Genomic DNA, 72,089 nt, shown 5'->3' on the forward strand with positions numbered 1-72,089 from the left:
CTCCCATTCTGGATGTTTCTTCCAGCTTTCCAGTATCCCTTCAACTTTCATTTTGAGATTCTGTCCTAAGGCTTCTCTATACTTTAGCAAAAGTACTTGGAGAAAATACATTACCATCCTTATAAAGGTTTTTTAACCTAATAGGATTTCCAAGGATCTATGGGCGGATCTGAAGGCAACAGCCATCAGGGAGAGCAGTTGTGGTTTCACGTGGTGGGCCCTCCTGGGGTCCATGAAATCAGAATTAGTCTGAACAGTTCCCTATAACTTAGTGTCTCCCTTTGCCAAATGTGGAGGTGGCTCACTCATTACTCAAAGGGGGACAAGAATGCAACTACTATTTGTTAATACTAATATGGACCATGTCATTGTCATTTTTAGTAAAGAATAATTTTCCTTGATAATGAGCTCTGTTAGGTTCTTTCGAGCCTGGAAGTTTTAGGTGATAATCACTGTATAATGCAGATAGTTCTTTCAAGCAAAAAGTGAATAAGAGGTAGATGTTAAATTATTCCAAAAATGTATGTTGGAAAAATTATGAATTTATGACTGTGACTTACATGGCCTGAAAATGTAGTACTTAAGGTGCATTTATGTAATTTTTAATTATAAGGGACTTGAAATATATTGCAGATATTATTCACCTAGATAGTATAGCATCACAGTAGCTAAGATTTATTGAGCACTTACTGTGTGCCAGGAGCTATAAGCAACTTTACATGTGTTAGCTCATTTAATTCTCACAGCAATCCTAAGAAACAGATATTATTATTTCTAGTTAATAAATGAAGGTGCTGAATGAAGTATGGAGAAATTAAGTAATTTGTCTGAGATTACAGGCAAGAATTTGAACCACTAAAGGCTGACTTCAGAGCTGAGGTCTTAGGAACTAGCTCCAAAGGTAATATTACTTGTTTTACAAAAGATAAAATTAGGAATTTATTGAAAACTATAAGTGGTAAAGCTGGGATGGAGAATTAACTTTTTTTTTCTACTCCCAAACCAGAACACATTTTATTAGTCTAGTGCACTGAAATCTAGCCAAAGATTTTTCCCTTATAAAACAACAGAATAACTTCCTCAAATGTAGTAAATATGCAAATAAGATTAAACTTTGAGTAAATTCCTTCCTCAAAGCAGGTGTTGGGGGTGGGGGTGGGGGTGGTCTACCCTAAACAGGGGACACTCATAGATGCAATTCAGGACTTGAGGCCCGAGTCGCTTCTCTTTCTGAGGTTCTGCTCCGCTAGTCCCATCTTCTTTCAGTCTGTGAAACGGCAGCTGGAAGGCTGCTCGGCTCTGCTTCCCCCCAGATGTTGATCTTGACATGGCAACCTGACCTTGCATACTCTACACTAACCCTGCGTCTAACCCATGCATCCTTAACAGACCTCCCTATCAAACTTTGGTTTTAATTCTCCTCACTTTTTATTTTAGTGCTTCGGGGAAGACATTTTTGATGCCAACCCAAACCTCACTCTTCTTAACTCAGGCCTGAGACACTTCTGCTGGTATGTAACATTATCTGATAGATTTCAAAAATAGAGTTTCTTAAACCTGGTAATGCATCAGAATAACAGAAAAAAAATTTTTGAAATATGAATTCTGAAGAAAATATAACCTTGAGATAGACAAATATTTCCAAAACACAAAACAAAAAGCATTAAATGAGTATGTGCACCTCCAGAAAATCATATGAACTTACCCATGAGATTTTGGGAACTCCTCTGTGTGCTATGCTTTGAGAAAAAATTTGCCTTACAAAAGTATATATCCCTGGGTTTTTCCCCCAGGCAATTGAATCAGCAATTCCTGGGTCAGAGTCCAGGGAATTTTATTATTAAATTGTCCCTCGTCATTCAGGTAAGAAATTAGTTTGGGGAACTACTGAAATTCCTAGGAGAGCAAATATTTTATTAAAAATTCTAAGGCCAAGAAGAGGAGGAGGAGGTTTACTTCCTATAGACAGAATAATTACAGAAAATACTTAGACTAGGATAGAGTATACTTCAGTCATGTGAAGTCTCATGCCACCACTCAGGTAAACAGACAGAGGATGATGTGGGTTCCATTTCAGCCCAGTAGGAGCCACTCTCTCTCTCTCCCTCAAATACAGGCCATAGCTGTAGAGACAAGAGCACAGCTGCAGAATGTTACCATTCCAGAGCCTCTTCACCCACATTCCTGGCATGATGAGTCATTCAATAAATACAGTAGGTAACCTTTGTGTGCTGAATCCCAGCCTCTGAAATCCTGCAGCAGGCCAACTCGTTCCAAGGAACAAAAGGGCTTTCCTCCCCTTCTTCTGTGGTGGAGGTTACTCACTCGTGGGCTCCCAGAGGCTTTTCTGTGCCAAGAGAGCCAGTTATGTGTTTTCTGGTAAAGCATGGTTTGCTGGTTTGTATCAAGGTGATCTGAGATGAATTTTTAAAAGGCCAAGCAATGTGTTGATATTTTCTGTACTATGTTACCTGACTAAGAGCTATGCAAAGGCTCAGAACAAAATCAACCCATTTCAGTTCTTCCAGGCTAGAAGAAGAGAAATGTTCATGAAGACACTGGTCTTGAAAATGCTATATCCTCCAGAAAGAAACCCAAATGACCATCAGATACGCTTCAGTATTGGGCTGAACTGGACTACATTCCAGAAAAGTCAGTTATCAAACCTGTGACCTTCCTAAGTCTCAATTCCCTCACAAGTAAAAGAAGTATAATAATAAGTATAAATATGAAGTATAACCTACTTCATAAGGTTATGTCAAAATTAGAAGATTTTTTATAAACTGTTTAGCATAGGCCTAGCACATAGTAAATGCTCACTAAACAGAAATTATTAGTAGTAGGGTATTTTGCAAAAGAAACTAAGAATCCCATAAGGTTCTAATCTTAAAGTCACAGAAAAAAGAGAATGACAATTACTGACTTAATAAAGCTTCTTTACAAATCTTTGAGCAAGCTTATACAAACCACTGTTTGGCAAAATAGATATCGCAAACTTAAAGAATACTAAATCAAATTTCTGAGCTCCTGTCCCGTTTTTCCCCCAAATTGCACTTTCCCAATTTTCATCTCACAGGTGGTTCCATTATTCACCATGATACCATAGGGAGAAAAACCTAGATGTCACCTTTGACTCTTCTCCTTTTCTCACACTCAGTACCCGTTCCATCTAGCTATTGTTCTCTTCTACCCGGCATAGTCCTTGCTGTTCTCCCTGCCCTGAAAACTCCCCCTAGGACCAAAGTCCACATTCCACATTGCTTCAGTGGAAGTACTGGCCTGAGGACATCAGCCATCCCTCATTGTTCACCTGAAGGCTGGCACAGTGAGTGTATTAATGGAATAATATTGGTCCCAAGAAAGGAGGCTATGCTTGGACCCAACAGGAAGAGACTTAGCTATTATTGCCCCTGAATTTTCAATAGTCCAGCAATAAAGACCAAACCTGGGTTCCTTCTATGGCAGCATCCCTCAAAGAGACAAATCATCTGCATGTTGGTGAGTTACTACATTGGATCTCTTTCGTCGTAAAAGGGGTGGGATTCCCTTGACTGGAATTAGTTCTTATTCTGTAGCTTTGTGATTCCTGCCTGCAGGGTCCCAGCCAGCACCATTATTCAAAGGCTGAGAGAGAGAGTTTGATCCACAAACCTGAGATCCACATAACACAGCATCAGGTTAGAGAATCTGCTTTATAGCATCAGAGATTCAACAGTGACCATGGGATCCACTGGTGCTATCACATGCCACAGTGCCAATCTCACTTGGCAGAGTTACGGGAATGTTACTTGCTGACAGCTCACAACTCAGGCCCTTCTCAGAACCTGACCTTCACCAGAGGGAGTTTATACCCCTTCCCCAGGGGAAGGCAACATCTAATGATTGTTTGATGAGGTGTTACAAGGCCTGACCTCCCCCTCTCTGCCTCAACTGTAGACATCTCTGAAGGTCTAACCCAGATGCAGACTCCCAGTGGGACAGGCTCAGGCCTTTGTAGCAGCTGAATCACAGTTCTAGGGCTGCCTCCGCCCACTCCTGCCTCTTCTGCTTCCTCACATGTTTGTTCCTGAACCTTCTCCACAGACAACCACCTGCACTTGGTCTCTCTCTGTCTTCTCTCTGTCTGATGCAAAGTCTTACTGCACTCATCAGCCGGACTCAAACTCAAATATAATTCTATATTGTCACTCAACATCATGGGTTCCCATCACTCTTCCAATAGAAGGTCCCTCCTCAGGCTCACAAGCCCCAGTGTCCTCTCCAGCTGCTCCTCCCCTTGGTCACTCCTCTGCCTGGCTTGCCTGCCAGCTCAGGGCCTGGGCACTGCTGTTCCCTCTGTCTGAGTGAGCATCCTCTAACCCACAAATGGTCTGCAACCTCTCTTTATCCACGTCTTTGGCCAGTTGTCACCTTATCACATGGTCTTTTATGTTTAACCTGACAAAATAGTACTCTATCTATTCCTGTTTTATTTTTCTGCATAGCCCTTACCATCACCTGATGTGCTGTGGTTGATGGTTTGCTTGATTGATGAGGTTCTTTGTCTTCCCTCCCCATCACAACACAACATCCTGTTCTGTCCACTGTTGTATCCCCATTACTCCAAAGAGGACCTATTTATATCAGTAAGCATCCAGCAAATAGCTATTGAACAAATGGATGAATTAATAGATGAATAAACATCTATTTGCTGTGAGTCCACATATCTAAGTATGTAGGTTTCCAAGCATACGAGTAAGACAGTCTAAAACAGGCTGACAATAACCCTGCCTGGTAAGCACCCTCACTCCAAACTTGTACTGAATCCTATTCATAGGAGTGGCCCATTGCAAGCAGACTTGAGTTTTTTGATGGTCTCCATAGGCTAGTAGTGAGTCTGAGCCTGAAAGCACAATCTTTTAATGCATCTGGTGCCTTATTTTTGCAAAGCATCGTGAAGGGCAGGATTAGCTTTGGGTGCTTATTGTTGTTTGCTGTTTTTGCTTTTCTGTTGGCTTGATTTTGTTTTGGGTGTTGTTTTTTAATCACAATGTCCATCATTTGCCTACATCTCATAGGCAATAGATAGGACAAGAGTCACTTTATCTCTAGCTCCCATGACAATGAGCTAAAGGGCACAGAAGCAACTCAGACAGGTGCTGTACCACTCAGAGGTCAGTGGGAAATAGCTGGAACTGACTCTAGATATTTAAGGAGAAGAGATTTCATACAGAATAAAAGTGCTTGCACAATCTTTGGAAGGGCTGGAGGAGAAGTCACGGTGCTCTCAGATAGCATCACCAGAGCCAACCTAGTTGTAGTGCTGAGATCTGGGAGGAGCTGTGGATGCTGCTTCACTGTTGCCACTGTCCTGACTGTATGACACCCACAGATTCACCACCTGGCCCCGGAATACGGATTCCAGCTTCCGCAAATGCTTTCTCTCCCAACCTTGCCCACTAGCCCCAGGGCAGCAGAAGGCTAATCTTCCTTGGGCTGTCCATGTTTCACTGGTAGAACTGTATCATATCCAGAACCTAGTTACATATTAGCCTGTGAAATGTCATTTTTAGTCCTTCAGATACAAGTAGGTAAAAGGAAGAGTACAAATGGATGTTGAACACAATGAAAATTATCCAGCAGATGTGGCAACTTCAGATGGGTCTGTTCCTTTAGTCGGCAAGAGTCTCATTCAGTATTAAGACGGCTTATTTAGAAGACAAAAGAGAGTCCCATTAACACGTAATAAATGTCATGCAATGAATGTTTTGTGCTTGGCACCATGAAAAGACTTAACAGTCATAATCTCATTTACGCATCTTAATATCTTTATGTAGCACGTAGTATATTATTCCCATTTTACAGATAAGAAAATCAAGGCTTAGCAATTTTAGAGGTTGCCCAGGACATACCAATAGGCAGCATCACTCCCACTTCCAGCTTAACATCACTCACTCCATTGACACGGAAGACTCTTTACCAGGGGTCCTCAAACTTTTTAAACAGGGGGCCAGTTCACTGTCCCTCAGACCACTGGAGGGCTGGACTATAGTTTAAAAAAAGACCTATGAACAAATTCCTATGCACACTGCATGTATATTATTTATACCGCCTCATGTGACCTGCAGGCCACAGTCTGAGGACCCCCCGGCTGCCATATGTAGTGCTCGCTCTCTCTCTTTCTCTTTCGTTTTCTCATTCTCACCTTCACTCTTGCTTTCTTTTTTTTTTTTTTTTTTTTTTTTCTTTTTTTTTTTTTTTATTGTTGGGGATTCATTGAGGGTACAATAAGCCAGTTACACTGATTACAATTGTTAGGTAAAGTCCCTCTTGCAATCATGTCTTGCCCCCATAAAGTGTGACACACACTAAGGCCCCACCCCCCTCCCTCCATCCCTCTTTCTGCTTCCCCCCCATGACCTTAATTGTCATTAATTGTCCTCATATCAAGATTGAGTACATAGGATTCATGCTTCTCCATTCTTGTGATGCTTTACTAAGAATAATGTCTTCCACTTCCATCCAGGTTAATACGAAGGATGTAAAGTCTCCATTTTTTTTAATGGCTGAATAGTATTCCATGGTATACATATACCACAGCTTGTTAATCCATTCCTGGGTTGGTGGGCATTTAGGCTGTTTCCACATTTTGGCGATTGTAAATTGAGCTGCAATAAACAGTCTAGTACAAGTGTCCTTATGATAAAAGGATTTCTTTCCTTCTGGGTAGATGCCCAGTAATGGGATTGCAGGATCGAATGGGAGGTCTAGGTTGAGTGCTTTGAGGTTTCTCCATACTTCCTTCCAGAAAGGTTGTACTAGTTTGCAGTCCCACCAGCAATGTAAAAGTGTTCCCTTCTCTCCACATCCACGCCAGCATCTGCAGTTTTGAGATTTTGTGATATGGGCCATTCTCACTGGGGTTAGATGATATCTCAGGGATGTTTTGATTTGCATTTCTCTAATATATAGAGATGATGAACATTTTTTCATGTGTTTGTTAGCCATTCGTCTGTCGTCTTTAGAGAAAGTTCTATTCATGTCTCTTGCCCATTGATATAAGGGATTGTTGGCTTTTTTCATGTGGATTAATTTGAGTTCTCTATAGATCCTGGTTATCAAGCTTTTGTCTGATTGAAAATATGCAAATATCCTTTCCCATTGTGTGGGTTGTCTCTTTGCTTTGGTTATTGTCTCCTTAGCTGTACAGAAGCTTTTCAGTTTAATGAAGTCCCATTTGTTTATTTTTGTTGTTGTTGCAATTGCCATGGCAGTCCTCTTCATGAAGTCTTCCCCCAGGCCAATATCTTCCAGTGTTTTGCCTATGCTTTCTTTGAGGATTTTTATTGTTTCGTGCCTTAAATTTAAGTCCTTTATCCATCTTGAATCAATTTTTGTGAGTGGGGAAAGGTGTGGATCCAGTTTCAGTCTTTTACATGTAGACATCCAGTTCTCCCAACACCATTTATTGAATAGGGAGTTTTTCCCCCAAGGTAAGTTCTTGTTTGGTTTATCGAAGATTAGGTGGTTGTAAGATGTTAGTTTCATTTCTTGGTGTTCAATTCGATTCCAAGTGTCTATGTCTCTGTTTTTGTGCCAGTACCATGCTGTCTTGACCACTATGGCTTTGTAGTAGAGACTAAAATCTGGTATGCTGATGCCCCCAGCTTTATTTTTGTTACTAAGAACTGCCTTAGCTATACGGGTTTTTTTCTGGTTCCATACAAAACGCAGAATCATTTTTTCCAAATCTTGAAAGTACGATGTAGGTACTTTGATAGGAATGGCATTGCATAGGTAGATTGCTTTGGGAAGTATAGACATTTTAACAATGTTGATTCTTCCCATCCATGAGCATGGTATGTTCTTCCATTTGTTAATATCCTCTGCTATTTCCTTTCTGAGGAGTTCATAGTTTTCTTTATAGAGGTCCTTCACCTCCTTCGTTAGGTATATTCCTAGGTATTTCATTTTCTTTGAAACTATGGTGAAGGGAGTTGTGTCCTTAATTAGCTTCTCATCTTGACTGTTATTGGTGTATAAAAAGGCTACTGACTTGTGGACATTGATTTTATATCCTGAAACATTACTGTATTTTTTGATGACTTCTAGGAGTCTTGTGGTTGAGTCTTTGGGGTTCTCTAAGTATAAGATCATGTCGTCAGCAAAGAGGGAGAGTTTGACCTCCTCTGCTCCCATTTGGATTCCCTTGATTTCCTTGTCTTGCCTAATTGTATTGGCTAGAACTTCCAGCACTATGTTGAATAGTAAAGGTGACAGAGGACAACCTTGTCTGGTTCCAGTTCTAAGAGGAAAAGCTTTCAGTTTAACTCCATTCAGTAAAATATTGGCTGTGGGTTTGTCATAGATAGCTTCAATCAGTTTTAGAAATGTGCCACCTATGCCTATACTCTTCAGTGTTCTAATTAGAAAAGGATGCTGGATTTTATCAAATGCTTTTTCTGCATCTATTGAGAGGATCATGTGATCTTTATTTTTGCCTCTGTTGATATGGTGGATAACGTTTATGGACTTGCGTATGTTAAACCAGCCTTGCATCCCTGGGATGAAGCCTACTTGATCATGATGAATGACTTTTTTGATGATAAGCTGTAATCTATTGGCTAGGATTTTGTTGAGAATTTTTCCATCTATATTCATGAGTGAGATTGGTCTGAAATTCTCCTTTTTGTTCGGGTCTTTTCCTGGTTTTGGTATCAGGGTGATGTTTGCTTCATAGAATGTGTTGGGGAAGATTCCTTCTTCCTCAATTTTTTCGAATAATTTCTGCAGTACAGGAATAAGCTCTTCCTTGAAGGTTTGATAGAATTCTGCAGTGAAGCCATCTGGACCAGGGCATTTTTTAGTTGGAAGCTTTTTTATTGTTTCTTTGATCTCAGTGCTTGAAATTGGTCTGTTCAGGAGGTCTATTTCTTCCTGGCTAAGTCTAGGGAGAGGGTGTGATTCCAAATATTGATCCATTTCCTTCACATTGTCAAATTTCTGGGCATAGAGTTTCTGGTAGTATTCAGAGATGATCTCTTGTATCTCTGTGGGATCAGTTGTTATTTCCCCTTTATCGTTTCTGATTGAGGTTACTAGAGATTTTACTTTTCTATTTCTAGTAAGTCTGGCCAATGGTTTATCTATTTTATTTATTTTTTCAAAAAACCAACTCCTTGTTTCATTAATTTTCTGAATGATTCTTTTGTTTTCAATTTCATTGATCTCTGATTTGATTTTGGATATTTCTTTTCTTCTACTGAGTTTAGGCTTAGATTGTTCTTCTTTTTCCAATTCCATAAGATCTCTTGTGAGACTGTTGATGTGCTCTCTTTCTGTTTTTCGAATGTAGGCATCTAAAGCGATGAATTTTCCTCTCAAAACTGCTTTTGCAGTATCCCACAGGTTTTGGTAGCTTGTGTCTTCATTGTTGTTATGCTCAAGGAAGTTAATGATTTCCTGTTTTATTTCTTCCTGCACCCATCTGTTATTCAACAGAAGATTGTTTAATTTCCATGCCTTTGGGTGGGGTCGAGCATTTTTGTTAGAGTTGAGTTCCACCTTTAGTGCCTTATGGTCTGAAAAGATACAAGGTAAAATTTCGATTCTTTTGATTCTGTTGATATTTGTTTTGTGTCCCAGGATATGATCAATTTTGGAGAATGTTCCATGGGGTGATGAGAAGAATGTATATTCTTTATCTTTGGGATGGAGTGTTCTATATGCGTCTATCAAGCATAGTTGTTCTAGGGTCTCATTTAAATCTCTTATATCTTTGTTTAATTTCTGTTTAGAGGATCTGTCCAACTCTGTAAGAGGTGTGTTAAAGTCCCCTGTTATGACGGTATTATCAGATATCATATTGCTCAGACTGAGTAAGGTCTGCTTCAAGAATCTGGGAGCATTTAAATTGGGTGCATAAATATTTAGAATTGAAATGTCTTCTTGTTGTATTTTTCCCTTGACCAATATAAAGTGACCATCTTTGTCTTTTTTGACTTTAGTTGCTTTAAATCCACATGTATCTGAAAATAAGATTGCAACTCCTCTTTTCTTCTGAATTCCATTTGCCTGAAAAATTGTCTTCCATCCCTTGACTCGGAGCTTTAATTTGTCTTTTGAAGCCAGGTGTGTTTCTTGCAGACAGCAAATGGATGGCTTGTGTTTTTTAATCCAGTCAGCCAATCTATGTCTCTTCAGTGGGGAATTCAAGCCATTAACATTTATTGAGATAATTGATAAGTGTGGTAGTATTCTATTCGTCTTATTTGGTGAGAGTCCATTGCTTAGTTTTATCTTTTGCATCAGTGTGGAGGTTAGGCTCTGTCCTTTGATTTCTGAGTTCTTACTTTGCTGCTGATCCATTGTGGTGGTCAGTGTGCAGAACAGGTTGAAGTATTTCCCGTAGAGCTGGTCTTGTTGTGGCGAATTTCCTCAATGTTTGTATATCCATAAATGATTTGATTTCTCCATCAATTTTGAAGCTTAGCTTAGCAGGGTACAGAATTCTGGGCTGAAAATTGTTCTGTTTAAGTAGATTAAAGGTAGATGACCATTGTCTTCTTGCTTGGAAAGTTTCATTAGAGAAGTCTGCGGTCACTCTGATGGATTTGCCCCTGTAGGTCAACTGGCGCTTACTCCTGGCAGCTTGCAGAATCTTTTCTTTTGTCTTGACTTTGGACAGGTTCATCACAATGTGTCTTGGAGAAGCTCGGTTAGAGTTGAGGCGACCTGGGGTCCGATATCCCTCTGAAAGCAGTGTGTCAGAATCTTTGGTGATGTTTGGGAAATTTTCTTTTATAATATTCTCTAGTATGGCTTCCATTCCTCTGGGGCATTCTTCTTCCCCTTCTGGAATTCCTATAACTCGTATGTTGGAACGCTTCATAAAGTCCCATAATTCTGACAGTGAACGTTCTGCTTTCTCTCTCTTCTTTTCTGCCTCTTTTACTATCTGAGTTATCTCAAGAACTTTGTCTTCTACCTCTGAAATTCTTTCTTCTGCATGGTCTAACCTGTTGCTGATACTTTCCATTGCATCTTTAAGTTCCCTGATTGACTGTTTCATTTCCTTCAGCTCTGCTATATCCTTTTTATATTCTTCATATCGTTCATCTCTGATTTGATTCTGTTTTTGGATTTCCTTTTGGTTATTTTCCACTTTATTAGCAGTTTCCTTCATTGTTTCCATCATTTCTTTCATTGTTTTCAACATGTGTATTCTAAATTCCCTTTCTGTCATTCCTAACATTTCTGTATAGGTGGAATCCTCTGCAGTAGCTACCTCATGGTCCCTTGGCGGGGTTGTTCTGGACTGGTTCTTCATGTTGCCTGGAGTTTTCTGCTGATTCTTCCTCATGAGTGATTTCTTTTATCTGTTTCCTTGCCCTAATTTTCCTTTCACTTCCTCTTGCTCTTTAAGATCTTGTGCCTGTGGACTAAGGGTTACAGGACCAGAAGGGTGAGAAGATTGAAGAGCAAAAAAGGGATGAAAGAAAGAGGACTGAGTTATAAGAAAAAAAAAAAGAAAGATAGAGAAAGGCGAGGGGGTGGGGATAAGGAATATTGACAAAAAGAAGAGAGGCACAGAAAGAGGGAGACAGGGCAATATAGGTGTACAGTAGGGTACTTTGACACAACCTTAAAAAACCCCACCTTCTGGGGGTGCCCCAGTTGGGTGGTTCCCTTGAGGTCAGCAGCTCTTTGCTAACCTGATCAGATACAGGACCCCACCTCCACCAAGTAGAGAGGAAAGACAAAAATGCTATAAATCAAACCAAAACAAGCAAACAGAAAACTTTACGGGGATACAATGGGGTGAAAAACCAAATGATAGCGGTAGAAACACTAGCAAAAATGAAGTTGTAGTTATTAAAAAAGGCAGCAATGGGAAATTATAATTAAACTAGAAAAATTGAGAAAGAAAAAGATCTGTATGGAAAAGATTGAAATTAAAAAACAAAAGAACATCAACAACGTCAAAATAAACAAACAAAAAAAAAAAAAGAAAAAAATACACAACCAAAAACAAAGCAGTTTGTATATGTTATTGAATATTGTCTGGGCAACACGTGGTCTTATGGGGTATGAGATGTTAGTCACAGTTCTGATACGACTGGAGGCAGCTGATTTCTCAAACCCCAGCAGGTAGACACCCTAAATCTCTCTTCAGCCCACTTAAAAGGCACTTTGAACTTGTAAACTTGCTGAGCAGAAGCTTTCCCAGCTTTCTTGCTGGAATCACTGCTGAAGTGGCTATCCACTTACCCAGGGTGCCAAAACCGGTCTCACTCTGCCCCTGAGGGTTAGGGCTGCAAGGCGGCTCAGACCCCACCCTTAGGCTACTTGGTTGCTGGGTTACCAGCTCCCACCCGTTTCTAGCTCTGCGACCCTGAGGGCAGAGCTTGCCGGGGCAGATCACTGACAATGGATCCGTGTGACCCACCGCCAAACACTATTAGCTCCGTCTGGCTCAGCGGCTCAGACTGGGGCCCTAGACAACGGCCAAAGTTCTCCGCACTCCCGCTCAGGCCTTCCCCAAGGCAGTTCAACTCAGTGCCAAGTCCAAGGACATCAAAACAGTTCACAGGTAAGGCCTTTCTGGTTTGCAGTCTCGCTGCTACTGAACTTACAGTTGTGGGCGGGTTTAGACGGATTGAACACACGCCACCACTTGCCGGTTTTCCACTGTTTTAGTCCTCCTCTTGGGGTCCAGAAGTCTCTCGCTGACTCCCTGTAGCCTCATAGGAGTGATGATAGGCAGTTCCCACCAGCCAGAGATGCCTGGAGTCCTATCTCCCCCGACTCACGGTGCCCAGATGCAAGGAAGCTGTTACTCGGCTGCCATCTTGCTCCGCCTCCCTCACTCTTGCTTTCTACACACAACCTCCTGAAGTGTGGCATGAGGTACGTATCCATGCATTTATGTATTCACGATCATCAAGCATCTCATGTCTCAGCACTGTAAAGAGATTAGTTAATTTCTAAACATAGCTGTTTAGGAAAGGTTTGAGAAATTGTCTGAGAAATGACACAACTCTTTGAATGACAGATGTGGGATAGTGGGGAAACACCAATATATCCCTAGTAGGAAAACTTAAAAACATTTCAAAATTCTCTTAGTCATGTCTCAAAGTCTTGAGAAAGACCAGTCACTCTGGCTATTTTTGTTACTGAGAAAATTTAAACACTCCTATATTTGTTTTGTGGTTTCCTAGGTTATCTTTTCCAGAGGTCACTCTGGTTTGTAATTAAGGAGAAGAGTGAGAAAAGAGGATAGATGAAGTAGAGTGACAACAACATCATCTTCCTGTGTGAACACTTGGGTCATCACGGAAGGGCCTGGCCTAGCTGAGCTGTATGTCTCTCTACCGGAGGTAAATACATCTTCTAGGCAGCCATCTAAATTAATGCTTACAGAAATCCTGTTCCGTAGAATCATATTGACTCTATATGATAAGTGGACTAAACCAAGGTATAGGAACTTGTCTGTTCTCAGATTGATAGCTGGTGAAAGAGCCAGAATTGAACCCGGATTTTTAGATTTTTCTTGCTGAATCACCTATACCCCACTGCCTAAATTGTAGAGTTTCCATTGTTAAAACTGCTATTTCCAGTTCTTATTAGCCTTTTCAGTTTAAAAATAGCCTTGAACCAAATATTTTCACATAGTTATCACAAATTTATTGAGAATAAAATTGAGCATTGGCACTGAGGTTGAATCAACATTGGAGGTCTTGTTTCCCAGAAGAGGGGCACTTATCTACCAGGGGACAGACACAGCATGGGTTTTATGAAACTTTGAGGTGTGGCTCTCACACAGTCATATTAGAGGGGCCAAGGGCCAAGGGGGCAAGGAATGAACCTGATCTCACAGGAGGAAGCAGGCTGCTCCACACGGGGGATAAGGGGGAGGGGGTCAGCACTTTGGGTGCCTCGAGGACCCACAGGCCATCTCTTGGTTCTCCCTTGCCATTTTGACAATATTCACACAAGGAAAGCACACAGGCATGGTGACCAGGGTCTTACAGTCCATTGCTAAAGACAAACTCATAGAATTATGAGTAATTAGCAATGAGTAGAATGCACTATGTGCATAAGAACGTGCTATAGGAAGGTGACAGGTGACACGAGACCTTTGTCAATTTAGGATTGTTTTCTTCTCATCATGACGACTTTGAGGGACCCCTTTGAAAATCTGGCCTCTGGCAAAAACCTGTTCAACCTCCCTAATTTTAGTCATATATATGGAAAAAGGATATCACATCAGGATTTTCTCTGGACATTTCTGAAACTTGCTGTACATATATCTTTCACCATCTGCTTAAAAAACTAGACGCAACGAGACCTCAGATATAGGTCTGTGCTCTCCTGTCACCTGAACTTCCCCTCTGGAACGTGGGCCACATTTTCCTCACATTTTAGATTCAGCACCCTGTCATAGGAACTTGAGAAGCAGCTTAATGATCTTATTAACATTTAGCAAGTAGTCTTTCTTGAGTGCTAAGGTGACAACCAAGGGACAATGTGAAGCCAGATCTTCCCCTAGATAACTTTTCAATGCATATCTCAGTAAGATGAGCTTACTTTTTAAAAAATCAAATGAAGAAATGAGTAAATAAATAACTTTCCCTCTCTCCTACCTAGACTAGAATTCCATTCCCCAGATCTCTGAATTAAAAAACAATGGGGCATATTGTTTCCAGAGGGCCACTGTTAAATATTTAGTGTGCTGACTCACTCAATCATTGTTTTATTCACACATGTACAATAAATATCTATTACTCACCAAGCTTTGTGTTTGAGGCTGGGGATCAAGATATCAATATCATATAGCTGTCTTCTTGAGACATATGAAAGTGATTAAAGAGCCACATAATCCCATATTTATAGTATAAATGCTGCAGCAAAGGAATATACAAAATTCATATTTGTGAATAATATGGACTATGAGAATTAGGAAAGGCAAAACAGAAAAGGTAGTGTTTGAGTTGGACTGTATATGTGATTGTTGGGTAAAATAAGGAGGAGGGCATTCCAAGAGAAGTCATCAAGCTTGAGAGGTGGGACTGAGAGACAGCCAGTAATCCATCATGGTTAGAACAGAGTGGTCATGAGTACCAAAGAGTGGGTGAAGGTAAAGATAGAAAAATCAGATGGGGTCACTGAGTGAAGGGCCTGGATTCCAATTTCAGTGTATTCCGCTTCTATTTCACAGGCATGGGGATCCTTCATGTGATTTAAGCAGGAGGGTGAGAGTGCTTTGGCAATGTGTGCACCCCTGCTGCTCCTGTTCCTGACCATGGCTTGGTGCCTAACAGACTAGCTGCATTTCTCCTCACTTACTCCTGGTCTTCCTAAGGTAGCCTAATTGTGGGCATCACCCAAAGGTGACTCATACTTCTTTCTCGCTCCTTTCTTAATGAGTAATTTCTGCTTCCTAATCCACCTCTCAGCTCTCTGTTCATAATCTAGCTTCTTATCTCCTGTCTGTATCTTTTCCTCATTTTCAGTCTGTTTTCCTCATAACATATAGGTCATCGCCACTGGAATGTGTGACGGCTTTAAGATGTGTCAGCTTGGCTAGGCTGAGCCACATTCTCCAGGCTTTCCCTTCTAGTATGTTTCAAATCTGGGTAGATGGCAGGAATATGTTCTTTTGAAAGCTCGATGGAAGGAGGGAGGCAGTGACACATACAAGTGCCGTCTCCCAGTTAATCAAACTGTAGTCCAAATTCTGCAGTAAGGGGATTTTTATTGATGTAACTAATACAGTTGGTTTTAAGTTCACCAAAGGGAGATTACCCTGGGGTGCCTCAGTTAATCAGGATGAGGCTTTCCCTGAAGATCAGAGGCTCTACCCAGGCCCGCACTCTCTCCCTTCCTTCTGGGCCTTTCTTTTCTCTTCCAGACTTCAAGATCAGCCAGAGCTCACTGGTCCCTCAGGCTTGTGCCCTTCCCTTCCTGACACCTGCTCTGTGGACTTCAGGCTCATTTAGGCAGCACCTCAATTGTGTGAGCTGACCTCAGATAATAAATAAATCCATGTATATCTGATATACATACGTATACATAGTATTAATACATGGGTGTATATACTCACACACATATATAAATGTTAATATACATAGATATGATGTATTGATTGATTGATCTATCAACAAATAGATATTGGTTAACTATCTACTCTTTTGTAATTCTATCACCTGTATAGGTTTGTGTATTCACCACCACAGTCAAGATACAGAACAGTTCCATCACAAGGGTCTCTTTTATACTTCTTGGATCAAGGGAACATTTTTCATTGAGTGGTACATGGGAAATTTGTAATTATTTGTAATTATTGATAGATATTGGTTGATAGATATTGGTTCTACTGGTTGAACCCTGTCTGATAGAGAATGTTCCACTCTCAATTCAACTGTCTAGTATTTTTTTCCCTCATTCTACACAAAACCAACTCTATACCAAATAATTTAGGGCTCACTAGTCCAAATTTAGTATAAATATTGACAATTTCCTCATGAAAAGGCAAAAAGAGGGTTCACTCATTTAATTAACTCATCTAATCATGTGTTCTGGTGAATTTGAGGGTTTTATGAAAGAGCTCAAGTTAAAAAATATCAAAATTCCCTGAGAATGTCAGCCTAACTAGTGATACCCTTGCTGAAAAATTTCACAGTTCTTTACCCTTAGAAAACCATTCCAATACAAACAGGGCCCTGGAGCATATGCACGGTCCTTTTCCAGCTTTTTACATTCCTATTTGTGTGTGCTTATCTCATTTAATTTTGATAAGATTGAGTAGAGAGAGAGAAAACCATTATCTCTGCCAGAGATATTTGGGATAGATTTATTCTAACACACTCATGTTTTTCTAGTGCTTGGCATATTAACAAGAGCTACAAATGTTAGTTGACCGAATATTTTTTATACTGTTTTTTTAATACGTTCTTCTATTATAGTATTTATCAAAATATCATTGGTTGTTTGTACCTCTCTTTTTGAAGGAATATATGTCTTTTTTCCTCTTAGAGTCTAGTATGATCCCCACAAAATAGTTGCCAAGTAAATTAAAGGGGAAGGAAAAGAATTATCATGTATTTGTTTCAACTTCCTATCAAAGCATAATAATTGCAGATTTATAAGCTCAAGATGTGGTTGAGTTTTTTCCCCACTCTTTTTATAGTTACAAATATAAATAATTACAAATAATTACAAATTTCCCATGTACCATTCAATGAAAAATGTTCTCTTGATCCAAAAAGTATGAAAGAGACCCTTGTGATGGAACTGTTCTGTATCTTGACTGTGGTGGTGAATACACAAACCTATACAGGTGATAGAATTACAAAAGACTATATACATACACCAGTAAGCATAAGCAACCTAGGGAAATATGAATATCTGAATAAGATCAGTTAGTTGTATCAACGTCAATATCCTTGGTGATATTTAATTGTAGTTTTATCCCAGTAACTTTTGCCAGATGTCGCCTCTGGAGGAAACGAAGTAAAGGGTACCTGGAAATTCTTTGTCTTAGTCCTATAAAGAATACAATTATCCCAAAATAAAAACCTTAATTAAAAAACAATGCCAAGCCCCTTTATGAATGGTTTCATAAAGTCTTGGGGTTAGTACAATTTCCATCAGGGTGTTAATCAATGACACTGTGAGCCCTCCAGTGTATCTTCTGGATATACAAGTTGAAAAATCGCCCCAAATCCAGAGTGATACAGAGGCTAAGGTAGGGTGAAATGGCCCTTGGCTGGAGTTTGCTTTGGAGCTACTTTCCCCTTTTTCTCTTCTGTACTTGCCCCAGTTGTAGTGCTGTACACTAGAGGAAAGTGGGATAGCAAGGCCTTCTTTGTTAGGCTTTCAAGATATCATTAAAATTTCCTTGCCTTTTGTCAATGAATAGAAGATTTGTTTCCAAATCAGATGCTAAAATTCCAGAAGAATTCTTGATTCATTCTCCAGTGGCATTGGTTCTACTTCCCTGTGTAGTAGTAATGCTATATAGTAATAGTGTTAGTAGTTGTTCTGTTGTTAGTGTTGCTACAGTACTGGGGGCTTTCATGTTCTTAAAAACTGGGCAGTTTGTGGGGTCAGAACCTGGTCAAAGCATTCCTTATTCAAATAAACTATTTTCCTGTGCCTCACCTTTATTAGCATTGAAATTAGCACCTCTCCGCTGGGAAAGGCTGGTACAGGGTATAGTCAGGCAGCTTTGCATAGCTGTCTGCTCCGGCACAGTGATAAAGGCACAATGCTGGGAATGCCACAATGAAGTAATGTTCCTTCTACAAGGCTTTCCTTGCTAACACACCTGTGTCATTCTCTCTGGCCTAGATGGTCCTTATCAAAGCAAAGACGCTTTTCTCCAAATTTGTGCTGACTTGAAGACAGGCTAGATCCCAATTATGGCATTTGTAGGGATTCCAGAGAGACACTTCCTTCCTGTTCCTATAGAGGCCCATATAAGGCTGTGGCATCCAGGCTTAAGGGATTATGGTTAAAGGCAGATGCTGAGCTTCCTGGAATGGACACTGCCTGTCATTACTTATGAATCAAGCCTTTATCTCCTAAGGCCAATGGCCTTTTCTATATATAGATTGTTTTACTGAGGCCACATTTGTCCCCTGGGGAAGGAGAGTTGGATATAGAGTACTGAGAATTTTTCCTAAATTGACCTGTAATTTTTAAGGCCTGGAATAAGCAATTTATTTTTCATGACTCTTATCAAATTTATATACACACATACACGTATATATGTTCATATATTTATATCCATATGTTTTCAATCTATTTTTTTCTCTCCTACTACATTTCTAACTTGCCCTCCCCTTCTTTTAGCTTAGTTCAGTGACACATCCCACTGGCTTCTTTTTATCTCTCTCTCTCCCTGCTTCTGTGTCACTCACATGTGTGTTCAGCTCCCAAATATCCTCTGACTATCTTTGTTTTCTCTTCAGATGATATAAATCTTTGTTCATCCAAACTTAATCTCTCTCACAGGCTCACCGGGCCCTAGTCACTCCTGCTTCCTTTATGGGCTGGCCTTTACAGTCTTCAGCTAGTGTGGCCATTCATTTTGCTACCAATAGTCACAGGCATAAAACAAAAGTGTGCTGAGGTTTGATAGAACTAGAGAGCCCAAGGACAAGTTAACAGAATGGTAGGAGGAAAGACTGAATTAAAGTCTCTTCAGATGGGGACTAAGAAGTGCTGAGGCTGTAGGAGAGTGAGAAACCAGGTCCATGGTCTGCAGCTTGAGCTGGCAGGTGGGATTCTGAAAGCCACAGTCAAGGTGTGGATGTGTGGGTGCGTGTCTGTAAAGGTGCTAGAGTTGAAAGGAAGCGGAAGTAAGAGAATTTAGGAATTATTATGAATCAATTACTTATGGTGGATTGCTAGGCACTGGGCTCTATGGGCTTATAGCAAATCTCTGAAGGAGACAATTATTATTTTGCAAATGAAGTTCAGAGTTGAATAATAAACCAACTTTTATATAATAAGTAGAGAACTTGGACTTCTGCTTGGATCAGTCATGTGAATGTATTGTATTCTGCATAGTCTTGCTAACGTGTAGATCTGCTGTGGGCTAGAGATGAGAGAAGGGAGAGCTGAGCGCTGGTATTGGGAGCTGGTGTTCAGTTTTAGAAGCAACTTCAAAGGATCTTCAGAGCAGCTTTTGAAGAATGGGGCACTGTGGGCACTCAGGGCCAAACTGGGAGCTTACTTGTTAAGTAAGGATGGCTCATTTTTGTTCCTGCCTTACACGTACAAATTTAACAAAGAAAAAATGTTAAAGACAAACAAAAAATTGAAACCAGGCTTTTGTTTATGCTTAGTCATGACTTCCCAAGATAGCCATGAGCTGATAGTTGGAACTGGGATGTGTGGGTGACTCTGACCCTGGAATATGGAGGAAAAGGTGTGTTAGTGACTCTCCATGCTCCTTTGGCAAAGGGAGATGCAGACATTGCATTGAAGCTGCCATTAGCAGAATTCCAGCTCAGTGAATAGAAAAGCAACCAAACACAATTATAATTTGCTCCTATGATGTCAAGTAATTGACTCATGTTGTTGTAGACTCAATCTACCAAAGAAACCCATTGCTTTGGCATCAAAATATCAACTCCATGATTAAAAAGTTTCTCTCATATGAGTCTGTGTGTATGTGTGTGTTTTAATGCCCACTTTGGGGTATTTTCTTGGCCTAAAGTTCAAGACAAAAAAAAAAAAAAAGAAGAAGAAGAAGAATAGAGGACTTACACGTCACTGGACATCCTGGATGCTGAATGGGATAAGATGCCCAGATAGATCTTTGTGTTGTTCCCCTTAGTGAAAGAATGAATGCACTCATGTATGGTAAGACTTGGTGTTTGGTGAGCAAGAAGTGTTGACTATATGAGAAATAGCTTTGTGTCCACCAAAATGGTGCTTCTTTTTCTTTTCTTTTTTTTTTTTTTTTTTAAGTTTTTTTTTTTTTTTTTAATTTGGCCGGGGCTGGGTTTGAACCCGTCACCTCCGGCATATGGGACCGGCGCCCTACCCACTGAGCCACAGGCGCCGCCCAATGGTGCTTCTTTTTCAAAGGCCCACAGGTAAACTACAGTTTCCAACCAGTGAAACTGTGCCCATCAAGTGCTTTCCTTTCCAGCTTGTCAAAGATGAGCATCGTGACCTTGAAGTTCATGTATTAAAATGAAACAAGATATGAGGTGGGAAGAGCCAAAGTCTCAAATCACTACTTGGCCAAGAGCCTTCTATAAATTGAAAATTTTTGTTTTAGATTTTAATTGAGTAAAAAATTAACTTCTGGAGAGAGAGAGCAAGATGGCAGCCGAGTAACAGCTTCCTTACAACTGGGCACCGTGAGTCTGGGGAGATAAGACTCCAGGCATCTCTGGCTGGTGGGATTTGCCTATAATCATCCCTTTGAGGATACAGGGAGTCAGCGAGAGACTTCTGGACACCAAGAGGAGGACAAAAGCAGTGGAAAACTGGAAAGTGGTTGCGTGTGTTCGTTCAGTCTAATCCTGCTGGCAGCTGTAAGTACAGTAGCATTGAAACTGCAAACTGGAAAGGCCTTACCTATGAGCTGTTTTGGTGTTTTTGGACTTGCCACTCAGTTGAACTGCCTTGGGAGAGCTTGGGCAAGAGTGCGGAGAAATTTGGGTGTTGTCTAGGGCACTAGACTGAGCTGCTGAGCCGAAAGGAGCTAATAGTGTTCAGCTATGGGCCGCAGGGAGCCATTGTGAGAGAACTGCTCCATCAAGCTCCGCCCTCAGGGTTGAAGAGCAAGGATGGGCAGGAGCTAGTAATCTAGTGACTGAGCAGCCTAAAGGCGGAGATTGAGCAGCCTTTTAGCCGTAACCCTCAGGGGCAGAGTGAGACCAGTTTTGGCACATTGGGTAAGTGGATAACTGCTTCAGCAGTGATCACAGTGACAAGCACTTTCCTGGGAAAGCTTCTGCTTAGTCAAGTTTAGAAGTTTAAAGTGCCTTTTAAGAGGGCTGAAGAGAGATTTAGGGTCTCCTCTCTGCAGTGTTTGAGAAATCAGCAGAGGCCTCCAGTCCTATCAGCACTGTGATTAACATCTCATACCCTAGAAGATCACCTATTGCCCAGACAATATTCAACAAGATATATATACTGCTTAGTTCTTGGTTTCTTTTGTTTGTTTTTGTTTATTTATTTATTTTTTGTTGTTGTTTTGTTTTTTAATTTCAAACTTTCCCTATAGATTTTTCTTTTCTTTTCTTTCTCCATTTTTCTAGTTTAAATACAATTTCCCATTGTTGCCTTTTTCAATATTTAGAACTTCATTTTAACTAGTGTTTCTATTATTGGCTAACCAAACTTTTATTTGTTTTTTCACCCAATTATTTGGTTTTTCACCCAATTTTATCCCATAAAGTTTTCTGTTTGCTTGTTTTGGTTTGATTTATAGCATTTTTGTCATTCCTCTCCACTTGGTGGAGTAGGGTACTGTGTCCAATCAGGCTAGCAAAGAGCTGCTGACCACAAGGGACCCACCCAACCTGGGACCCATAGAGGTTGGGGGTTTTTTAAGGTTGTTTCAAAGTACCCTACTGTACACCTATATTGCTCTGTCTCCCTCTTTCTGTTCCTCTCTTCCTTTTGTCAATATTCCCTATTACCCACTCCCTCTCATTTCTCTTTCTTCTTTTCTTTGTTTCTTTCTTCTTTCTTTCTTTCCTTCTTTCTTTCTTTCTTTCTTTCTTTCTTTCTTTCTTTCTTTCTTTCTTTCTTTCATCCCTTCTTGCTCTTCAACCTTATCATCCTCCTGGTCCTAAACCAAAAAGACTCATTAAAATCTGAGTCCACAGGCACGTCAACTTAAAGAGCAAGAGGAAGTGAAAGGAAAATTAGAGCAATTAGAAATCACTCATGAGAAAGAATCAGCAGAAAACTCCAGGCAACATGAAGAACCAGTCCAGAGCAACCCCTCCAAGGGACCACAAGGTAGCTGCTGCAGAGGATTTCAGGTATAAAGAAATGTTAGGAATGACAGAAAGGGAATTTAGAATACACACGATGAAAACAATGAAGGAAATGATGGAAACAATGAAGGAAACTGCTAATAAAGTGGAAAATAACCAAAAGGAAATCCAAAACCAGAATCAAATAAGACATGAACGATATGAAGAATATAGAAAGGATATAGCAGAGCTGAAGGAACTGAAACAGTCAATTAGGGAACTTAAAGATGCAATAGAAAGTATCAGCAACAGGTTAGACCAGGCAGAAGAAAGAATTTCAGAGGTAGAGGACAAAGTTCTTCAGATAGCTCAGATAGTTAAAAAGGCAGAAAAGAAGAGAGAGAAAACAGAACTTTCATTGACAGAATTACGGGACTTTATGAAGCGTTGCAACATACGAGTTATAGGAATTCCAGAAGATGAAGAAGAATGCCCCAGGGGAATGGAAGTCATACTACAGAATATTATAAATGAAAATTTCCCAAATATCACCAAAGATTCTGACACACTCCCTTCAGACGGATATCGAACCTCAGGTTGCCTCACTCTAACTGAGCTACTCCAAGACACATGGTGATGAAACTGTCCAAAGTCAAGACAAAAGAAAAGATTCTTCAAGCTGCCAGGAGTAAATGCCAGTGGACCTACAGGGGCAAATCCATCAGAGTGACTGCAGACTTCTCTAATGAAACTTTCCAAGCAAGAAGATAATGGTCATCTACATTTAATCTACTTAAACAGAACAATTTTCAGCCCAGAATTCTATATCCTACTAAGGCTATGCTTTAAAATTGACAGAGAAATCAAATCATTTACTGATATACAAACATTGAGGAAATTCGCCACAAGTAAACCAACTCTACCGGAAATACTTCAACCTGTTGTACACACTGACCATCACAATGGATCAGCAGCAAAGTAAGAGCTCAGAAATTAAAGTACAGAACCTAACTTCCACACTGATCCAAAAGATAAAACTAAGCAATGGACTCTCACAAAATAAGATGAATAGAATACTACTACACTTATGAGTTATCTCAATAAATATTAATGGCTTGAATTCCCCACTGAAGAGGCATAGATTGGCTGGCTGGATTAAAAAACACAACCATCCATTTGCTGTCTGCAGGAAACACACCTGACTTCAAAAGACAAATTAAAACTCCGAGTCAAGGGTTGGAAGATAATTTTTCAGGCAAATGGAATTCAGAAGAAAAGAGGAGTTGCAATCTTATTTTCAGATACATGTGGATTTAAAGCAACTAAAGTCAAAAAAGACAAAGATGGTCACTTTATATTGGTTAAGGGAAAAATGTATTTTTTTCCCCTTAACCAAGGGAAAACATTAACCAAGCAGACATTTCAATTCTAAATATTTATGCACCCAATTTAAATGCTCCCGATTCTTGAAACAGACCTTCCTCAGTCTGAGCAATTATGATACCTGATAATACCATATAATAACAGGGGACTTTAACACTCCTCTTGCAGAGGTAGACAGATCCTCTAAACAGAAATTAAATAAAGATATAAGAGATTTAAATGAGACCCTAGAACAACTATGCTTGATAGACACATATAGAACAGTCTATCACAAAGCTATCTATGCAAACCCACAGCTAATATACATTCTTCTCATCACCCCATGGAACATTCTCCAAAATTGATCATATCCTAGGGCACAAAACAAACCTCAACAGAATCCAAAGAATTGAAATTTTACCTTGTATCTTTTCAGACCATAAGGCACTAACGGTGGAACTCAACTCTAACAAAAACATTCAACCCCACACAAAGACATGGAAATTAAACAACCTTCTGTTGAATGACAGATGGGTGCAGGAAGAAATAAAAGAGGAAATCATTAACTGCCTTGAACATAACAACAATGAAGACACAAGCTGTGAAATACTGCAAAAGCAGTTTTGATAGGAAAATTTATCACTTTAGATGCCTACATTCGAAAAAAAGAGAGCACATCAACAAACTCATAAGCCATCTTATGGAATTGAAAAAAGAAGAACAACCTGAGCCTAAACCCAGTAGAAGAAAAGAAATATCCAAAATCAAATCAGAGACCAATGAAATTGAAAACAAAAGAATCTTTCAGAAAATTAATGAAACAAGGAGTTGGTTTTTTGAAAAAAATGAAATAAAATAAAATAGATAAAACTTTGGCCAGAATAACTAGAAATAGAAAAGTAAAATCTCTCGTAACCTCAATCAGAAATGATAAAGGGGAAATAACAACTGATCCTACAGAGATATAAGAGATCATCGCTTAATACTACCAGAAACTCTATGCCCAGAAATTTGACAATGTGAAGGAAATGGATCAATATTTGGAATCACACCCTCTCCCTAGACTTAGCCAGGAAGAAATAGAGCTCCAGAACAGACCAATTTCAAGCACTGAGATTAAAGAAACAACAAAAAAGCTTCCAACAAAAAAATACCCTGGTCCAGATGGCTTCACACCCAAATTCTATCAAACCTTCAAGGAAGAGCTATTCCTGTACTACAGAAATTATTCCAAAAAAATGAGGAGGAAGGAATCTTCCCCAACACATTCTACAAAGCAAACATCAAGCTGATACCAAAACCAGGAAAAGACCCAACTAAAAAGGAGAATTTGAGACCAATTTCACTCATGAATATAGATGCAAAAATTCTCAACAAAATCCTAGCCAATAGATTACAGCTTATCATCAAAAAATCATACATCATCATCAACTAGGTTTCATCCAGGGATGCAAGGCTGGTTTAACATACACAAGTCCATAAACGTTATCCACTTTATTAACAGAGGCAAAAATAAAGAACATATGATCCTCTCAATAAATGCAGAAAAAGCATTCGATAAAATCCAGCATCCTTTCCTAATAAGAACACTGAAGAATATAGGCATAGGTGGCACATTTCTAAAACTGATTGAAGCTATCTATGACAAACCCACAGCTAATATTTTACTGAATGGAGTAAAACTGAAAGGTTTTCCTCTTATGACTGGAACCAGACAAGGTTGTCCTCTGTCACCTTTACTATTCAACATAGTGCTGGAAGTTCTAGCCAATACAATTAGGCAAGATAAGGAAATAAAGGAATCCAAATGGGAGCAGAGGAGGTCAAACTCTGCCTCCTTGCTGATGACATGATCTTATACTTAGAGAATCCCAAAGATTCAACCATAAGACTCCTGGAAGTCATCAAAAAATACAGTAATGTCTCAGGATATAAAATCAATGTCCACAAGTCAGTAGCCTTTGTATATGCCAATAACAGTCAAGATGAGAAGCTAATTAAGGACACAACTCCCTTCACCATAGTTTCAAAGAAAATGAAATACCTAGGAATATACCTAACAAAGGAGTTTAAGGACCTCTATAAAGAAAATTAAGAAACACTCAGAAAGGAAATAGCAGAGTATATTAACAAATGGAAGAACATACCATGCTCATGGCTGGTAAAAATCAACATTGTTAAAATGTCTATACTTCCCAATGCAATCTACCTATTCAATGACATTTCTAGTAAAATACCAACATCGTACTTTCAAGATTTGGAAAAAACCATTCTGCATTTTGTATGGAACCAGAAAAAAACCCATATAGCTAAGGCAGTTCTTAGTAATAAAAATAAAGCTGGGGCATCACCATACCAGATTTTAGGCTGTACTACAAAGCCATAGTGGTCAAGATAGCATGGTATTGGCGCAAAAATAGCGACATAGACACTTGGAATCGAATAGAAAACCAGGAAATGAAACTAACATCTTACAACCACCTAATCTTTGATAAACCAAATAAGAACATACCTTGGGGGAAAGACTCCCTATTCAATAAATGGTGTTAGGAGAACTAGATATCCACATGTAAAAGACTGAAACTGGACCCACACCTTTCCCCACTCACAAAAATTGATTCAGGGATGGATAAAGGACTTAAATTTAAGGCATGAAACAATAAAAATCCTCAAAGAAAGCATAAGAAAAACACTGGAAGATATTGGCCCGGGGAAAAACTTCATGAAGACGACTGCCATGGCAATTGCCACCAGAACAAAAATAAACAAATGGGACTTCATTAAACTGAAAAGCTTCCATACAGCTAAGGAGACAAAAACCAAAGCAAATAGACAACCTACACAATGGGAAAGGATATTTGCATATTTTCAATCAGACAAAAGCTTGATAACTAGGATCTATAGAGAACTCAATTTAGTCCACATGAAAAAAGCCAACAATCCCATATATCAATGGGCAAGAGACATGAATAGAATCTTCTCTAAAGAAGACAGACGAATGGCTAACAAACATATGAAAAAATGTTCATCATCCCTATCTATTAGAGAAATGCAAATCAAAACCACCCTGAGATACCATCTAACCCCAGTGAGAATGGCCCACATCACAAAAATCTCAAAACTGCAGATGCTGGTGTGGATGTGGAGAGAAGGGAACACTTTTACACTGCTGGTGGGACTGCAAACTAGTACAACCTTTTTGGAAGGAAGTATGGAGAAACCTCAAAGAACTCAAGCTAGACCTCCCATTTGATCCTGCAATCCCATTACTGGGCATCTACCCCGAGGGAAAAAAATCCTTTTATCATAAAGACACTTGCACTAGACTGTTTATTGCAGCTCAACTTACAAGAGCCAAAATGTGGAAACACCCTAAATGCCCACCAACCCAGGAATGGATTAACAAGCTGTGGTACATGTACACCATGGAATACTATTCAGCCATTAAAAAAAATGGAGACTTTACATCCTTTGTATTAACTTGGATGGAAGTGACAATTAAGGTCACGGTAGGGGTGGGGGAAGGGGAGAGCAGAGAGAGAAAGAAGGAGGGAGGGGTGGGGAAAGGAAGAGGAGAGAGAGGGAAGGAGGGAGGGGGTGGGGCCTTGGTGTGTGACACACCTTTTGGGGGCAAGACACGATTGCAAGAGGGACTTTACCTAACAAATGCAATCAGTGTAACCTGGTTTATTGTACCCTCAATGAATCCCCAACAATAAAAATAATAATAATTTTAAAAAAACTATCTTTTAATATGGTCTAAAATTTTTATGATAAAAATATAAAATATATTACAAAACATAAAAAAAGAAAAAAGAAAAATTAACTTCTATTATGTTTAAGCCATTTCTTGGTAGTGGCTACATCTGTATGTTTAATGTCAGACAGATATATATAGAAATTAAGCCCTCATGTATGATGTGAATACTGGAAATAGAAGTGTGAGAAAGAGAGACTGTCAATGACATACCTAACTGGTTTTACAGATATTATTTTTTTGGCTGGGGCTGAGTTTGAACCCACTACCTCCAATATATGGGGCCAGTGCCTTACTCCTTTGAGCCACAGGCGCTGCCTATTTTCCAGATTTTCTTTATCCTCACACAAACAAGAGATGGTGCCTCATCCAGGATGCATCATTACTTAGAGAATTGAGTATTCGTTACAGCTCTTTATATTATGGTGCTCTCTGGCTGTTGCCTGTTTGAACGCACAGTAACAGAAAAACATGATCAGAACTCAGCATACACAGATTATACTCCTTAGGAAACTGCAGCTCGTATGGACCACAGCCAGTTCTCTCCACAGCTCTATGTCCAACTATGTTCTCTGTTCACATGTGTTGGAGAGATGCTGTTCCCAGTGAGCCTCAGATTAAAAAAACAAATGTAAATTTGTTTTGCATTTTATAAGATACTTCTTTCCTCCAACACCTCCCTGAAGTTGAAACCCCCTGAGAAGGAAATTTGAAAAGAATCCACTTCTGGTTAAACTAAAGCTATCCAGTAGAAATGTGAGGTGAGCCACATATGTATTCTTCAATTTTATAATAGTAACATTGAAAAAGTAAATAAGTAAAATTCATTTTAATAATTTAATTTATTAATGTAATTTAATTATTAATTTTAGTAACATAATTTATTAATTAATAATGTAATTTACTAATATAAACCATAATGTAATCAAGTCAACCCAATACATACAAAATAGAAGGATGTCTAAAAAGTATACACATTTTGAAAGATCTTATTAAAAGAAATTGATCATTTCCCCCAAATGTAAGAATTGTAGGTAAAATGGATGTGATAATATGTCTAGGTTCACTTGTCTATTAATGGTACCTTCTATTCAACTTTGAAAAATAATAGATAACATCTCTTAAAATGTCTATGCATTTTGACACCCTCTGTATTATCTTTTCTGTAATCAATTAATGTGATAATGTGATCATTTAATATCACAATTAGTGTGATAATTTACTTATTTTTTTAGACTGGGCCTTTGAAACACAGTGTGTTTTGTCTTACGGCACTTCCCAATTCAGATTAGCCACACATGCACCACATGGCAGCCATATAGGATGGTACAGGGTTAGACTTTGACTCTTTCCTGAGGCCAGTAGCACATACCTTCACGTCACTGCTGCCCAGGGTTTATGATTTTTTTTTTAATTGCACCTGAATGAAAGTTAATCATAACATATGCTGTGAGCTAAAAAGAAATAAAATTTCCTTTAAGGATTTAAAGAATATTTAAATATTATTCTTTAAGGATTTAAAGAATATTTAAATATTTAAAGACTATTTAAAATATTCTCTAGAGATTCCTATGCTCTGGGACATGGGAATGAAACAATAAAGCTCAATGAGTTGCCTTATCTTTACCATCTTCACCTTTATATTCTCAAGCCATTTCTTCCTTCATAGTTTTACTTGAATGGGAAAAGAACTCTCTCTCCGTCTCTCTCTGAATGTGTGTATATGCACATCTGTCTCTCTGCGTGTGCATCTTTCTTTGTGCGTGCACACATGTGCATCTCTTTTTCTCTGTTTTACAGGCACTTTTTGTGTAACCTGTGTAAGGAAATTGGGAAGCTAGCAAAGTATGGTTAGACAATATCTGATGTCAGATATTCTAGCTATGCCCACCTTACTGCTGGGTGGCACTGTGCAATCTTTCTGTGTCTCTGTTTTCTCAGCTCGAAACTGGGGAGGGTGGTATTATGTTGTAAGGATTTGGTGAGGAATGATATGTGCAGTACCCATCATGGTCCCGGTGTGGTGCCTGGCACAGATCAGAAAGGATCGTATATACCATACTAAGGAGTTTCAATTTTATCTTGCCGGCAACAGGGCCCCAGTGAAGACTGAAAATAAAAAGTTATTTGATGTTATTTTCTATTTCTAAGACATGTCTTGCTGGGGAGAAATCTGAATTTTTTTTTTTTTTACAGCCAAAATATCTCCCAGAAAAAAAATGGTTGCTTCCAAATCTTTCAAATCTTTTCTTTGCGTGAGAAAGGAAAGCATTTTGGCTAGTCTTTAAATGGAATTTTTCTGTATACCCAAAGCTATCTTTGAATGAATCCATTTACCATCCCACTAGGCACTTCTACCTCTTGTATTTAGGAATTTTAACTTTTCTTAGAAAAATAACACCCATGATGTTACAGGCATGATTTAGAAAGTAACTTTTTTATCATCTCTGCTGTTGCTTTATCTTCAATGACTTTTAATATATCCTCTAGACCTCTTTAATGGGAGAGATGATGACTCCAGATCAGATTAGAACCTGGATGGTTCTAATTTCGTTGCCCTTTCAGTTCTATTGTCTCTCAGGGAAACAGTGGAAATAAAATCGAAAGTTAATTGAAAAAATGGAATCAATAACTGAAAGGTGGCAATTGAACAGTTTCATTTTCAAAACAACCATCTCTGGAAAACATTAGTTGAGACTTTCATTTGTGCTTCACAAAAATCATTGTAATTGAGCGTGTCTCTTTATTTAGGGAATCTTATTCTTTTGAAGATCTTAACCTTGGAGGACCTGACCAGCTCCAAATGTCATAACATGCTGGGGGAATCTACTCTCTGCATCTACTCTATACTATTTATCTCAAGGGTTACCTCATGCCTAGAGCCGAGACTATAAACAATCTACTCAATTTATTGTTCCTTATGGGTACAGGGTATAAGTGTGGACACAGGGGGAATGTAAAATGTGATAATGTTACTCATTTTGACTGTAGACTAGCTGGAGAGATAACCTTCATGCATTAATTATTTACAGACTAAATACCTGCTGCATAGTGATAAATACAAATACACAATGTCCAGCATTTATAACTTGGATGCTTAAGCCAATTAGGTAAATTTAATGAGATCGTAAAACCAGTGAACTCCAATCAAGATCCATGAAGGCCAAGATAGCAAGAGTAATTTTAATTATGCAAATAGAGATTAAGTATGGAAAAGAAATTTGAAAGTATAAAGTACTATTTCAATTTGAATGGTTACTATTAAATTACTCCTTAAGTGACAGTACCTTACTATTAATGCTTTTCTATGGGAGAAGATATGAATCATTTGACATTTTGCATAGTAAACTTTAGCAGAATCTGAGACTTGGCCAGACCTGAGAAGTCACAGCCTGTCATAAAATTCCACCACTTGTCTTATAATAATAAAGATTTTCCTCTATTCTTTTCAGTCAAGGCCAGGTTAAAATATGAAAGGACAGCATGCCTTCAGATATATTGTTTTAAAAATCCTCAAAACCCAATGTCTTTAAGAATGCAAGAGAACTCCCTCTGCTGCAATAACATAAAAAGGAACTTGAGATTGTTCCAAGAACAGAAATTTTTGTGCATTAAAAGATATAGTTTAAAGAAAACAATGATTTTTGTCTGCCAACATTACACACAAGGATTTTGTTTTTTATGACAGTAGAGGCTTTTAAAAATGTCTCAATGTACTTTCTGAAAATGGGCTTTCCGATGGAGTCATCACACAGTCTTGACTCCCAAAACTTTTTCCCGATGTGCATATAATGCAAATTCATGCAAACCCATTTCAGCCCCTTTCACCTAGAGTTGAAAAAAATTATTCTGGACCTAAAATAATTGTGTTTATTAAAAATGGAAATTGGTTAAAAAAAATGGTTTTGGGTAGTGATGCCTATTGTTAATAACTAATCAATTAAAAACGCTAAACTTTTATGCATAAGATGCTATACTTGACACCAAATAATTCACATCACAGAAATATATATAATATGCTAATATATTTATTAATTAAAAATTACATATGGTGTGTGTATGTATGTGTGCACATGTTTTCCAGGCCATCCTAGCTGAAGGATAAAAATAGAGAGGTCATATTCATAACTAGTATTTCAATGGTTCTGACCCCTCACTCACCTCCTCCCAGACCTTCTGAAGCAGTGGTTCTTAACCTTCCTAATGCCGGGGCCCTTTAATACAGTTCCTGTGGGTTGCGATCCACAGGTTGAGAACTGCTGTATCTGAAGAGTCTTTAAAAGGTGACTAGCAGGTGATTTGTGCACTGAGCAGCTGGGCTGCCATATGAAGTCTATTTTTCTCCTCCTCTCCAGATCTTCTATCTCTATCTGTGTGCAGGGCCTCAACAGAGGCTGTCAGTGGCCAATGTGGGGGTAGGCAACCCCAAGACTCTAGCACTTTGTTACGCAAACCTGAAACTCTCAATATCCTAAGAGGTCTCTCAGCAAAACAACGCTTTCTGGTTTCAGCTTGCTCTTATTTTTTGAATCAAATTTATCCAAAGTCTCAACCAAAAGTCTAGAGGGGTTGAGAATCTGTGGTACAGCTACAGTGTTTAGGATTATCCACTGTTCTTGGCATGGACTGGGTGTATCTTAGTCCCCTCTTCTTACAGGGTGAGTTCTTTCCAAAGGGGTTGCTTGGTCGCTTCTGCAAATAGGTAGCTGAGGAGTTGATGGCATTGGTCTCTAAACAGGCCTGATCGCTAAGGAGAGCGTGGTTTAGGATCAAGGTCGGAGCTCATTAACAAAACAATCCTACCTGCCTTCAAAGTCTGTACAGTCTGGCTATGATAGATTATTCCAAGACACTGTGCTTAGTGATATCATGGAGGAAGATTTTAAGAGGGACTTAACCAAATTTGAACATTCCCAAGGGACCCCCCTGTGAAACATGATGCCCAATTTAAGGCTTGAAGCACAAATACATTATATTAATAATTTTGTTCCTTTTTCAATGGTGCTGAATTCTCCCCTCCAAATCAAGATAAATTAGAGAAATGTGAGAAGTTGAAATGGAGCCCCAGAGCAAATGGGCTCCAGTTTCTGGAAATAGAATGGAAATAGAATGGCCTGGGAAGGGCTGACAAAGTCACTTTAGGACAAATTCCTCATAGCTGCTGTGGTGACAATGACTTCAACCCTTTAGCCAACAATCCGTCTTACCTTGAAGCACAGCGGACCTCCCCGGACCACTGATGCACTGTGCTGAGAAGGGTGTTCACAAGGTGAGTGGAGGCTGGGGAGCAAGGGTTAGGGGCCAGGGAGGCGTAAGGAACATGGCATAATTTCTCACCTTTCCAAATTTCTGAATAAATCTCAAGTCACATATTTTCTATAGGATGCCTCAGTCAACTTTATTACTCCTATTATTTCCTCAAGATTTCATTCAACAGTTGGCCATGAGCTCACACCCCAAGTGCTTTTGTTTGAGAAACTTGAGAATCCTTTATAATTTTCCGAATGATTTCATATATATAGTCACACAGCACAATTGCTTATATGTTACTAGAACTAATATTTATTTCAAAGGCTAGCCAGCTAAAAATTTAACATAGTCTGATCCATTGAAATTTAGCTAATTTAATTTTTATCATAAAATTATTTGCTATTTTTATATTTTCCCATGAGCAATTCTAAAGTGAACCTCCTTAAACAGTCTGCCTTCTGCAAGAAGTACACTAAGTTTGAGAAGGAGTGTGTGAGGAAAGTGTGGAACACACTAACATGAGTTTGAGAAGGAGTGTGTGAGGAAAGTGTGGAACACAGGCTTGGCACAGGAATTATATGGCATCACCTCCAAAACTGCCTAGGAAATGCTTTGTGGAGGAGACTCATCAGGAGAAAAATACGGAAGCATCTGTGACCCCTCTAGACATCCCCCAGCCAAGTTTTACCCAGTTTCCATGAGGGCTCTGGTTCTTGTTTTATAACCCTTTTAAAATCATACACATACATGTATATACACACCACATGCGTTTACCTGCGCACAGAGACTGATAGAGCAGTGAGTAGTATCTGGTCTATGAAAGACAGTCTTTAAGAAAAGGCTTACAGGAATTATAGAAACATTATGGAGGTTGCTCCAAAAATTAAATATATAATTTATATCATATCATAAACATATAACCCAACAATCCCCCTTTTGAATATAGGTATATCCAAAAGAATTGAAATCAGGACCTCAAAGAGAGTTTGGTACCCCTATGTACACTGTAACATTATTCACAACAACCAAGATGTGGAAACAACCTATGTGCCCATCAGCAGATGAAGGGATAAAGAAAACGTGGCATATGCATGTAGTATAAGTTATTCAGCCTTAAAAAAGAAGGAAATCTGTCATCCTAGCACTCTGAAGGCCAAGTGGAAGAATCACTTGAGCTCAGGAGCTTGACATTGACCTGAGCAAGAGCAATATCCTGTCTCTACTAAAAATAGGAACAAATAGCTGGGTGTCATGGCAGATGCCTGTAGTCCCGGTTACTTGAGAAGTTGAGGCAGGAGGATCTTTTGAGTCCAGCAGTTCTAGGTTGCAGTGAGTTATGATGATGCCACTGCACTCTACCTTGGACACCAGAGCCAGACTCTGCCCCTCCCCCTTAAAAAAGGAAGGAAATCCTGCCATTTGCAACCACATGGAGGAAGCCGGAGGACACGATACTAAGTGAGATGGAAAGACAGAAAGACAGATACTACATGATCTCATATATGGAATCTGAAAATATCCAACCCAGAAGCAGAGTGTAGAGCAGTGATTGCCAGGGGCTGGCATTTGAAGGAAAAGGTGGAGATGTCGATCAGAGGATACACACTTTCAATCATAAGATGAATAAGTTCTGGGTATCTAAAGTACAGCACAGTGACTACACTTACTAATGCTGCATTGTATAATTTAAATTTGCTAAGAGTGTAGATCTTCCTTTTTCTCACCAAAAACTATTCCCTATGTGAGATGATGGATGTGTTAATTAGCTTGATTATTACAATCATTTCACAGTGCACACATATGTCAAATCATCACATTGTATGCATTGAATATATATAATTTTATTTGTCAATTATACCTCAGTAAAGTGGGGTTGGGGGACAGGCATAGGGAATTCAGCTTAGGGAGCAGCATATAGAGATGCGGTTAGCTGACTCAGACAGCTGCAAGTGTTTCCATTTGCCCTCCCCTTCCTGGGACCCTGCAATATGAAATGCTTTTTTTTTTTTTCCTATTATCCAAGATCATCACTCTCAATGTTGCAAACCAAAATATGGTTTGCTGTGAACTGCCCATCGGTTACTCACCTCCTGTCAGCTGTCACCCACTCACGGAATGGAAAGAACACTGGGGCATTAGGTCTGAATTGGCCAAGGGGCAGGAAACACGGCGTGGTCATAAATGGAAAGTATTCAGGCTCAAAACAACTTTCTGGAGGGAACCATACAGGAATCTGTGTGAGGCAGCTTGGAAATGTTTACATTAAAATGCAGCAAAAGTGGGGAAAGAAGGAAGCCAAAGAAATCCATGCCCACACATGTCCTCAAATTTAAAGAGAGATTTTAGCAATTAAAAGTTTAGCAAGTTTCCAGGAGCCGAGATGGGGAGTTTTGTAGTCCCCATCAAGAAATAGATGGAAAGTACTTCCCAATCTGGAGACTGAAAAATTAAAATTGAAAAAGGTTGTGGGGTTTTGTCGAAAAAGAAAAAATGATTTTAAGGTTAGAAGCAAATTAAAACAGAGTGTGGCAACAATAGCAATAAACTATTTGAGACCCTAGAACTTTGTTGTTCTTTTCTTTATTCAACCCCTCAGATCAAAGAGACAGGTCTTTTGTTTTCTCATTTCTCATTTTTTTTCCCCTAAAAGAAACAAATGTGGATATGAAAGAGAAAATGCATTTTGGGAATGTTTGTAAAAATGGGACAAGGTCATGGAAAACTGTCTCCTAATAAGTTGTGCTCCAGAAAAGTTATCTTATGTTTTGTTTTTTAGTTATTTTAATAAACTTACATCTTTAAAGTTCTAGCTTAGAATAATTATAATAATGGCCAACATTTGAGTGCTTACTCTAATTGTCAAGACAGATGTAGAAGGGAGGTACTATTGTCGATCCTATTTTATAAGCAGGGAACCAAGTTTAAATAATTTTGGTGAGTGTCCCACAGATGATAAAAGAGTGGCTGTAGCCTGAACCCTGGTCACAGCAAAGGTCATGCAATTAACCATGAGTGTAATCTTTTCAAGTCAATCCCTGTTACTTTCAGCTGTTCTTAACTCTCCGTAGCCCCATATACTTAAATTTGGGGAAACATAGTGGTAAAGTAAATTTTTGCTGAAATTGCAAAATCACCATCCTACATGAGAGAATATGTTAAACATTTGAGGCCTTGGCTGCTAGAAGTGATACTCATTAGTGAGTGACGGGCAGGATGTGCCGTCAGCCAAGCACATGCCATCCTCTTGCCTAATATGTTTTGCTTCTTTCTGACAATGTAGTAAGTAACCTTTATTCCAGGGCCCAACACAGTGTGGGCTGCATCACAGGGCATGCAATACATGTTTTGTGTTAAGGAGGTATTTTTGAACTAAAAAAAAAAAAAAAAAAACTCTTCCATCAAAACACTGCTCAGGTGTCATTTGAGCTTCACGAAGCCATTTACACTAGCCATGTCAGTCATGTTTGTTCCAACCAATCTAGGCCCTTCACTAGTTCTGACATCTCTCATGAGGTTTAACTAAGAATCACAAGAGATTTGTTTATGTAAAAGTGCTCTGTTTTAGGTGGCACCTGTGGCTCGAAGGAGTAGGGTGCCGGCCCCATATACTGGAGGTGGTGGGTTCAAACCCAGTCCTGACCAAAAACTATAAGAGAAAAAAAAGTGCTCTGTTTTATGCAGACAAAGCTTGTTACTACCATTGCCCATCATAGGCCATCATGTTTATGAGTCCAAGTTTGTATTTAATGTGCACTAATGCCAACTGTGGGCCAAACAAACAATATTTGATTTTATCTCACAACAACCTTCATAGGTAGCTGTTAACTTTGCCCCTTCCCCCCTTTTTTTGCCAGTGAGGAATCCAAGGAGTAGAGAGATTATGTACATTGATCCAACATTCATAGTCAGGAGTTAGCTCTCCTAGAATTCAAACTCATCTCTGACCTTGAAACCCACATACCACTTTAAAAAAAGTTTTTATATGTATATCAGTTTCCTATTTCTGCTATAACAAATTACCACAAGCTTCATGGCCTAAAACAACACAAATTTATTCTCTTAAGAGTTCTAGAGGTCAGGAGTGTAAAATGAGTCTTATAGAACTAAAATCAAGATGTTGGCAGAATATGTTCTTTCTGGTGGTTCTGGAAGAGAATTTGTTCCTTGTCTTTTCTGTTTTCTAGAAGCCATCCACATATGCTGGTCATATCATGCCAGCTTCCGGCTGACATATTTTTGCCTTCCATTTTTTGTAAGGGGAAATCATTTTGTCTAATAGGTGTGTCTTTGGGTTTTCTTTATGTTGCCTTCAGTACTATGATATAATGCACGCTCTTTGAGGAAAAGGACTGCCATCTCACAGCTGGGTATAGCTCTCCCACAGGGCCAGCTATATGCACGTGACTCCACCTGCCTCTTCCCCCTCCATCCCTAACTGCTCCACAGGAAAAGAAACACTCCCCACCCATTAATGGGGGAAACACTTTTAATTCCATCATCATCAGACACAAAGTTAGATATGTAAATAATATCAGAAGATAGAATGTTTGCTTTAAAATTAGACAAACTAGCAAAAATATCAAATAATGACCAGCTCTGATAGTGGACGGAAAGGACACTGGGTGACTGAAGGGGCCAAAGGGAGGAGTAGGGAACAGAGGAGAGCAATGATGTTGAGAGTTGAGGCATTCAAAATACAAGTTTGTCTCTTCACAAAGTCCAGGTCTACTATCAACGGTTAGTAGCAATCGTTAGCACTGTTCACTGCTATTTTCACTGCTCTTTGGGGGGAGGGGCACAAAGTAGGATTGCTCTTTATAAGTCCTTGAAGTTAAATGTGGCCAGTGTCTGGTTTGTTCACTGAAACCTATTGGCACCAAGATGTGCAGAGACACAAAATGAGTGGGAGCAACAGGTGTCACAGCCAGTAGAAACTTGGAGAGCCAGCATGTGCATTTCCAAATCCCCAGGCTGCTGTAGTAACTGGCAATGCCCCACACGGTGGATCCACTAGGAGCCTACACCCCTCAGAATTAGGATGCGAAGGCCCCCAGCTGACCTGGGGTCCACATAAAGTGTGAGTGAGGAATATGCCCTTGTTGTTAACTACTGCTGATGTTGGGGGGTTTGCTATATTGCAACTGACATAGTCTCTCCTCACTGATATAAAAATCTAGCTCTTTTCTGGACATAGCTTCTGTTGGAGGGGAGAAATCTCATTAGTGGCAATAGATTTTTCTCAAGCTTCTCTTGAGAGCATTACATTGAATAAAAATGGGTACTCTTCTGGAAACCTAAAAGTAGACTGTAAACAGATTATAAATCACTTTTCAAATGTTAACTAAAATGGTATTTATTTATTGTCCACTATTGCATCCTAGATGACATGTTCTCTTATTTTGTAAGTCCATGATGTTTACTAGGCTCCCCCTAAAGTGGTCCTTAGCCACATTCTATGTGGACGATACAAGAGACCAGAGACAATTCTAACTGATGTGTCAAAATAAAATGGACATGAGGAAGACGAAGGCCTGACATATAAAATTTAGGATGAGTGCTTCTCCTTTATTCTTTTTATTATTTATAACCTCCAGAAATATTATAGAAGAGAGCAGCACTATTCCTTCCCTCGCCGTGTCAGGAATAAAGACAATAGGGACCAGGGCAGGGTTAGTGGCTTATTATGATTGAGGACCATTTCTTTCTTGACAAGGTTGACTCCTGCAGTTTCACCCACCCTCTTCCTTTCTTGACTCAAGTCACCCCTTTCCTCCTTCACTTTTCTCAGGTTCTTTCTTGAGCCTTTTTTTATTTTCTACTGCTCTGTTCCATCATGTACCATGAGGTTTACACTCTGAGTAAACATCGATGTCGACAAAGCAACTAGGTTAGTGATGTTTGGAACATCACTGGGAAACCCTTACTACATTGGCCCTTTGCTCTGCTTGGCACCAGGATGAGAAAAGGCACACAAGTTCTGCAATTGTTTTGTTCATGCCAAACCTGTTATAAGGAATAAACTTGAAGCACCTGTAAGTTTAGCAACATATTATCATCTTGAAATGTAACATTATTAAAGATTCCCGATCCCCATGCCTATAAAATTAAGATATCAGAAGCACATTTTCTAAATGGAAATTAACAGGCATAGAAGGTTAATAATAATAATTTAATTTTGAGGGTGGTGCCTGTGGCTCAAAGAAGTAGGGCGCTGACTCCATATGCCAGAGGTGGTGGGGTCAAGCCCAGCCCTGGCCAAAAACTGCAAAATAATAATAATAATAATAATTTAATTTTTAAGACCCTGAAAATAGAAAAATGATAATGACTATTCCACTTAGAGGGGTGAAGTTTGTTTAGCATAGCTAACTCGCCTTAGAAAGAACAGCCATGCCAGATATAGAATGGTAGCATTCACCTACAATTTTCTGGCTAAAAAAAGAAAATCTGAACTTAACCTCTGAAGGAAAAAGTTAGAGCTCGATTTCTCAGCTTCTGTTTGGTTCTGTTGCTACCAAACAAGGCATAAGCAAGATTTCCTTCCTTGGATTGCCCTTGGGACCACTCTTGATGTTCATCTGGCTTAGTAAGTCTCCTGCTTAAGGAGTCATCAGAGCTCCAGCACCCTGTGACCTGTCTCTCACCCACACCCCCTTTGGCAGAGGATGTGAAGCTTGGGCCCTGTGCATTGTGCAGGCACACACAGGTTGCCCAGGACTCAGCACTGACAAACTTAACTGGTGTTGCTGTTAGTTTCACTCAGGCCTTTGCCACTTCATTTTAGCCACTGATCCTTTAGGAGAAAAGTTCCCTCCCTGATTTAGAAAGTTCCATGCCTGATTTAGAAAGCAACTACCATTCTGTAAGTAACTCCATCCAAAAAGTTCTGCCTGGGCCATGTGCAGTGGCTCACACCTGTAATCCTAACACTCTGTAAGCCTGGGGAGGGTGGATTGTTTGAGCTCCTGAGCTCAAGACCAGCCTGAGCAAGAGCAAGACCTTATTTCTACTAAAAAGAGAAAACCTAGCTGGGCATTGTGGAGGATGCCTATAGTCCCAGCCACTCAGGAGGCTGAGATAAGAGGATCACTTAAGCCCAAGAGTTTGAGGTTGCCATGAGCTATGCTGTAACAGCACTCTATGGAGGGCAACAAAGTGAGACTGTCTCAAAAAAAGAAAAAAAGAGGACTCCTTCCAGAGTTCCTCGGTCCCCTGACACAGACTTTGTGCCAAGACCCCTCTTCTGGTGCCCTCAACCCCCTTCAGCTGACTAGGTTGGTACTCAGAGAGGTTCTGTCCAGGTCCCAATAATGAGGGGGCAGAGGCAAGATGGCTGACTGAAGCCAGCTTTCCACAGAGGCTCCATCCACAAGGAGAGTTAAGGACAGGAGTTTAGCAAGTAACCTGGTAGATCAGAGCTGAGCCAAGAGAGAAGGTTGAAGAATGTGCATCAACGCTGCTAAGGCGAGCTGTGACCCCAAGGATACAAACAAAAGGTACAAAATCCGTCACCAAGCGGATGGGAGTCCCCTTTCCCATGAGAACGGCTCTCAGTATTCCATAAAAATAAGCAAGCAGAGTTCAAAAGTCCTCCCATTATTTCCCATGGGAGAGACCCTCTAAAAACTGAACCTGCTTCCCCTGCTAGGGTGCCATGGCACTCTACTGCCAGGCATAAAACTGTGTAAAACTGTATATATTCTCTACCTGCAATTCTGAACTCCCAGCGCTCCCCTCCACTCTCACTCTGAGGTCTGAAAGCCTGTCCCCCAGGAGTCCAGATTCTTGGGTATTTTCTCGAGAGGCGTGGACAGGGCATTGACTGCTGCTGATCAGTGCTCATTCTGCAGCATGAGAGTGAGGAGAGGATGGTCAGCTAAGTGGGAACCATATAGGAGCTGCAGTGCCCTGAGGTCCAGAGCAGCAGCCTCAGCAGCAACAATAGGGCTCACCCCTGGATATTCTGGAGTCACACTCCCTGTCTCTCTGGGCAACCAGAGGAGGCCAGGCATCTTCTCTTGTGGCAGCCACTAGTGGAACAGATCTGGGATGGAAACGCAGGCCCTGTGAGTAAAGGGTTTGCCTGAAGCGGTACCGGCCTAGGCAGAGCGCAGGGACTAGAATATGCACGCGCAGAACCAGGAGATTCCCCGGGCTTGGCTGACCCAGAGAATGGCTTTACTGAGCCTAAGATGCACCTGGCACTCAGGTGATCATTGGCTGAGACAAAGGAGGGCAGGCAGAGGCTTGAACTGACAGATAACCCTGCCACTCCAATACAAACTACATCCAAGACCGGGCGGCGGCACAGACAGGGACTGAGTCGCAGGTTCTGTGAACTGAAACAGCGTTTATTCTGCAGGGCAATATAGTCAGGACAGAAACAAATTCTGCAAAGTTGTTCTATTCTGCCAGTAACATCAATTAGGGGCGGGACTGGAACTGAGTGAACAGCCCCAGATTCCATTCAGCACCCGAGGTTGTCAGGCCTCACCTCCCCCCTGCTGGATAGTGGCAGAGAGCAGGGGCCTGGCTGAGGAGACATAGATCTCCCTGTGATTCAGGCAGGTGCAAACAGCTAGAGTATCTGCTTATTGGAGGCAACTGAGTCACAGCCCTGAGAGGTTATCAGTGACTGGGTTTGATAGAGATAAAAGGTGGAGAAGGAGGCATCAACCTTCCCAGACTAATCTATTTGCTGGGTGGGTCCTCCTGACCTCATGGAGCACCACAGCAAGTCATATTTGAGTTGTCAGCAGACCGCTGAGATCTAGTTGCCAGAGACCTTTTAAACATTCCCACCTGAGACAGGTGTGGACTGAGACAATTGATTTGGACCTCTTGAACTGGACTCAATCACCCAAGGACTATCCAAGTGGTACCCTGGGTGTGTGGTTGTGGGAAGGTTTGATTTTCCATTTCCAATTATTGCCCATTGGGGGCAGGGTGACTTAATTGCTGGTATTTCTCCACAGCTGAGACTTCAACCCAGAGTAACTGATTCACTAGGGTAGGACAGAGACCAGCTGAAAACAAGACAGAGCCACTTAGCCCCAGCACACCAAGCAGGTCCCCAGTTTCTCAGGCCATGGCACTGTATGGGTCCTTGGCAAAGCTCCAGGGGAAAAATTACAGACACCAGACCCAGCTTTTGGGCAAAGGGCTGGTTATTCATTACTTCTGGAGCCCCCAACCCAACTTCTCTTTATCTGCTCATCTAGTCAAACAGTGTAAAATAACCTTGGATGGAATCAATGGAAAAACTTTGGTAACATGAATAACCCGAGTAAATCAACCCCCCCAAGGAAAGATATGGCAGACGCAACTGAAGATCCCATTCATAAACAGATGGCCAGATGTCAGAAATTGAATTCATTTGGATTGCAAACAAGAATAATAGAAAGGAGGAAAAGTTGGAATTAGAAATTCCAGAAGCAATTCAAAAGTTATCTCAAGAATTTAATGAATTTAAAGACAAAATTACCAAAGATTTTTGACACATTGAGGCAAGAATTTGCAGCCCTAAAAGATCTGAAAAATACAGTAGAATCCCTCAATAACACAGTGGAGCAAGCAGAAGAAATGATTTCTGACATTGAAGACAAAGCTTTTGAACGCTCCCAAATGCTCAAACAGGAAGAGAAATGGAGAGCAAAAAATGGATCATTGTCTCAGAGAGCTCTGGGATAATTCGAAGAAAACTAATACTCACCTCACAGGAATCCCTGAAGGTGACGAAGTGACTTTGCGAGGCAAAGAGGATCTTCTCCATGAAATTATGAAAGAGAATTTTCCAGACATGCCAAGAGATTCTGAAATTCAGATAGCAGACAGTTTCAGACCCCAGCACAACTCAACCCAAATAAGACATCCCCAGGCACATCATAATTAACTTCACTAAAGTTAATATGAAGGAGAAAATTCTGTAAGCAGTCAGGTGTAAGAAAACCATAACCTACAAAGGGAAGAATATTAGAATGACTGTAGATCTCTCTGCTGAAACCTTTCAAGCCAGAGAGGGTGGTCATTGACTTTTAATTTCCTAAAACAAAATAAATTTCAACCCAGGATCCTGTATCCAGCTAAAATGAGTTTCATTTATGATGGAGAAATTAAATACTTTAATGACATTCACATGTTGAAGAAATTGCCATAACTAAACCAGCTCTCCAGGACATTCTCAGACCTATCCTCCATAATGACCAGCCCAGTCCTCTACCACAAAAGTAAACTCACTCAGAAATGTTTGATCAAACTCCAACTTCCACAGTGGTGAAAGGATTAAATATGTCCACTGGACCCTTGAAAAACTCAATACCCAAAATTCTACCAGGCTTATCAGTATTCTCCATTAATGTGAATGGCTTAAATTGTTCTCTAAAGAGGCACAGGTTGGCTGACTGGATACGAAAACTCAGGCCAGATATCTGCTACATACAAAAATCTCATCTTATTTTAAAAGATAAATATAGACTCAGGGTGAAGAGATGGTCATCTATATTTCAGGTAAATGGAAATCAGAAAAAAGCAAGTGTTGCAATTCTATTTGCAGATACAATACACTTTAAACCAACAAAAGTAAGGAAGGATAAGAATGGTCACTTTATATTTGTTAAGGGTAATACTCAATATGATGAGATTTCAATTATTAATTTATTCACCAACCAGAATGTGCCTCATTTTATAAGAGAAACTCTAACAGACACGAGCAACTTGATTTCCTCCAGATCTATAATAGTTGGAGATTTTAACACTCCTTGGTCAGTGTTAGATAGATCCTCCAATAAGAAGCTGAGCAAAGAAATTTTAGATTTAAACCTAACCCTCCAACATTTCGATTTAACAGACATCTACAAAACATTTCATCCCAACAAAACTGAATACACATTCTTCTCATTAGCCCACGGGACATACTCCAAAATCAGTCACATCTTAGGTTACAAGCCTAACATCAGTAAATTTAAAGGAATAGAAATTATTCCTTGCATCTTCTCAGACCACCATGGAATAAAATTTGAACTCAGTTACAACAGGAATCTGCATACTCATACAAAAACATGAAAGTTAAATAACCGTATGCTGAATGATAGCTGTGTCATAGACAAGATTAAGAAGGAAATTACAAAATTTTTGGAACAAAATGACAATGAAGACACGAATTATCAGAACCTCTGGGATACTGCAAAGGCAGTCTTAACAGGGAAATTTATAGCACTGCAAGCCTTCTTCAAGAGAACGGAAAGAGGGGAAGTTAACAACTTAATGGGACATCTCTAACAACTGGAAAGGAAGAACATTCCAATCCCAAACCCAATAGAAGAAAAGAAATAACCAAAATTAGAGCAGAATTAAATGAAATTGAAAATAAAAAGATTATACAATAGATCAATAAATCAAAAAGTTGGTTTTTTGAGAAGTTCAATAAAATAGATAAACCTTTGGCTAACCTAACCAGGAAAAAAAGGAGCAAAATCTCTAATCTCATCAATCAGAAACGACAAAGATGAAATAACAACAGACTCCTCAGAAATTCAAAAAATCCATAATGAATATTACAAGAAACTTTACTCTCAGAAATATGAAAATCTGAAGGAAATTGACCAATACTTGGAAGCACATCACCTTCTAAGATTTAGCCAGAATCAAGTGGAAATGCTGAACAGGCCCATATCAAGTTGTGAAATAGCATCAACCATACAAAATCTCCCTAAAAAGAAAAGCCCGGGACCAGATGGCTTCACATCAGAATTCTACCAAACCTTTAAAGAGGAACTAGTACCTATATTACTCAATCTTTTTCAAAATATAGAAAAATAACAAGTACTACCCAACACGTTCTATGAAGCAAACATCACCCTGATCTCCAAACCAGGAAAAGACCCACCAAGAAAAGAAAATTATAGACCAATATCACTAATGAATGTAGATGCAAAAATATTCAATAAGATCCTAACAAACAGAATCCAGCAACACATCTAACAAATTATACATCATGACCAAGTTGATTTTCTCCCAGGGTCTCAATGCTGGTTCAATATAGGTAAATCTATAAATATAATTCAGTAAATAAACAAATTAAAAAACAAAGACCGTATTATTCTCTCAATGATGCAGAAAAAGCTTTTAATAATATACAGCATCCCTTCATGATCAGAACACTTAAGAAAATTGTTGTAGAAGGGGCATTTCTTAAACTGATAGAGGCCATCTACAGCAAACCCACAGCCAATATTGTATTGAATGGAGTTAAATTGAAATCATTTCCACTCAGATCAGGAACCAGGCAAGGTTGCCCATTGTCTTCACTGCTCTTTAACATTGTGATGGAAGTTTTAGCCATCACAATAAGAGAAGAAAAGGTGATCAACGGTATCCACATAGGGTCAGAAGAGATCAAACTTTCACTCTTCATGGATGATATGATTGTATATCTGGAAAACACCAGGCATTCTACTACAAAACTCGTAGAAGTGATAAAGGAAAACAGCAGAATCTCGGGTTTCAAAATCAACCTCCATAAATCGGTAGCCTTTATATATACCAACAATAGTCAAGCTGAAAAAACAGTTAGGACTCTATTTCATTCATAGTAGTGCCAAAGAAGATGAAATATTTGGGAGTTTATCTAACAAAGAACGTGAAAGATCTCTATAAAGAGAACTATGAAACTCTAAGAACAGAAATAGCTGAAAATGTTAACAAATGGAAAAACATACCATGCTCATGGCTGGGAAGAATCAACATTGTTAAAATGTCCATATTACCCAAAGCAATATACAATTTTAATGCAATCCCTTTTAACGTTCCATTGTCATACTTTAAAGATCTTGAGAAAATAATACTTTGTTTTATATGGAATCAGAAAATACCTCGAATAGTTAAGACATTACTCAGAAATAAAAGCAAAGCAGGAGGAATCACACTACCAAACCTTAGACTATGTTATAAATCAATAGTGGTCAAAACAGCATGGTAGTGGCACAAAAACAGAGAGGTAGATGTATGGAATAGAATAGAGAATGAAGAGATGAACCCAGCTACTTATTTGATCTTTGACAAGCCAATTAAAAACATTCAGTGGGGAAATGATTCCCTATTTAACAAATGCTGCTGGGTGAACTGGCTGGCGACCTGTAGAAGACTAAAACTGGCCCCACACCTTTCACCATTAACTAAGATAGACTCTCACTGGATGAAAGATTTAAACTTAAGACATGAAACTATAAAAATACTAGAAGAAAGTGCAGGGAAAATTCTTGAAGGAATCAGCCTGGGAGAATATTTTATTAGGAGGACCCCCAGGGCAATTGAAGCAGCATCAAAAATACACTACTGGAAACTGATCAAACTAAAAAGCTTCTGCACAGCCAAGAACACAGTAAGTAAAGCAAGCAGACAGCCCTCAGAATGGGAGAAGATATTTGCAGGTTATGTCTCTGATAAAGGTTTAATAACAAGAATCCACAGAGAACTCAAATGTATTAGCAAGAAAAGAACAAGTGATCCCCTCGTAGGCTGGGCAAGGGACTTGAAGAGAAACTTCTCTGAACAAGTCAGGCACACAGCCTACAGATATATGAAAAAATGCTCATCATCCTTAATCCTCAGGGAAATGCAAATCAAAACTACTTTGAGATATCATCTAACTCCAGTAAGATTAGCCCATATCACAAAATCCCAAGACCAGAGATGTTGGCGTGGATGTGGAGAAAAGGGAACACTTCTACACTGCTGGTGGGAATGCAAACTAATACATTCCTTTTGGAATGATGTTTATAGAACACATCTAAAAATAGAGCTGCCTTTTAAGCCTACAATTCCTCTACTAGGTATATACCCAGAAGACCAGAAATCACATTATAACAAAGATATTTGTACCAAAATGTTTATTGCAGTGCAATTCATAATTGCTAAATCATGGGAGAAGCCCAAGTGCCCATCGATCCACAAATGGATTAATAAATTGTGGTATATGTACACCATGGAATATTATGCAGCCTTAAAGAAAGATGGAGACTTTACCTCTTTCATGTTTACATGGATGGAGCTGGAACATATTCTTCTTGGTAAAGTATCTCAAGAATGGAAGAAAAAGTATTCAATGTACTCAGCCCTACCATGAAACTAATTTATAGCTTTCATATGAAAGCTATAACCCAGTTACAACCTAAGAATAGGGGGAAGGGGGAAAGAGAGGGGAGGGAGGGGTGAGGTGGGCAGAGGGTCGGTAATTGGTGGGACCACACCTGCAGTGCATCTTACAATGGTACATGTGAAACTTACTAAATTTAGACTATAAATGTCTTAACACAATGTCTTAACTAAGAATATGCCAAGAAGTCTGTGTTAACCAGTGTGATGAAAATATGTCAAACGGTATATAAAACCAGTGTTTGGTGCCCCCCACCCAAAACAAAATTCTGCCTAAAAGTAGCATCATTAGGAAACAAGTACACATATATAGCAACCATTTCCTGATTAATGATGTTTGCAAGTATTTTATTTATTTTATACCCTCCCTCATTCCTAAAAGGACTTGGGGGCAACACCTTTCTGTGCCTTCTGTGGAAAGATGCATGGTAGCATACGTTGCTGGTGTTTGTGAGAAGAACTGGCAGTTCTTATTTTGGTGAAGCACCTTTCCCTTCTTATATGAAGAAGACAAAGAGTTAATATTTAAATTCATGATGCTCCTGAAACCTCGTGTAAGGACTCTTATCCCAGTAAGGTTGTCAGGATCTTAATTTTTTTTTTTTTATTGTTGGGGATTCATTGAGGGTACAATAAGCCAGGTTACACTGATTGCAATTGTTAGGTAAAGTCCCTCTTGCAATCATGTCTTGCCCCCATAAAGTGTGACACACACCAAGGTGTGTGTCAGGATCTTAATTTATATTAGATAATGAATTCTCACTTGTCAACTCTAAGTGAGATAAGAAAAGGGAGATTTCAGGGCGAATAAGAAAAGAGAGAAAGGGTACCTGTAGCAGAAAGTGGCTCTTGTCTAGAGCTGCTTGGAGTCCTGAACCATGCCATCTATCTGAATTGTTATTACCTTCCTGCCATTATGGCTTGGAAGGGCTTGTTGGGATGTCCTCTCTACCATGTTGGATAAAACAATATGTCCTGACTGAACTACTAAAGTTTATTGAAGCCAGGAGTGTGGCCTTCAGCTGCTTTATACATAGAAATCAAAAAACAGGGCCTGAGGTGACAGATCCTTGGGATGAATTTCAGTTGCCCTTTTGGGGAGACAGAAGCCAAAGTGTTCAACAAAATGACAACCAACTGGCTCTCTCGGGTCTAGAATATGGACACTTCATGTCCGGAGCTCACTTAGACTGGGCACGAAGTTTGATTGTCCAAGGTCATTTTGCCATGAACTCTAAACACTATGCAGAGATAATAACAGCAGGGAAAGTGGTCAGCCCACTCCTTTAAGGAACCAGTTTTCAAGTAGACCCACCGAGACCTCTGTCAGCCCTGGGAAGGAGTGCAAGTTTTATTCTAGCCTCTTTTCTCTTTCCCACATCATGTGGTCACTCACTAGAGGTGAAGTAAGTCTTTCTCAGGGTGAGGCAAAAGGCACATCTCGGCACTTGTTTCCTTATGATTTTGTCTTTCGTTTACTTTCTGTAATCCCACAGCCAGTTCATAGAACTCTAGGGACTTTGAGACTGAAGCACAAGATCTTGACATCCTCCAAATAAAGTCGAATGCAGTGAGTGATCTCAGTTCAGTACAGCGGAGAGGGCATGGGTCAGGCCTGGAAGTCATTAGCTGAAAAAATCAGACCCAAAATTAAGATGAAAATATTGGCAGCTACTAAAATACCAAAAAGCCAGAAATTCATTCTTTTAGTTCTCCCTGCCTTTCCAGACCATGAGCTCTCATCTGCTTCAATACAGAGATCACACAGGACCTTGAAGTGCTTGCTTGAGTACTTAGTACAGTCTTTGCCATGGCTGCCTTTTCCTTTGGATACCAGCTGATTCCTGACAAGCCCTAGTGATGCCCTGAAAAAGACTAGGTAACAATGGAGCCATTTATCAGTTTCGTGCACACATAAATAACCATTCGGAGAGAAGATATTTCAATGAGAAAAGATAAGAAACATTGGTTAAAAAGAAAGTCAGTGAAGGTTGAACAAGGATAAAGGGAGGTTTCCATATTAGGACATGGAGGGAAAAAGGGAAATTCCCCAAATAAGAAAAAATTGGGACAAGGCCCAGTCAAGTGCACAGAAAGCCCTGAAAAGACTGGCCAGTGTGAATTGGGCCTGTGGCTGAGACTGAAAGAAAATGCCAAACTCTGCTTCTCAGAGGTCAACAGGTGCCTGAGACTCAGCACTGGGGTTATTAGGCTGCAGCTAGTGCCTCCTTGGCTCAGCCTCACTCTCCAAAGGCGCCTTGCTATCCAGTAGGCCAATAGTTGCTAAATACAACCAAACAAGATAAACTATAAAATCTCTCTCCTTGGGGATTTTATGATTAGGTTAGATTTGAACAAAGACTTTAAGAAAGCCACCCTCAATTTGGACACTGGATTAATATTCACCCTCTCATAATTATCTCCTAGGTAGAGTTTGCCAGATTATAAGTGAAAAAAGAAAAGAGGCAGTCTAAAAATCTTCAAAGGCATGCTGTTGTTTAATAAGAGCTGGAAGTTTCAGCCTACATATTCCTCATTAAGCGAAGATCTTGGTGCAGCTGATTACATTCTAACAGAGCTAAAGATACCATCGTTAGCAGAACAGGTTTGCTTCTTCTCACTGAAATTACCTTATTCCTTTCCCAGTTTATAAAAGGATCCTTAAAAGGCTACATTATAAAGTAAGATTGTCCCACAGCTGAACACCAAAAACAAGTAATCAAAATTCAAATGGAAACACATTTTCCTTGATCGCTGCATTTTAGTGAATAAAGATATCACTAGCTACTGCTGATGATCCTTAGGACCGCAAAAAGGTCCAGCTAATACACAGAACGAGTGAGGTTCTGGCCAGTAGTAGTTAAAAGAAGTTAATTGTGTCTCTTCCCAATTCTGCCTTCATTGTTCTTACGTTGGCAGCTCCATATTTGCCACATTGGGAGTATTTACACCGAGGAAATTGGCAAACTCTATTAATCAGGCTTTTTCAACACTCCACTTTCCAACCCCACCTGGTTGTTAAACATTTTTCAGTGTACCATGGCATAGAATTCTACTTCAATTATAGTTGAGCCTGCTTTTGAATAATCAATACCATTTACCTGTTGTAGGCAATTGCACCAATGAATAGGTTTAACAATAAGATAGGTGACAGCAGCAATATTCCAATTCAGAAATGGGTGTGGAGATAAGCAGGCATCTCTGATAAGTGATCCCAGGAGCTATGTCTTAGTTTATTGACAACGGATAGCTGGTGTCCTATACTTCCCAGCCAACAAAAGGGTGGTTATACCCAAAGTCAATTTCTCACAGATCTGAGGATCCCAAGATCTCCAGATAGTGGGCAGCTGATATTTCCCAGACCTCCTCTTTAAACAGCTGGCACCTAAGATCATGTTGCAAGAGCCTCAAGCCCAAAATGCCTATTCATTTCATTCCAGGCTGTTCTCAGCCTTCCCACATGAAAAATAGAGCACTAGAACAAGGTCTCTTTTCTAGAGGCCAGATCCTCAGTGTATCCAGCTGTATTCCAGCAGGAGAACAGGGATTCACTCCTCGCTCTTCTGCCAGAGAACTCCACTCTGTATCAAATTATGCTGTTCCCCTAGAGTTTTTGCATAATGGTAGGGAACCAGAAAGACACGGGTACAACATTACCACTACCCATTGAGTCAGCATAGTCACAGTGGATTGTATCTGCCTTCCTTCCCATTTACAGAGAAACCCATACACAAAACCAGCTATAGACATAATCTTTTCTTAAATTGAACTTACCACATCTTTACTACCCAACACGGCATTATCTATAAAATTGTTAACTGAAGTGTTTCTCTGAAAGTAAGTGAACATCCTTAGATGATGGTTTTCATATTCTTATGATGGTTTTCAATGAGCAAAGGAAACAAATTTAGTACAGGGCCCTCTGGTAAAAGGAAATAAAGAAGTGGATTGTGGTATTTGCCTGCAATGTATTATAAATTGGCAGGGGACAAACAACGTCTTCTATTCATTCAAAATAAGCATAATGAAGAATCTCTTTTTAAGTAAAGATCAAGGTAATGTAGACATTGATGTTATCAACTCTTGCATTTTCCCCACAAACATTACAGTCCCCCCTACACACCCAACAGATATGCATGCAAAAATTAAAGGATAAAAAAGCAATATGGATCTTAACAATCACATCTTTTCTTGTGTATGCAAGAAGCATAATTGCCAAAAAGGGAATAAAGAGAAAAAATACATAAAATTTATAAGCTCTGGAATTCAGCCATGAAATATTATTGAGACTAGAAGGAAGGTGAAAGTTTGGTCAAGCTCTTGATGAAAAGCCCTGCTTGCCTGTAATCAGATGCGAATCATAACATCTCCATGGTGATGGGCAGGCAGATGCCCAGTGGCGTGTTCATGTCCACATTTGGAGAGTGAGAATGTCAATGATGTATTTACTCCAAGTCTTCTAGGGTGAATTCAGATTTTTATCTAACATGAAACTCTTGTGGCATGAGACAAGAAACTCTTTTATCTAACATGAAACTCATTATCAAGACTTAAACAATGCAGCCTGACTTTTTGTTGGGATGACCCTGAAGGGCTCTTTCATTTCTCAATAGCAAATGGATCCAGGGTCTTCATCTCATAGTGAGCTACTTTCAGTGTAGTCAGAAGAGAAAAATAAACTGTAAAAAACTTTAAATCTATCTTGCTCTACCCCCATGTTTCAACATGGTTATCTCTTGTTCCATTGATTTTATGTTATACTAACTAATGTTATTTTTCTTCATTCACTACTATTCAGTGTGTGGGGGAGATAATTGCTATTTGACAGTCTATAAAATGTATTTTATTCTTTTTTATTTTTTGAGACAGTCTCACTTTGTCCCCTTTGTTAGAGTGCCACAGCATCATAGCTCACAGCAACCTCAAACTCTTGGGCTCAAGCAAACCTCTTGCCCCAGCCTCCTGAGAAACTGGGACTATAGGCTCCTGCCACAACATCCAACTAGTTTTTCTATTTTTAGTAGAGATGGGGCCTAACTCTTGCTCAGGCTGGTCTCAAAATCCTGACTTCAAGCAATCCACCCATCTCAGCCTCCCAAAGTGCTAGGATTACAGGTGTGAGCTCCCATTCCCAGCCTTATTCTTTATAGGAAAGTAAATGCAAGTAGGAATATTAGCACCAACAATTAACAATATCAAATCAAGCCAGGTAATAGGCTAGTTAAAATGCTCCAAAGAATAATGAAACAAAAACTCAAAATTCTAGTATGGCATATCTGGCTCACAAGCATTCTCTGATTTAAGACACATTACCAAGATAATCCTAACGATGGTGAAAAGTATGGGAGTTGACACTTTAAGATGGAAGGCATGAGGATCTTTGAGCAAGGGTGAAGAATCTTTAATTCTACAAGGGCTGAAGCCACAAGATCCTTCACTACTTTCTCTTTTCTTCATTTTCCATTTGCAGCCACAACTTCCATATAGGATAGTCAGACTTCTTACAAATGTTTAAGATTTTGTTAAGGGATATGTTGAGAAGGGAATTCTCAAGTAAAACCCATAAAAGCAGAAATACAACTTTTCTATGAAGCGATTTGACAATATAAAGCAAGAGCCTCAAAAATAATCAAATTCTTTGTTCCAATATTTATCTACTAGAAATTTAACCTAAAAAGTAATTAGATTGGATAGCAAATAAACAAAGCAAAAACACCTTAATAGCCTAAATTTAAGAAAATGATTGACTAAATTATCTTTTTTCAGAATAAAGTATTGAGAATATAGTCAAAATATTATGTTAAGTGAAAAAACAAAGATACAAAATTGCATATACAATATGACCTCAATGTATACGCATGCACATTAACACACACAGACATGTAAGACAAAATACTCAGAAGAAATATGCTAGAGAATTGAAACTGGTTATTTCAGGTCAGATGAGGGAAGTGGCGAATTTCATTCATTGTTATTTATACTTCTTTATATTTCTCATTGTTTATATTGAGAATGTTACTCAGTTTTTTTCCAGATATACATTTATAATTACAATAGGGATAAATAAAATTTAAGAATTATAGAAATGTATGAAATAAAGATGGAAGTCCTCTCCCTACTCATTCCCCAGATAGCTCTGTAGGAAAAATTTAGAGTTTATCTTTCTAGATGTTTCTGTGTACCAGTATACATACAGATAATGAATATGCATTTAAAATGCTTATATAACTTTATGAACATATTGCTCTACAATTTATTTTACATTAAGCAAAATATCTTGGATATCTTTTCATGTTGTTATAAAGAAAAACATTAATTTTTGATAGAATTTAACTTTTAAAGCTGTTTAAATTCACAGAAAAATTAAGCAGAAAGAATAGAAAATACAGAGAGTTCCTATATATTCTCTTTCCCCCCACATGGCCTCCCTCACATCATCATCCCACATAAAAGTGGTATATGTTTTACAATGAGGGAACCTATATTATCATATCATTATCACTCAAAATTCATAATTTACATTCTTCGCATTATATATACCATTAATTTATTCTTGGTGTAGTATATTCCATGGATTTGGACAAACATGTTAATATAACAACATGTATCCTGTATGACATGGATTCTGTATCACGTCATAATATCATAGTTTCTGTGACCTAAAATTTCTCTTTAATCTTGTCTCCCAACCACTGGAAACCTCTAATATTTTTACTGTCTTCATGATCTTGCCTTTTCTGGAACCTCATATAGTTGAAATTTTACAGTATATGTTCTTTTTAGATTTTCTTCATTCACTTGGTCATATACATTTAAGATTCTTCCATGTCTTTCCATTGCTTGGTGGAGTGTTCCATGTGCATTTGAGAAAAATGTATATTTTGCTATCGTTAAGTAGAGTGTTCTGCTTATGTCTGTTAGGTTAATTACATGTGATGAATCACTTTTTTTTTTTTTTTTGCTTTCAAGATTTTCTATTTGTCATTGACTTTAGATAATTTGACTGTAACGTATCACAGTATGGTTCTCTTTGTATTCATTCTAGGTGAGGTCTTTAAGATTGGTGAATCTATATATCCATCTATTTCCTCATACATGGAAAGTTTTCAGACACTGATTAGTAAAATAAGCTGTATACTCCTTTCTCTCTTTGTCTTCAGAGATTCCCATAGTCCATGTATTAACAGTCTTAATAGTTTTCCTATAGTTCCTTAGGCTGTCTTCAATTTTCATCATTGTTTTTTCTTTTAATTCCTCTGACTTTATGATTTTAAATGACCTCTTTTCAAGTTAACTGATTTATTCTTATGTTTCATCAAGCCTGTTGTTGAAAGCTTCCAATTAATACTTCAATTTTGTTGTATTGTTTAGCTATAGAATTTCTGTTTCATTCTTCTTTATAGTTCCTATCTCTTTGTTGATGTTGTCATTTTGTTCATGTATTATTTTCTTGATTTTGTTCAGTTTTCTGATAGTGTTCTGTTTTAGCTCATGGAATATTTTTTATGAAAATTATTTAAAATGCACAGTTAGCCATCTGATAAATTTCTATTTGGGGGAAGTCAGTTTCTTGAGTTTTATTTTGTGCCTTTGATTGGCACATGTTTTCCTGTTTCTTTGTATGCTTTGTATCTTAGTTCAGGCTGCTGAACAAAATACTATAAACTGGGTTACATATTAGGAACATAAATTTATTTCTCATAGTTCTAGAAGCTGGAAATTTAAGATCATGCTCTTTTTCTGAATTGCAGACTTCTATCTTCTTGTGTAACTTCCTATAACAGAGAGAGGGCAAGCTAACTTTCTGACTTCTTATCAGGGCCCTAATGCCATACATGAGGGCTTCCCTCTTATGACCTACTTACCTCTCTGAAATCTCAACTTTAAATACCATCACATTGAGTATTAGATTCCAACATGAGAATTTTGGGAGAACATGAACATTCAGTTTACAATACCTTGTAATTTTTTATTTACTTATTTTGTTATTGTTGTTGGCTTCACCAATAAGCCTTGCTGGAGGCTCTGGAACCTCTCAAACATTTTCTGATCTCTTTCTTCCCCTAATGATTGTCTGTAGAACTGCTCTCTAATGTGGGGCTCATGTCTGTTTTCAGTTACTTCCAAACTCTGGCACTGATTCTGCCAATTCTTTTGGTCAGGTGAGACAGACAGCAGTCCCTTGAACAGCCCCCCAAAAAGCCAGAAAGTTGAACACATGACCCACTCTTTCCCATGTTTCCTGAGAAACATGGGGTTCCTCCATATCAGAACTCCTACTCCCTACTATGCTGTATAGGGAAAGGGGCATAGGGCTGCAAGATTTTTCATCCTTTTCATAAGAATTTCATCCTGGTTTTACAAGGCCAGGGTTCGTACCTTCTTAACTGGTCTCTAGAGTTCTCAAAGAGATATTCTCATCCACATGTTCTCATAGACAACTGAGTTGTTAACTCAGTTTCTCTGTGAGGGAACCTGTATCCTCATACTTTACCATCTTAATGATGTCACTTCTCATTTGTTTTTAGTGCTGAATAATAACATTGCCTGGAGGTACCACAGTTTATTTACCCATTTACCTATTGAAGAACATCTCAGTTGCTTCAAAGTTTTGGCAATGATGAATAAAGGTGCCATAAACTTCCTTGAGCAGGTTTCACATGACATACATTAACTCACTTGGGTAGATACCAAGGATCACAATTGCTGAATTATATGGTAGCAGTATGCTTAGTTTTGTAGCAAGCTGTTGAACCATCTTCCAAAGTGGCTATGTCATTTTGCATTTCCACTATCAATGGGGAGTTCCTGTTTTTCCACATTCTCATCAGCATTTGATGTAATGAGAGTTTAGATTGTGGGACATTCTAAAAGGTATGCAGTTGTAGCATATTGTTGTTTTAGCTTATGATTTCCAAATGGCATGTATTGTTCAGCATCTTTTCCTATGCTATTTGACATCTGTATATCTTCTTTGTTGAGGTGACTTTTTTTTCTCTTATTTTTTTCTCTCCCCATTCCCACTTTTTAAACATTCTGATGTCATATGTAGGTTTCCTTTTGATCACTATTCACATATGAATGGGGTCTTTCTGGACCATTTATTTCCGGTTTATATGGGCATGTGTCCATGGTTCCATTTTATGCATGAATTATTGCTTTTAATAACAGACACTGTGTGTGCATGAGTGAATATTTTTAGCCTTTAGTTATATCAGTCAATTGAGAGCCACTCTGCAGAATTATCCATAATGCAATAAAATTTTTTTTTCACCCACTGCCTCACAAACTACTTCTTGCAAAATGACTTTTCTGTATAAAGCCCTGGGGTTTTTTTATACTGTCTTATATATTTTAGATTTCCCACCAAAGAGCATCCAGGGAGGCCTCTGCTACCAGCTCATGAAATTCACTCCCACTGTGGCAAATGAGGGCCTGTTTTCCTCCTAGAAGTAGCATTGCACTCTGTCAGCTTCTTCTGAATTCTGCAGTTACATGCATGCTCCACATCTTTCCACTTACCTGTTGCCAGTTATAACTCTGGGGGAGCTTTTCCCCTTATTTTGTTATGACTTTCAAAAGTCTGTTAATTTAATTAAAAATGGAGTGAGAGTGCCTGAGTTTTGTTCTCCTGTTGCATTTATGTGATTTCTTGGAGATGAGGGAAATATCCAATGCTATCCTCTCATTTTAAAACCAGACCTTAATTGTTTCACGGGGTTCTGGCTAAAATAAAGTGTAATACCTATTTTAATCAGTTTAGAACCAGACTTGAATAGCTTCTAAAAATTCTATAATACCTTTTCTAATCAGTTTAAAGTCAGACTTGAGGAGGAATCACACTACCAGACCTCAGACTTTACTACAAATCGATAGTGATCAAAACAGCATGGTATTGGCACAAAAACAGAGAAGTAGATATCTGGAATAGAATAGAGAACCAAGAGATGAATCCAGCTACTTACCGCTATTTGATTTTTGACAAGCCAATTAAAAACATTCAGTGGGGAAAAGATTCCCTATTTAACAAATGGTGCTGGGTGAACTGGCTGGCAACCTGCAGAAGACTGAAATTGGACCCACACCTTTCACCATTAACTAAGATAGACTCTCATTGGATTAAAGATTTAAACTTAAGACATGAAACTATAAAAATACTAGAGGAGAATGCAGGGAAAACCCTTGAAGAAATTGGTCTGGGTGAGTATTTCATGAGGAGAACCCCCCGGGCAATTGAAGCAGCTTCAAAAATACACTACTGGGACTTGATCAAACTAAAAAGCTTCTGCACAGCTAAGAACACAGTAAGCAGAGCAAGCAGACAGCCCTCAGAATGGGAGAAGATATTTGCAGGGTATAACTCTGACAAAGGTTTAATAACCAGAATCCACAGAGAACTCAAACGCATCAGCAAGAAAAAAACAAGGGATCCCATCGCAGGCTGGGCAAGGGATTTGAAGAGAAACTTCTCTGAAGAAGACAGGCGCACGGCCTTCAGACATATGAAAAAATGCTCATCATCTTTAATCATCAGAGAAATGCAAATCAAAACTACTTTGAGATATCATCTAACTCCAATGAGACTAGCCTATATCACAAAATCTCTAGACCAGAGATGTTGGTGTGGATGCGGAGAAAAGGGAACACTTCTGCACTGCTGGTGGGAATGCAAATTAATACATTCCTTTTGGAAAGATATATGGAGAACACTCAGAGATCTAAAAATAGATCTGCCATTCAATCCTGTAATTCCTCTGCTGGGCATATACCCAGAAGACCAAAAATCACAACATAACAAAGATATTTGTACCAGAATGTTTATTGCAGCCCAATTCATAATTGCTAAGTCATGGAAAAAGCCGAAGTGCCCATTGATCCACGAATGGATTAATAAATTGTGGTATATGTATACCATGGAATACTATGCAGCCTTAAAGAAAGATGGAGACTTTACCTCTTTCATGTTTACATGGATGGAGCTGGAACATATTCTTCTTAGTAAAGTATCCCAAGAATGGAAGAAAAAATACCCAATGTACACAGCCCTACTATGAAACTAATTTGGGACTCTCACACGAAAGCTATAACCCAGCTACAACTTAACAACAGGGGGAAGTGGGAAAGGGGGGGGTGGGTAGAGGGAGGGGAATCGGTGGGATCACACCTGTCGTGCATATTACAGGGGTATTTGCGAAACTTGGTAAATGTAGAATGTAAATGTTTTGGCACAGTAACTGAGATAACGCCGGAAAGGCTATGTTAACCACTGTGATAAAAATGTGTCAAATGGTTTATGAAGTGAGTGTATGATGCCCCATAATCATATCATTGTATACAGTTATGATTTAATAAAAAAATTAAAAAAAAAAAAATAAAGTCAGACTTGAATGGCTTCTCAAAATTCTATAGCCAGTTGTATTTTTTTATGGTAGTTAATTATCTGTTCATATCCTTGACATTTTAATTTTACTTATAAGTGTGCCTTTATTAATCACCAAAATAAACTGAAAGTTAGTAAAATAATTTCTCAAAGAAGGGTTGGCAGTGACCATGATGTGAGTAACAAAGTCGGAGTTGATAGGAAGATACAGCCTTGAGTATAATGGGACTTTCTTTGACTCTTTCTATTAGAGTCCATTGCTCAAGAGGTCTTCTTTAGTAAGAACTCACAAGGCTCATTTTTGGATCTAGATCATCATCTTGTCATTTTTGGTGCTATTAAAGAAGGATAATAAGAGAATGAGGGATGAGAAAGGTAAACGTCCCTGTGTGACCTCAAAAAAAAATTTTTTTTTATTAAATCTAACACCTGTTTTATTCTTTTTGTTTTGCTGTCATTATATCAATAGAACTGTTGAAGGCCACTTACTTTGTCCTGAGAATTCTGAGAAAATAACTGAATGAAATTCATTTTAATTTGTAATGATAAAGTTTAGACACACTAAGAGCAACAGCTTATAGCTTTCTTTTTCAACATGTAAAAAAGGCAAAGAAAGACACATCCAAATAAAAAGTTAGTTCTGATTCATATGTGCACAGATATCAATAAGCTGATGTGTATATGAAATTACATAACTTTTCCTCCACGTTTAAAACTTCCAAGACATTTGAGCTAAATTTAAATCTAATCATTGACCCAAAACAAAATGTTAGACATACTAAAAATTTCTTTGTTACTCTAAGTATGTGCATTCTCCAAGCTAACGTGGAATTGGAAAAATTAAGGAGAAGGCATCATTTAAATATTATGGATTATCTAAACCTTTGACTCTATTACTTCAGATAGTTTATAAGACAGGACAAGTCACAGGGTTATTTCTCATTACTACCAAAACACCATCAATCACTGAAGTACTCAAGCCCAGACAGAAAAGCACAATTGTGTAATTTTATCATCTAAAGATCTCAAAAACAGAAGGTAGACAATATTATTAATTGCCTCCAGACAAGGAGAGGGCAATAGAGAAAGAAGAAAAGGATAGAGTTAGAATCCCCAAAAGCTTATAACAAACAGATAAATTAATAACATTATTTCCCTCTTAGAATGTTTGTTCTAGATATGAGTCATGTTCATTGTGTCTTTTTAAACACAATGTGTCTTTTTAAACACAATGTTAAAAGATATTCTATAATCTAAACTACTTCAAATCCTGCCTGCTTGACTAATAATGCCAATCATTAATTGATTTTGCAGTAGCTAGATTTTCCTCTTATAATTGCACAGTTTGGCAAAAATTGGAAAGATATAATGAAAAGCAGAGAAAGATATTCCCCAAACTACATAAAAAATGCATTTGGAAATTAGCTTGGGTTATTCAAGATAAAAGCCTCAGAAAAAGTAGCCCTTCTATTATGGAAAAAAACACTTGGAAATATTTTTGAAATGCTGGTGACAACTCCTTCTTTGTGAAGAAAATTAATCACAGTATTGATGGAGCAGAAAGCACAGGGGAATTTTCAATGAAATGTTTTCCTTCTTTTTCACTGATGCAATATTTGAAATGGGAGCACAGGGCATATTTCTAACCAAAGTTGTCACCAAGCATGGCTCTCTTCAGTACATCACCTGTGGTCCTATGAACAAATAACTGTAGACATCAAATTAAAAGACATGAACTCAATGGCAGTTTCTAATTTAATTATGGTCTTTGTGACTGATTAAATAAAGCATCAGCCTTTAAGTGTTCTTTATTCTCTATTCAAAGCTTTCTAATGAAAAGAAACATTGCCTAGGAAGGAAACTGTTAGAACATCACCATACTTTGTAAATCATCAGACTCTATAAAGTAATTACCTCTTTATCACCTAAGTAGAAAAGTCTGCATCAATTATCAAATGATAAAACTGGTCTTTATTGTGAGGAAATTAAGCAAGGAATTGAAGACCTGTTGTTTTGTGAATGGGGCTCAGTGTGTTTTTCTCCTTTCCCAGTAGCTAGGCTTATTTCAAGGAAAGAGAAGAGTTACGATCAGAGTCAAGACCAGAGCTGGGACCAAAGCCCATAGCACCTTCCTTCCCCATCTGAGGTCTACCTCTGGGTCACATTATCTTTAAAATTTTTCTACTCTTAAAAAATAAAATAAAATAAATTTCCACTCTTTAATGTGGCAGCATGGGGAAATTGCTCTGGTTATCACGGCTGGAAAAAAGCAACCCATTGCTGTATGATAGGATTTTGGTCAAGCAGAGTCTAAAGACTGGACAAAGCAATGATTTCTATTCAAAGACAAATGAGCTACAGGCTGTGTCTCATGAATTCCCACCCTCTGGCATAGGCACTTTACATTCAAGGTTCTCTTTGGTCTTCTGGACTAGTAGGACAGTTAATCTCTGTGGAATTGAGTTCCAGAATTAGATATTCTAGTTCAGGGAATAGCCCTCAGGGATAAAACTCATGCAGCAGGATTGAAACAAGCCTTGGATACAGAAGCAACACAACTCAGAGCACTTAAACAAATATTTAGAAATAGAGCAAAATTCCAACTGGTCATGCTACTGATGTCTAATATATCAAAACCTAATATAACAAAAATGTGTGGGTGCTCCAAAATCACCCATCAGAACAGCATAAGAGCATTTCTTCTCCCTCCCTGTGAGTTGTTTTCAAAACCCTTTCTCTGATGTTCACCAGGACATGGCAAATCATTTCAATATGTAGAAAATGAAGTAAATGAATATTCAAATTGTCTATTTCTGCTATGGTGGTGAGTTAAAACCAAGGTAAATAACTCAAAAAATTCACCTTCATCTTCAGCTCTATTTTTTCCTTTGTGCCATTAATATATGTCTTTCAAGAAAAAGGAGAAAACCAGAGGTTCACAGCCCCTTAAGATTTACATCCTTCTTCCTGCACAGGACCATTCCTGCCATTCTCTTGCACTTTCACGTTACCTTTCCTGCCTTTTTACCTCTTCCTCAACCACCCTCTCTATTTATTAATTTATTCCAGAAATACTATGGAGTCTCAGATGATATTCTAGGTGTTTGATATTCATCAGTGATCAGAATAGAAACGCTTGCCTTCCCAGAGTTTGTATTATCTTCTCCTGTGTGTCTAATCAGCAGTGCTGGTATAGTTCAGAGACCCATAGAAACACCTGTTCTGTTGCGTTGTTGAGCAGGCTCTATCCCTCTTCCATGGCACCTGTATTTTCTCTGCATGGAGGAAAAGGAGAGCTAGAAATATGCTTTGCAGAATATAGGGATTGCTATATGAATATTCTCAGTCCCATGAAAGAACGATGCAGACTAAACCCAGCTTCAGCCTCATAGGCCATGTGGGCATCCTGTTCCTCTAGATCTGGCATTATAAGAAGAGGGTGGGATTCAGAGCCCCGGGGACCTGGGATGCACTCTAGTCCTGTGGCCTGGGGTAGGCCCTATAAACTCTTTAGGTCTCAGTTTCCTCAACTCTTATATGAATTTAACATCGTTTACTTTGTGAGCACTTTAGCACCAGAAATCAGTATTTCACCTTTATGGGGCCTCTTCATGTTGTCACCCCAAGTAACCTTCTCTCTTGATCTCTGAGGACTTCATTATCACCATAAAGGCAAGGATTTGTTTTATTTCCAGTGTTGTTAGCCTAGAACCTCACATGATGTCTGATATATAACAAATGCTCAATGTTTATTGACTGTGAATGAGTTTAGGTTTCTAATTTTAGATGATGGCAGTAACTAATATATATCTAGCATCTAATATGTGTTTAAGCACTTTACATAGGTTAACTTCTTTAATCCTCAAAATAAACCTCAGAGGCACAGAAAGAATGCACATTTGCCCAAGTTTACTGGCAGAAGCAGAATTTGAACTCAGGTGGTGCAACCCTGAATAATTAACTACTCTGCTATGACTACTCTCCGGGATAGCGTAGATGGGAGGGAAAAATCTTTTCATTCCTCTCTGTGAGCCAACCAGTCCTTCTTACTGGAGGCAGCCAACAGCCTGCTTCAGGGCTAAGTCTGGCTCTGCGCTCTACACACAAACACGTAACTTCAAGCAGAATACTTACTCTCTCTGTGCCCTGGTTCTCTGGTCTGAAAAATGAGGATAATAAAACATCCCTCCCATAGAGTTTTTATGAGGATTGAATGAAGTAATATTTGTAAAACACTTAGAATAGAACAAGCCACAAAACAGATACCAATAAATATTTACTATTATCATTTCCGTGCATGTTTCCAGATAGTTCATTCAAAATATCTACATACATGTACACAGAAGCACACAACACACATACATATTTCCCTCTCTCCTAAACTTTTCCTTTTACAAATAATATTATGTACCTTGCTTTTTTTACATCACAGTCTTATAATTTTAATTAAAAAAATATTCCCACAAATACATTTTCTTTTGGTTTACCCATTACCAGCTTTTCCAATGTTTCTTCTTTGCTGGAGAAAGGTAGCTGTGGCATTCTATCATCTCTCATTATTGTGACAGAGTCAGTGAGGGATGGCCATTCTGGGGGTAATATGAGACGGGCAGCCACCAAAAATGTCAATTAGTGAAGACTTTGAGGGACAGTGTACATTCTCACCTTTCGAAGCTTTTTGGATCTCTGATCTGGGTGTCTCTGGCACCAACAGGAGTCTCTGTATGGAGCAGTTGAGTGACAGAGGTGAGCTTTCCCAAAGGTGGCTTCAGGGATTTCTCTGAAAGCTGCACTTGTGTAGCAAACTCTATGTATTCACCTGGCTTTAATACATGTTGAGGGGGGGAGTGTGTTTGCTGATGGAAACCCCAGGGGAAAGGCACCACACGCCCCTGCCATCAAGACATTCCTTGGCCTTACCCCTGCCTGACGGCACTGTCACCCTTGGCTCCACCATTGGGAGAGACAAAACAAAGTAAAACTAAAAGCCAAGAAACATAAGACTGATTTCGCCTGCCAGGCCCTGTCCTGTAGAAGAGGAGCTGCAGCTTTGGCTGAGTTGAGAGAATATTATAACCCCAGGGAGCAAGTAAGCTACTAAAAGAGGGAAGAATTCGTTTAATTATGACTAACTTTTTATAGGAGGGGTAATTGATCTTAAAACAGGTAAAGGGTATGCTTTGGGGAATGGGAGTGTCCAGATACTGACTGTTGATTGAATCCCCTCTATAAACTGTTTTCTGTGGCACAAGGACTCAGGATTACAAGGCATCTTGTTCCAGGGAACAAAAAGATCCCAGCTGCCAGCAGAGAGCACCACATGCATTAGAATGGCGAGGCCTGCCACCTCCCTCAGGAGCAGGAGCCAGGCTGCTGGTGAGTGGGGACAGGAGCCCACAATCACGAATGCATTTGAACTCTCTCAGACTCCACCTTTGTCTTAGGGAGAGAAGTAAAAGTTTCAGGGGCAGTTTGGAGCTGCTTTTTGTCCTTGGGCTAAGGTAAGGGGATCCTGCAACCCACAGTGATTGCAGGCTAGAATTGGCCTCTCCAACCCAGTTGGAATGGCTCTTAGGGCCCAAGTTATCTAAGAATGTCAGGGGAATTTTGCAGCTACAGTCTGACTCTCTGGTAAAGAAGCTTCAGGGAGAAGCCATGATGTCCCACATTGGTAACCTAGAGGCCACAGGGTAACCCTGGTTTCTGGCCCCTCAGTCCTCTGATTGCTTCTTGATCAAAGACCCTTCATTCCAAACCCCGCCTATTGACATTTTCCCAGCTCAGCACTGTCAGCCTTGAAGTGCAACAGGAAGTCCCCCAGGAAGGACAGTGTCACCTTCAGGGGCTGCTGCCTCACTGACTCTGTGTGCCGGGCTTTCCTCACGTGGAATGCGGACACTCCATGCTCTCCCAGCCGCTGCAGCTGCTCCCAACAAACAGGCTCCCACTCTTGGGAATCAAACTACACAGTTTCACTCTGAGCTGTTGTGTTGTCAGCTGCCTTTCAGCATTCTCTTGTCCCCACAAAAACCTCAGCACGGATCCCTTGCACAGATGGTGCACAATAGCAGCTTTCATTCCTGCTTTGGCATCTGCAACCCTGGGCTAACAGTGCTGAGGAGCAGAGAAGCGCTCGGCGAAGAGCGTGGTGCCAGGGACGTGCCTCAGGGAGCTGCCGAGCAGGGGCGGGGATCCAGCTCGGTGTGCTTGCAGGGAAGGGTGGGGATGAATCAGGGGACAGCCATTCCTGATGCTGCCCTGATTACTCTAAATGCCAACTGCACGAGCCTCCTGTCAGGCACAGTGATACCCAATGTTTACCCTTAACATATTCGAGACTTCAAGGGGAAACAGACCATGGAACCAAATGTAACAGTCAGGATTCTTGGTTACAGGTCACAGAATCCACCCTTAGCCAGAGGCTGACTGTCTTTTCCTGTCACTTGTTATAGGACCTGTGCGCCAGCTGTTTGACCACTCTGTGCTTCAAATGAGGCGTGAAATAGCAGGTGTCACTTATAAGGGTTAAAGAATTGAGTATATGGGAAAGAATCCGAGCAACACCCAGGTCTCAATAAGCATAGTGTAGATGTTTACTATCATCACATCACCATCACTGTCACCGTCACCACCACCATCATCATCATCAATCAGAAAGCCATGGGAACAGGTTCAGAAAAATGGGGAGGTACCCAGGCAGGCTGAGCATCAGGTCCCATTACAAACTTTATGCTGTAAAAGCAGCCTGATACCACTGCCACGACCCACCACTGCCCCTGCCTCTGTAGCTGGGCACTTCCACAGCCACCACTGAACAGCGCTGTGGTAAAATCAATCATCAATTCATTTTTTTCTTTACTTGCTCCAAATTCAAAGTCTTATATGGAAGCAAATAATTGCCAAAGACCAGTTTACCTGTCTGAGACTTAGAACTTCAGGGTTGGGCAGAAATTGCATCTTGTCTTCTGTTTTCTGTACTGGGAAGTCATGCTCTGTCTCCTCTCAAGGCACCCACAGCAGGGGAGTCTTCCATTGTAGGGAGGGTAGCACCAACCCCCCACCCCAAATTTAAAATTGATAGATTTCTATTCAAAATGAGAGTGCTGTATGAGGAGTATGAAGCCGGGTCTATAGCAGTCACTATGTCTTCCTGGGGGAGTCAAGAACTTCCCCTTAAACCTGGCCCAGGGCCCCCAGCTCAGCAGATATTCCCTTCACACATGCAATTGCAGAAGCTGGACTCTAGGGACCATCCTGGGCACTGTCACTTACTCCCTGCTCTCCCGGCACAGCGCTCTCTTCTTCCAGGCCCTATTATTCATATGCTACCTCTCGTCACAAAGCCCATTCCCATCTAGGACGCTTCCCTTCCCTCTTCCTCAGTTTACCTTTATTATTACTTGATGCTCAGAGGAAGCGTTCCTTCCTCAATGAGCCTTCCCTCACCTCCCTGACCACGACAGCTCCTCTTCTCACAGATTCTCACAGCAGCTGGAATTCTCCCAACATGGGCATTCGTCATAATTGTGCCACTTGTTATTTACACGATTACTTACATAGCATGTGAAAGCAGGGACCATGTCTGACCACGGCCTAGCCATCTCCCATTTGTTGAGTGAGTAGGTGAGTCAACGAATGAAAAATGGATTCTTACTGGAGATAACTTTCCCGTGATTGAGGAATGACTGAGAATCCGTTGCATGAACAGAAGGGGCAAAAGCATTTCAGGAGCAGAAATAGGGGATTCAGAAGTCCCAAGGAAAAGGTGTATTTGGAGATAGTTTAGCAGGCTTTTGTGCTGAGTGAGTGATAGGAGATGGGAGGAAGGAGAGGGAAAGTGGCACACAGAGCCGGTCGTGGCGGGGCCAAGTGCAAAGGGCCTTAAATGAGCACTAAGGAGTGAGGCCTGCTCTTCTCCGTGCACTTGCAGAGAATAAGTACAGAGGAAAATCATAATCAGAGATGGTGAATGGAGGGTGAGGCAAGGAGCTTTCAGTCTTTAACATTTTTAATATCAAGCTAGCAACTATTTCTACTTCCACAGTCACTGTAGGCTTCACTGCCACATGCCTGCAGGAGAAAACCATGCTGCTTTCATTTAAAGATGTCCCAAGGAGGCAGGAGCAAATGATTAATTTCAATGAATTTTGATCTTTAAGTATTCCTTTTTTGACCATTCTCTGTGACCAAATGGAAAGTAACATGTAAAGCACTTTTGCACGTTAAAAGTATCATGGTTGTCTCTAAACGAAAAGCATGTGTGCATTTGAGTTCCAAGCTAAATTAGATATTTTTTAATGCAATTTCCTTTTTAAGAAATGAATGACAGAGCATAGTTATTCAAGCTTAGGTATTCAGCAGACATTTTTTCAAAATTAACAGTTAAGCCCATCACTTCAATAAACATCTGAATAAAATTTGTTGTCCATGATAGATTTAAAATTTCAAAGTTAGACTTTTAAAACTCAATGTCTGTCACTAGGAGCTTGACAGCCTCTCAGTATTTAACATGTTTTCTGATAAGGTTAGTGGTAATATAACAAATGTGATTTTTTGATATGGCATGGTGAAATGTATCAAAATGTGGAAGGCCTGCACAAAACAGTGAATATTTTCCAAATGACCAATGAATGCTGTTAACGCAATCCTGTAGGGATAAAAGCTCCATTCAAAGTGTAAGACAGACAATGCATTTTAATGTAACAAAGTATGAAAGATTCATTGAGATGGTTTCATACTGCATAGTGCAACTAATATTCAAGAAACTATTATTTGTCAAGTTGTGATATAGTGCCATGAGTAACTGAAAAAAAAAAAAATCACCAAAACATTATTCCCCTTTCCAAGCACATATCTGCCTAAGGCAGGACTTTAATCAAATGTTTCAACCAAACCAACATATCACAACTGATTAAGGACAGAACCATATGAGAATCCAGCTGCTTCTAATCAAATTTTTTTTGTTTTATACATTAACAAATATTTTTTAATTTAAGTTTTAATTTCTAGTGTGATAAACAGCCAGAGATAGAGCCTATATACAAAGAAGTTTTTTTAGGTCATCAGTAATCTTTCAGAGTCTAAAGGGCCCCTGAAATCAAAACATTTGAGAAGCCATGTTTTATTTTCAGAACTGGGTAGAAGTAAATCTTACTGTAGCTATTATCTGAGTCTAATAGGACAAACTTGTAATGAGCTGAGATTAGAGGTGCTCTGTTGATTAATCATGTTATATATAACCAATTTTTTCCAGCTGGTCACATTACATCTGTTTCCTGGAATATGAGTAGCAATCTTCTTGGGAGACAATTATCAGGGGGCAGGAAATAAAAATATCTGATAGTCAAGATGGTAGTTATTTGAAACAGATATTTACACATTGTTTTAGACACTTTGAAATGGAAACTACCTTTAATTCTAGAGGTAGGCACCAGCAGTTTTACACACCATTGCTTATACACCAGTTGGCAGAAATGTCAACAGAGATAAAAAAGCAAGTCACGTGTAAGTATTATTATGAAAAGACTTCGGACTCCATGAACAACTCAGAAGGGTCCTGGGGTTCTGTGGGCAGCACTTTGAGAACCACTAAAATAGAATGAATCTAGGGACCTGTTGGTTTGCTTAAAATGGAATAATGGGGTTCATAGCCTAATCCAATTTGTAATTTTACTGTGTTCAAAAAGTCCACCTTTGCTTGTTTTCATTATTTCAAGAACAATGCGCTATCACTAAAGGAAATGATGAAAAGTTAATCATTTTACAAAAAGCATTTTGTTTACTCATCAGTTTGGACCATTACAAAGGCTGCCTATTGCTAGAAAGGACAGAAGTCATTTCTCTCCAGTCTGTGGCTGCGCTCAATGACTGATCCATTCAGTGACTCTCTTAGCAACAATGCCAGTCAATGAATGACAATGGGCAAGCAATTTTGGAAAGCTGTGCCAAGTGTCATTTTGATAAATAGCTTTTCAGAAGACTAGAGAAGAATAGGTGAGTAAGGGGGTGAATTAAGTCTTCTCCTCATTAATTGGAGAAGTGATAATTCAAAGAACAACACTCTACCATCAAATGATTTTTTTTCTCTAGTGAGTCACTTCATAGCAAGCATTCACCCTGAGAGAGTAGGGAAGTCCCCAAGTTTTTACTAATCACTTTATCAAACTGACATGTGAACAAGTCAGACCTAGGCATTTCAAAGGAATTGCCCAGCCCATCCTAAAAGCTATAGCAAAAAGTCAGCTGATTCATCACAGGCATCTGTGAGCCGGCCAGCAAGCAGAGGCAGGAGTGGAACATGTGAAAGGCCATTTGAGCATCGTCCTGCCAGCGGGGCAGGCACAAGCCATGTTGGTGCTTGTGGTTTCTCCAATTCATGCTAGAGCAAGGGCTTGACTCTCAGTTTCCCACACTTGGTGGGTTTCTTGGAGTAATAATGCCCATTGTGTGTGTGTCACAAGGTTGTCTGATTCGTCAAATTGTTGCAAAAAAAAAAAAAAAAAGGAAAGGAAGTATTTTTCTATCTCAGTGGAATAAAGGCAAACAAACCATGCTTGGGTCCTGTATCATTAGTGGGTAATCACTGGCAAAGCATTAAGTGTGCAGGCCTGCTGTCGACAGGGGCACTTGCTAGTCATTACTATTTTTCTAAGATCATCTCATTTGTCTCTCAGTTTACAATTATAGATGCGCAGGCATGAGGGCTGACGCTAAGTTGATGAGCACTTTCCTTTGTCTGTTTCCCAGTGTAGCTGCACCCCTCTGGCTGCTTACTGAGAGACGTGTCCCAGACGGTCAAAATATTTGGTCAAACAAGCACCATCACCAAGCCAGCGTGATCTTCCTACAAAGAGGCCTGCTCACTAGCCTGGCATAGGCCCCCACTCAGGTCCTTTCCTCCTCTGTGACCATAGGCCTCTTTACTCCCTCACATGCACCACACAGACACACCTGCAGTGTCCTGATGGAGGGAGCTAAGCCCTGGCAGAAAGCAGGAAGCTAGTCTCGTGGGCCTCAGCAGAGAGACTCAGAATGCTAACCAACATCCCCTTTTACTTTCTCTTGCAGAGCTATCTTTCTTTATTTCCAAAATTAAAAGTTCTGTCTTCACTTCCCCCCCAATCTCACTTCTACATTTCACTGGCCAATACATGCCTTCTCATGACGTAAAACATAATTGCAGTTATCTCATTGACAGATACGTAGATATATCATGCCAAAAGTCTTTACAGCTAGATATCCGAAATATTTTTTCCCTAATTATCTGCATGCCATAATCGAGACGAGTGTGGGTCATATTGGGGAGGGCAGATAGGAAAGGGGAGGGAGATGGTTTCACCTTCCAGTGCCATGGAAGTCCAGGCAAGCCTTTGCCGTCTCTCCTCTCCAGATCTTCTGGCTCGGCCTGTCAGGTGGGTCTGTTTGGGTCCAAAGAAGCTCTGGGTAAAAGTCATTTGAGGCAACTTGCCATAATGATGGCAATTACGGCTTTGGTTGTCCTTAGAAATCACGAAAGCACTGAATCTTGAAGATGGAAGGGACTCTTAAAGATGTTTTTGTTTTGCTTGTTTTTGAGGAGGAAGCTGAGTCCCTGAGAAGAGAATTGAATTATTTAACTACAAGTCATCCCTAGCAGGAGAGGCAGAAAATAAACCAGAAGAGCAAGCGCAGGGGCCAGGATGCTAGAAACAACCTGTATACCTTCAGCTCTCTGTACTTCTTTCATGCACAAGAAAAACAGTGATCAAGCTGCCTCTCCACTACTTCTTTCCAAAGCTGCTCAAATCTTAATATGTTAATAAAGAAGAAACAGTGCCTATACTCTCATTGAAATTCCCTCATCCACTGAGTGAACAATCTAAATTGTAAGGATATTCGCTTTTTCACAGGATGAATGAGATTATTATTATTATTTTTTTTTTTTTAGTATAAAAACATGGCTCACAAATATTTTTTTCTTCCCAACCTGACTCACATTCCAACATGCTTATCTTCCCTGGGCTAGAAAACCAAGACTTTACTGAAATACGTAGACATGGGTATGTGAATATCCTTTTCCATGTCATAGCTCAGATACAGCTCTTCTACCTAAACCTCCAACTCACCAGGTTTTAGGCATCTTATCTACAAACCAAACTAACTTTTATTTTAACCATTTTGTACCAAGGGTACTGTTTTCCCCTTCTTTTTTCTATTCCTGTTTCAATGGATGTGAGCATAGCCTCCAGATAAAGGTCTCCAGGAAAATACACTAAAGACAAAGCAGACGTCTTTGAGGATACTTTACACCTTCCGTCTCTGCTGCTTCCTGATCTCTGTCAGGACCTGGCTCCCTAGGCAGGTCAATGTTAATTTTCTGAAATCGCAGGGCTGGCTAAAGAGCATCCCTGGTCGCACGCGTGTCGGCAACTGTTTTCTCCAGCTTCTTGCCAGTCCCCAGAACCCTGTGTGAAGGAAGAGTGAGGCTGTGAAGCATCAGCGCAGGCGGATCCTCCGTGCATGTGTCTTGGGAATGATAGAGAATAAATTCCCGTTCTCCCTGAGTGATAGAAGTCTGAGACTTTATGGTAAGTTTGGATGATCTTTTTGAAGCAGGATTTCTGGCAGGGCTACTAACCCCTGTGGTTATGGAAAGCCTTTTTGACGAAATCCAGAGGAAACATGCCCTTGGTAGAGGAGGAGAGACTCCTAAGTGGCATGAGAACCAGAAGCTGAGAGAGGTTGTGTGGATAACTCACAGCAGAAGAACTCCAAATGCTGCCTTCTGCGGGTTGTCATTGCTTACGCCTGGAAAATGGAGCTATCTCAAATCTGAATCTGACAGCAGTAGTATTGCATCAGGCCAAAAAGATCAAGAAAGTAAATGAGTGAAATTTGTCTGAAGCAAATGTTTGATAAAACCAGGGAGGCCTCTAAGAAAACAGATAGTAGTTGAAATCCTTTTGTAAATGTTAATTTTATAAACTATTTCCTACATATTACCCAGCTCTTGAGATACACTGTTCAGTTGTGAGAGAACCAGTTACTCATTTTTAATGACTCAGTATAGAGATCTTAAATATTTAACCTCATCTTGACATAAATGTAAAATAGCTGGTTTCTTTCTCTTTCAGAAATTTGTTTTTTTGGTTGGTTGATTTTTGTTCTTGTTTTTGAGATAGGGTCTTACTTTGTGACCCTCAGTAGAGTGCCATGGCATCATAGCTCACAGCAACCTCCAACTTTTGGGCTCAAGTGATTCTCCTGCCTCAGCCTCCTGAGTAGCTGGGACTAAAGGCAGCTGCCACAATGTTTGGCTATTTTTAGAGACGGGGTCTTGCTCTGGCTTAGGCCAGTCTCAAACTCATGAGCTCAGGCAATCCACCCACCTTGGCGTCCTAGAGTGCTAGGATTACAGGTGTGAACCACTGTGCCCAGACAAGAAATTTGACTTTTTATTAGACAAAAAAATTTTGAAAACATTTTACAACAAATTCTGATGATTAACCTCAACATTCTGTTTATAATATATAACCATGCAGAAAAAAATAGCATCCAAAGCAGGATAAGGGTGGCGCTTGTGGCTCAAAGGGGCAGGGAGCTGGCCCCACATGCCGGAGGTGGCGGGTTCAAACCCAGATCTGGCCAAAAACTGCAAAAATAAAATAAAATAATAATAATAATAATAATAATAAGCAGGATAATTTATTTAATTCAAATTCTTTGTTATTTCTCATAGAGTGAATCTCACATCTGGAAAAGCTCATGAAATTAGTGT

This window comes from Nycticebus coucang, chromosome 6 (assembly GCF_027406575.1).
Source record: "Nycticebus coucang isolate mNycCou1 chromosome 6, mNycCou1.pri, whole genome shotgun sequence".
NCBI classification, from domain to species: domain Eukaryota; kingdom Metazoa; phylum Chordata; class Mammalia; order Primates; family Lorisidae; genus Nycticebus; species Nycticebus coucang.